The sequence below is a fragment of the Panulirus ornatus genome, chromosome 58 (genome assembly GCF_036320965.1).
Source record: "Panulirus ornatus isolate Po-2019 chromosome 58, ASM3632096v1, whole genome shotgun sequence".
NCBI lineage: Eukaryota > Metazoa > Arthropoda > Malacostraca > Decapoda > Palinuridae > Panulirus > Panulirus ornatus.
This window is the reverse complement of record NC_092281.1, coordinates 1,367,736-1,439,824: the sequence shown is the minus strand read 5'-3', so window position 1 is coordinate 1,439,824 and position 72,089 is coordinate 1,367,736. Positions and strand designations below refer to the sequence as shown.

The window sequence follows — 72,089 nt, the reverse complement described above, 5'->3', positions numbered from 1 at the left end:
CGTGCTGTCAGTGGATTGAATCAAGGCATGTGAAGCGTCTGGGGTAAACCATGGAAAGCTGTGTAGGTATGTATATTTGCGTGTGTGGACGTGTGTATGTACATGTGTATGGGGGGGGGGGGTTGGGCCATTTCTTTCGTCTGTTTCCTTGCGCTACCTCGCAAACGCGGGAGACAGCGACAAAGTATAAAAAAAAAAAAAAAAAAATTATTATTATTATTATTATTATCATTATTATTATTATTATTATCATTGTTATCATTATTATCATTATTATTATCATTATCATTATTATTATTATTATCATTATTATTATTATTATCATTAATATTATTATTATTTTTTTTTCAAACTATTCGCCATTTCCCGCATTAGCGAGGTAGCGTTAAGAACAGAGGACTGGGCCATTGAGGGAATATCCTCACCTGGCCCCCTTCTCTGTTCCTTCTTTTGGAAAATAAAAAAAAAAAAAAAATTGAGAGGGGAGGATTTCCAGCCCCACGCTCCCTCCCCTTTTAGTCGCCTTCTACGACACGCAGGGAATACGTGGGAAGTATTCTTTCTCCCCTATCCCCAGGGATTATCATTATTATTATTATTATTATTATTATTATTATTATTATTATTATATTTTTGTCTTTGATTTCGTTTAAGGTGTATCCACAAATTTGTTAACATGCATTTTCAGAAACATTTATGACTGTGTTAACTGGTGGTTTGGTCTTTAGATTTAGGCCGTATTCATTGGTCCATCCACAATGACGAGGACTAAGATGATTGGTTAATGGTCTGGTAAGAAGGCTGAATGGTTGACCTCAGTAGAATTAAATATTATCTATCAGAATGACACGTGACCATCGTGGGAAATGTTGAGTGCTCACTACTAAATATAGATATAATTACGAATTATCTCTCATGAAACTTGGAGACCCGAAATATCATCAATGCCTATAATGTATGTTAGTATGTATAGGTATGAGAATGTATTAACATTTCATTTGGTCGCCTTATAGTATATCTGTATATCTGTATATCTGATTTGCCTCACATACACATGGTATGAGACACTGCTGAATGAGTCTTCTAGTTAGAGTTGGCTGTGATGGCTGTGGCTAATGTAAGCAAAACGCTTTCAGTGCAGAACTGTCCTCTCAGACAACCTTTTACATATTTTTGATATTTTTATTATAGTTTACCAGATAGTTTTCTATGTATAAAGTTAAGAGAAAATTGACATTACTGAAAGCCAAACTACAGTATGTTCCTAGTACTTTTTATTTTGTTAAACGTTAAGCAGATAATGGAGAAAGTATATCATTGAATTAGAAAGGACAGTATTTCCATACAAATTAGTTATTTCTCGGCGCCTTTTTATCATGCTATGATCTGCCAGCTCATTTGAACACAGGCAATGTGGCTTAAACTGCGTAATTGTGGTATATTTCGTTATATTTCGGGGTTTTGGCACATCCATGGAAATCTTCGGTTGAGTCTGAAGATATATTTCTGACATGAATAACAGTGATATTCTCCATTACCATTGTAAGATATATCTATTATCTCTACCAGTTATCAATTACGAACAAAATCACTGTTCCAGAGATATTTAATTCCGCTTTTAATTTCAATTTTGTAGATATAGTGGAAAGTCTGATAGCCAGTTTGCATTTGTTTTGTATGTGATATGGAAAGTATAGCTCACACGAAGGATTCCATTATGAGGTCGATTGTGTTGGTGCCATATTCCTGTCCCCAGCACCGCCCTCTGCACTACCGGACTCCCCAGATTTACGTGAAAAGGCTGCGTTGTTCCGCGCAAGCTTACATTGGGCCTGTCCTACCTTGCCATTCCCTACGCTTGACCCATGAATGTCCCTCTACTCTCCGCGACCCGTGGCTTCGAGCGGGTGGATGGGGTCCTTTCCACCTGTCAATATGAAAGTCCTCTCATGGTGCTTGTCCGTACCACACAGACACTTCACTACTGAGCACAGAGGAAAGACAGGAGGTCATCTCCAGTAACCGCTCGAGAACTACACACCTTGTCACCCCTGTCGAAGTCCTTACTCCCACATCCACCTCCCACCCACCCACTCCTTCCCTCCTTTCCTGTCCATCTCTTCCTCAGTTTCCAAGTGACACTTGCACCTCCTCCAGATATATATATATATATAATTTTTTTTTCATGTTGAAGGCTCCAGTCACGGACAAAAGACCTCAGCAAAGCTGGGCCTTAATTGAAATGTAGAGAATAGCGAATTTTGGAGGAAATGGAAGACCTGTCTTTCAAAATGTGCCAAGTCATAGGTATTGGGAAAGATATGAGATGGTAGAAAGTTCCAGAGCTTCGACGTGTAGGGAAAGAAGCAGGTATCAAAACGGCCCGCCCTTCTGTTGCCGATGGCCACACAATAATCATGTGACGCAGCAGCTTGCTGAGTATTGCGTTGTCTAGCTCGTGGTGGGGGGCACACAAGCAGCCAGCTCTCGGGAGCAAAAACCAAAGTAATGCCTATAGAAGAGGGAAAGTAAACCAACATTGCGGCGTAGGGCAAGGGGGTCAAGTTTGGAGGTTAGCCTGGGACAGTTTAGATGTCGGACCGCTTTCGACTCAACTGTGTCAAGCAAGGATGCAGAGCTAGAACCATCCCAGATGTGAGAGCAGTACTCCATACATGGACAGATCAATCCCATGTATAAACGAAGCAACTGTTCAGAAGAGAAGTGTCGACATCTAAACAGGACACCCAGTTTCTTAGAGGCAGACTTAGCTATTCCCGTAATTTGAAGTTTCCAAGAAAAAGTGGGTTACAAAAATGCCAAGTATGTTCAGTGAGTCTAGAGGTGGAATTACAGACCCGTCAAAGGAGACACGAGAGTCGTGAGGAGTTTTCGATAAAGAGATGGGTAAATACTGGGTCTTTGAGGCATTAAACTTGACAAGATCCAACCTTCCTTACCCGTACAGCGAACCCCACTGGGCCCAGACCAGGGACCACTACTGCCGTGGCGAAGAACCACACATCAGACCACCAACACCACCAGAACCACGCACCAGACCACCACCACCACCAGGACCACGCACCAGACCACCACCACCACCAGGACCACGCATCAAACTACCACCACTACCAGGACCACGCACCAGACCACCACCACTACCAGGACCACGCACCAGACCACCACCACTACCAGGACCACGCATCAAACTACCACCACTACCAGGACCACGCATCAAACTACCACCACTACCAGGACCACGCATCAACTACCACCACTACCAGGACCACGCACCAGACCACCACCACTACCAGGACCACGCACCAGACCACCACCACTACCAGGACCACGCACCAGACCACCACCACCACCAGAACCACGCATCAGACCACCACTACCAGGACCACGCATCAGACCACCAACACCAGGACCACGCATCAGACCACCACCACTACCAGGACCATGCACCAGACCACCACCAACACCAGAACCACGCATCAGACCACCACTACCAGGACCACGCATCAGACCACCAACACCAGGACCACGCATCAGACCACCACCACTACCAGGACCACGCATCAGACCACCACTACCAGGACCACGCATCAGACCACCACTACCAGGACCATGCACCAGACCACCACCAACACCAGAACCACGCATCAGACCACCACTACCAGGACCACGCATCAGACCACCAACACCACCAGGACCACGCATCAGACCACCAACACCAGGACCACGCATCAGACCACCACCACTACCAGGACCACGCATCAGACCACCACTACCAGGACCATGCACCAGACCACCACCAACACCAGAACCACGCATCAGACCACCACTACCAGGACCACGCATCAGACCACCAACACCACCAGGACCACGCATCAGACCACCAACACCAGGACCACGCATCAGACCACCACCACTACCAGGACCACGCATCAGACCACCACTACCAGGACCATGCACCAGACCACCACCAACACCAGAACCACGCATCAGACCACCACTACCAGGACCACGCATCAGACCACCAACACCACCAGGACCACGCATCAGACCACCAACACCAGGACCACGCATCAGACCACCACCACTACCAGGACCACGCATCAGACCACCACTACCAGGACCACGCATCAGACCACCACTACCAGGACCATGCACCAGACCACCACCAACACCAGAACCACGCATCAGACCACCACTACCAGGACCACGCATCAGACCACCAACACCAGGACCACGCATCAGACCACCACCACTACCAGGACCACGCATCAGACCACCACTACCAGGACCACGCATCAGACCACCACTACCAGGACCATGCACCAGACCACCACCAACACCAGAACCACGCATCAGACCACCACTACCAGGACCACGCATCAGACCACCAACACCACCAGGACCACGCATCAGACCACCAACACCAGGACCACGCATCAGACCACCACCACTACCAGGACCACGCATCAGACCACCACTACCAGGACCATGCACCAGACCACCACCAACACCAGAACCACGCATCAGACCACCACTACCAGGACCACGCATCAGACCACCAACACCACCAGGACCACGCATCAGACCACCAACACCAGGACCACGCATCAGACCACCACCACTACCAGGACCACGCATCAGACCACCACTACCAGGACCATGCACCAGACCACCACCAACACCAGAACCACGCATCAGACCACCACTACCAGGACCACGCATCAGACCACCAACACCACCAGGACCACGCATCAGACCACCAACACCAGGACCACGCATCAGACCACCACCACTACCAGGACCACGCATCAGACCACCACTACCAGGACCACGCATCAGACCACCACTACCAGGACCATGCACCAGACCACCACCAACACCAGAACCACGCATCAGACCACCACTACCAGGACCACGCATCAGACCACCAACACCAGGACCACGCATCAGACCACCACCACTACCAGGACCACGCACCAGACCACCACCACTACCAGGACCACGCACCAGACCACCACCACTACCAGGACCACGCACCAGACCACCACCACTACCAGGACCACGCACCAGACCACCACCACTACCAGGACCACGCACCAGACCACCACCACTACCAGGACCACGCACCAGACCACCACCACTACCAGGACCACGCACCAGACCACCACCACTACCAGGACCACGCACCAGACCACCACCACTACCAGGACCACGCACCAGACCACCACCAACACCAGAACCACGCATCAGACCACCACCAACACCAGGACCACGCACCAGACCACCACCACTACCAGGACCACGCATCAGACCACCACCACTACCAGGACCACGCATCAGACCACCACCACTACCAGGACCACGCACCAGACCACCACCACTACCAGGACCACGCACCAGACCACCACCACTACCAGGACCATGCACCAGACCACCACCACTACCAGGACCACGCATCAGACCACTACCACCAGGACCACGCACCAGACCACCACCACTACCAGGACCACGCACCAGACCACCACCACTACCAGGACCACGCACCAGACCACCACCACTACCAGGACCACGCACCAGACCACCACCACTACCAGGACCACGCACCAGACCACCACCACTACCAGGACCACGCACCAGACCACCACCAACACCAGAACCACGCATCAGACCACCACCAACACCAGGACCACGCACCAGACCACCACCACTACCAGGACCACGCACCAGACCACCACCAACACCAGGACCACGCACCAGACCACCACCACTACAGAACCACGCACCAGACACCACCACTACCAGGACCACCACCAGGACCACGCACCAGACCACCACCAACACCAGACCACGCATCAGACCACCTCCACCACCAGGACCACGCACCAGACCACCACCACCACCAGGACCCACGCACCAGACCACTACCACCACCAGGACCACGCACCAGACCACCACCAACACCAGAACCACGCATCAGACCACTACCACCAGGACCACGCACCAGACCACCACCAACACCAGAACCACGCATCAGACCACTACCACCAGGACCACGCACCAGACCACCACCAACACCAGAACCACGCATCAGACCACTACCACCAGGACCACGCACCAGACCACCACCACTACCAGGACCACGCACCAGACCACCACCACTACCAGGACCACGCACCAGACCACCACCAACACCAGAACCACGCATCAGACCACCACCACTACCAGGACCACGCACCAGACCACCACCAACACCAGAACCACGCATCAGACCACTACCACCAGGACCACGCACCAGACCACCACCACCACCAGGACCACGCACCAGACCACTACCACCAGGACCACGCACCAGACCACCACCAACACCAGAACCACGCATCAGACCACTACCACCAGGACCACGCACCAGACCACCACCAACACCAGAACCACGCATCAGACCACTACCACCAGGACCACGCACCAGACCACCACCAACACCAGAACCACGCATCAGACCACTACCACCAGGACCACGCACCAGACCACCACCACTACCAGGACCACGCACCAGACCACCACCACTACCAGGACCACGCACCAGACCACCACCAACACCAGAACCACGCATCAGACCACCACCACTACCAGGACCATGCACCAGACCACCACCAACACCAGAACCACGCATCAGACCACTACCACCAGGACCACGCACCAGACCACCACCACCACCAGGACCACGCACCAGACCACCACCACCACCAGGCCACCAGGACAACAATTCAGACCGTTAAGACCTCACAGACCACCACCACCACCAGGACCACGCATCAGACCACCACCACCACCGGGACCACGCACCAGACCACCACCACTACCAGGCCACCAGCACAACAATTCAGACCACTAGGACCTCACAGACCACCAGGACCACGTACCAGACCACCACCACCACCAGGACCACACATCAGACCACCACCACTACCAGGACCACAGTCAGACCACCAGGTCCCCGCACCTGATCACCTTCTCTTGCCACCAGCGGTCGATGCCCAGCCTCGTGATGTGCACACCACCTGCCCAGCTGATCCCCAGATGGCTACGTCACCGGATGCTGCGTCCGCCTCCCACCACACCCCGCCAGCACTGGAAGACCAGCCCACTATACCATCTGCCTCACCCACACCCAAACCTTAATCTCGAAAAGACGAGGCAGACGGTGAGTGGTGGTGCGCTCCTCCACTGCCTCCCCACGAGTCTCACCTTTATGAAGACGACGCCTTGAGTGGGTGGCAGGTCAGTGATATTAATGACGTGACTCAGTGAGAGGCACTGCTCTTATAGACTTTACTACAGAAGCTTGTTGACATTCGGTCTGATCTCGCTGCCTCTTATATATACAACCCGGGGCATCACAAGAGGAAGTCAGTCCAGCTGTAACCTGTGCCTTTATAAACACAACCTCCCTCTCCCAGCGCCTTGACGTCTCCTATCAGGACGCTAACTCAGAAGCCACTGTAATATTTTCTTGGTTGGAAGCAGACCTCCTCGTGGCCTGGACTCTTCACCTTAACCCTATATTCTTGCGCCTCCAGTGGCTCATTTTCCTCTGTTACCTCAGCTCATATGTCCTGTTCCATAGATTAATGTTGCGAAACATGCTTTTATGTCCCCTCTCAGTTATACCACTCCACCAACCCAATCAGAACACCTTTTTTGGACAATCACATGTTTACCAAATGGCGTCCTAGCTTCGTCTCTTCGATGTATATCAACTGACTGTTATATTTCTCTCTTGTGTCTCCCCTGATGATGTGATTATTACACGAAAGTGCACTTGGGAACTTTTCGTGTTTCATTTTCCCCCGTGGACTCATAGGAATATATATATATATATATATATATATATATATATATATATATATATATATATATATATATATATATGGCATTAATGAGATGGCCTTGATTAGGGCATTCAGTTGTCCGTGCCGTCTCAGCGACAACATAGAAATAAGTTTCGCTAAACCTTATTCTTTTTCTTTCTTTTTTTTCACGATTAGTTGTCCACCGCCTGATGAACGACTGCCATGAGTTATGTATGAGGCCTCATAGCAGGAAGGTAGAGTACAGCGTACATTATAGTTTCAGAACATGGAGGAATTTCTATATCTTAATTGTCAATGATAGTGAGTGTGTGTGTGTGTGTTGTGTGTGTGTGACCAAGAGCAGGCGAGCATATGCCACAGCAACCAGTAAACCCATGTAATATCCTGCTGTGAACTGTGACCACAGCGTGTGCTGCATTATGTATCAGACACCCATGCTGTGGCCACCACACTGCATACTGTAATAACATTACGTTCATATGATTCACATGAAATTCATTACTTCACGTCGCCATATGAGGTTTGGATAGTATAGCCTAACCTGAACACTAACTCTTAGCCAAGCCTAGCTAATCCAGTCACACTTAAACCTAACTAACCAAGACATTAAAGTTTGTTTTCTTAACTAATAACTTAAGTACCATTATTCGTAAACCTATATTGACCTACTTTAACCCAACCAAATTGATAAAAGTTTCGAAATAATACCATTTTTACATCCTAGACACAGCGAGTTTGAGTTTATTTTTGGCTCATTTATCCTAGATTTTCTTTTATTAAACTAAGTTCAAGTGTAAGTGGTTATTAGACAGTATGTGACAAGTTGAATTGGTCATAACAAGGTATGTGACAAGTTCAAGTGGTTATTAGGCGTATGTAACGAGTGTCACATATTGCGTTATGTAGTGTATCGTTATCATTATGTGGAACATTCAGCACTTTCGCATGATTTATTCCTCTTATTTATGAAATATCTCTATTGTTGATGGAATGGTGTGACTTGTAACCATTTTATTGCCATATATGTCAAGACATTGGGTCGTGATACTGAGTGGCCTTCGTGCATCCGCCACACTAGTGACGTACACTTCACACTACCATATTCCCAGAGTAGGTGATTTAAAATGGCCAAATTCACGCATCAAATTCTAACATCAGGTTTACTGTTTGTAGTGTGTAATATTCCCATGGCTTTTTGATATTAATGTATCAGATAGTATGAATGAATGGATATGAAGAAATTGCCGTGATAATTGGTTGTTGGTAACTGTCGCCACACACACACACACACACACACACACCAACAAAGCCTCACTCCTTAACATAGTCTTGTATCAGGACCCACTCGTCTCTAGTTTTGTTATACACCTTTGTGATTCAAGAAGATACTGAACGCGCCAGGTTCGTTCCCCCTGTTCGCTGAGGCGGTATTATGTGCCCTTGTAAATAAGGATTTCTCTACAGCCTTAAAGATTTCTACATTTTGCCGGCAATAACAACTAGTCTCAAACTGAACGGGAAAATTTTTCTTGGCTTTCGTCTGCGTAGCATAGTCGTGTAAGGACATGACACAGGGAGTGAGTCTGCTTGACAAGAAGCCCTATCGCGAATGCAAGTGTGTCCCTGGGACGCCACCGTGTTATAACTGCATCTTTGAACAGGATCAGGCACCATCAATCAGCGTCTCCTCATCCACACACGGCCCTTGCTGCTACAGCCACGTCCGCCTACCCAGCTTGTCGAACTTGGAAGACCCACCTGGATCAACCCAGTTAGATGAAGACAGTTCACCATATACGTTTCAAGCAGACCTGGAGGTTTCCAGAGCATCACTACTAGGTCGTGTAGCAGTGGCGGAAGCATTCCTGGCTGACGGGAGGCAGACGCGACCCGTGGGCCTAGCGGAAGATGACGAAGCCGTGGACGTAATGAGCTCCTTACACACCCACTTCTCCCGCAACAAGTCATATACAAAGCTGGCCTCGAAGGTGAGCCTTTGCCAACCATTATATATGTGTATAAAGGAGTTGCGATGTGTATTTTTCTTATAGAATGTGTGTGTAGTTATCTACTTGAGCGGGGAGGGAGTTCTACACTCGTGGGGCCCCATCGCTTGAACATTATCTATCGTATAACTTATCAAATCTTCGTAAGCTGTCTGCAGTAACCATGTCCCCAGTTTTTCTGTTCCCATGATCCACCACTCTTATACTATAAAATTACTTCTCTACATTTTTTTTACAAGTTTCTTGCTTAATTTCATTTGATGTGTTCTTGTTGCTCTATCCCTACATCTCTCGAAGACTTGATCGTTGTCCACTTCATCGACATGTTTTAAAAGCTTCAAGGTTGTGTTAGGCCACTCCTCACTCTTCTCTGTTCCAACGTGTTGTCCTCCTGTGGACCTTCTCTGTTAGCTTTGTATGGCTGTGTAGGTGAGGCGACCAAACTTGAGAAGTATAATCTAGTTTTGGCCTTGTATGGGATATGAACTGCATGCTGAACATATCCTTATGCATATATCCGAAAGCTATTATAATAATTGCCAGAAGATATGTAGTCTCGTGTATTATTCTCCTAATGTGGGGTTCTGGTGACAGGTTAAAGATGATGTTAACTCCTAAGATCTCACACATAGAATGTTGCCTTCACACATTTATGTTTTACTGAACCTTTCCCAGGATACGTCCATATTATTTTCATGATCTTCATCAACCCAGATTCGCCTGTCCAGAGCAGTACGAAGATCATGAGAATTTGCAAGTCGTAAGATCTGGTATGTTTTCGCATCTCTCATGTCGACCAACATTACAGTAATTTGATGGTTGTCACTGGTCACGGACTTTCCTCCAGCTTTGATAATGTTAATGAATCCTCTTTTGTAGCCAGAACTTAGTCCAATATATTCATGCCGTGGGTAGGTTTCCCGACTTACTGGATTAAGGAACTATCAAGCCAATTTAGGTATAGAGTCCAGACCTAGAGCTACTGAAGTTTGTTTTATGCTAGATAATAATCATATTGATATATTCTAGTATATCATTCTCATTACTTTACATTTTCTATTTACATATTTTAAGTGTATCATGCTCATTACTTTACATTTTCTGTTAAGATATTTTAAGTATATCATCATCATTACTTTACATTTTCTATTTAGATATTTTAAGTGTATCATCCTCATTACATTTTCTAGGGATGAATTTCATTAGCTATATTTCAGACTAACGAGTTTGTTTAGGTCCACTTGTAATCTGATGCAATCCCCCTCGCTTTTCACTTCCCTCATAACTTATGCATAATCTGCAAATCTGTTCATGTGTAGTACCTTGTTCAGTGTGTGTGTGTGTGTGTGTGTGTTTTGAGTACACCAGATTCGGGGTGATAAAACATTAATTTTGAGTCAATTTTTTCTCTTTTCTCTCCAATTCAGATTTCCTCATCCCTCCTGGCGAGTCTCGCTGTAGTCTCATCTGGGGACCTTTATCCTTCATACTTTCCTATAGAATACCCACGGCAGTAGATACTCTCCATGTTAGATGGCGGTGTTCCTCCTCAGCTTCTTGGATGGAGCAGCTAATGTATGGAGATGCCTTTGTGGTATACTTTCCTGTCTTGTGTCACAGACAAGGTTATGATGACCTCACGATAATACCACTCTCTTCCAGCAAATAACCTGGTCATGGACCATCAGGTCTCCGGTATCTGTGTCCCTCCCGTGGACCCACAGCCTTGCGTGAGTGCGTCACTGTGTACCACACCTCCACTCTAGTGTGATTGCAACATTTTGACCTCGTATGATCCCGTCATCACATATTATCCTGTGACCCCCCCAACCTTAGGAATGATCCATGACCCTACCTCCGTGGACCCTGTATCCAAACCTATGAATGGGTTCTTCTCTCTGCCTTTATGCATTCCATATCATTGCATGTTTGAAGAATATAGATTACAGGATTGTATGACTTTAACTCCTGGACATGATCCTAAAAGATAGGTTCAAAGGTCACGTTATCATCCCAAAGACTCGTACCGACACGACTCCCGTAATCTGCCAACTCAAGGGTGGGAGGGTGAGCCGTTCTGATAACTGTTTCTTTCCTTACACGTCGAAGCTTTGGAACTATCTTCCCTCTCATGTTTTTCCCAATGACATGGCACATTTTGAATGATAAGTTTTTCACTTCCCCCCAAATTCGTAAATATTTTTTCTTATATTTTTTTTTCCTTCACATAACCATCTGTATATTTCAATTTAAGCTCGGCCTTAATTGGAGCCTCCAAATAAAGAAAATAAAATACGATAGCAATAGATCTGGAAAACAAAATGAATTGCCTTGAGAATATTCGATACCTTATTTTGAATACTCGATACCTTATTTTGAATACTCGATGCCTTATTTTGAGTAGTCTGTTCCTTATTTTGAATAGTAGGATTACATCACGCTAGGCAAGATGATGACCATTGGTTACTGGTAAGTGAATGAGTGTAGTGACTATTGTGGAGAAGTAACGTATGGTATGATACTCTGGGTCGTTGATCATATTAGCTGATTGCCAATGACTCCAACAGACAGATTCATTAATAGTGTGACTCCTCTTGTTTCCGGCAGGCGAGAGGTGGGAGTAGACGTGGCCTCCCGCTGTCCAGGAGGTGTGACGACCTGCTCCTCACCGCCGTCAACAGTAACGTCTCCAGTCACCAGCTCGCGGGCCCGGAACCCCGAGAGACGTCGTCTCTCCCGTGCCAGCTCCTCGTGCCTGAGTGAGACGCGGTTTTCTCTTCAGACCTCTGAGTGGGTACCACCTCTGTGCCGTGGACTGTCCTCACCCGCTCTGGCAACCCAAACTCCTGACTATCCCTACTCTGGCCATCACTGCTCCTGGCGATACAATACCCTGGACTGTTGCTGACTTGAAGCTACGGTGTAAGAAGAGGTAGCGTCCCTGGTAGAGCAGTTAGCTGATCCTGCAGTCATTTACTCACACCAGGTTGTACATATCTTCCCCCACCCATAACAACGTGTCAGTCTCTTACTGCAAATAAAATATTTACCAAAGTCGTCTGTTTACTCCATCTATTTATTGTATCTACTAAACCCACAGTTTGACAATTGGTTTGTGTTCGTTAAAAAAAGGAACAAAGGATTGGAAACTCATAGACTAATGTAACGAGAGATAAAAGAACATGCATAACTATCTCATTTTTCACCTCATTGTCTTCAGATAAAGCAGTTGTGTTTACCTATATTACAGTGAGCTGTTGACAGTGCAGACGCAGAGTTTTATTTACGTTTATTGCAGTGAAGTGTTGGCAGAATATCTTCAACTTTAATGGCAATGTGTCGCAAGATCATGATATGAATGGTGTATTCAGTTGTACATACAAATGCATAAAATCATTTAGAATCTTTGCCATGGCTTTGTTTACCTTGAACCAAGTCACCAGTTTTCGTAACGACTGAATCACTTGACTAAGTATTGTCATAAATTTCACTTCTAACATGGCCATAAAACTACTTTGTGTTTCGCTATTTGTAGCAAAATACGGCAAGATTTACATAATCTACCCTTTCATGTTAGTTATTGACATCTTCAAATGTATTAGAGTTACCTTCGTAGATATTTCGGGTTGCGTTTGTGAGAAAACCTATTGCGTAACGACGTAAATGTTGCCTTCACACATTTATGTTTTACTGAACCTTTCCCAAGATACGTCCATATCATTTTCATGATCTTCATCACCCCAGATTCGCCTGTCCAGAGCAGTACGAAGATCATGAGAATTTGCAAGTCGTAAGATCTGGTATGTTTTCGCATCTCTCATGTCGACCAACATTACAGTAATTTGATGGTTGTCACTGGTCACGGACTTTCCTCCAGCTTTGATAATGTTAATGAATCCTCATTTGTAGCCAGAACTTAGTCCAATATATTCATGCCGTGGGTAGGTTTCCCGACTTACTGGATTAAGGAACTATCAAGCCAATTTAGGTAGAGTCCAGACCTAGAGCTACTGTAGGTAGAGTCCAGACCTAGAGCTACTGTAGGTAGAGTCCAGACCTAGAGCTACTGTAGGTAGAGTCCAGACCTAGAGTTACCCAAGTGGAAATCGACTTCACTTGGATAACGGTATGGGAAATCTCTTTTGCTGATCGAATTATCTTCATTATAGATAACTATATCTGATAATGAAGTGTCGTCTACCTCTGGTGTCTTTTGGAAACATATTTGATTTCTACTAAAATGGAGTCATTTATCAACAGATAAGTTTTGTTGTCTTTCGTACAGCGCAATATTAAGGCGAATTTAATCATCTAACCAAATTTCCACAATGCTAATTACATAATTTTTTCATTACAGTTGTCTGTACCTCTGAAAACTTATTACATATACTGCGAGCGTTGATATAAAATATGTTGACACCGACTTGGATGGACTGTCATTAATGTGTGTGTGTGTGTGTGTGTGTGTGTGTAAGCGACAGTAGGGAGCCCAGGTGACCCCTTAGACGGTCAGGACGGGTAAAAACATGAACTGGCGCCATTCCCCACAACGCAGTGATGATCCGGGAACTCGGGACGGCTTCCACACATATTGCCCGTATAACACCAGCGTTAATATCACACCTCTGTCTCTCCACAATGTTCTCCCGGGTCCCATCACGGTACGAGCATAAGAACAAGATCGCGTTCTGATCCACAAAGTAGAGAACAAAGAGGAGACATGTCTTGGTGGCGTCTGTGTGGTGGCGTCATTCGACTCCCGGGCCGGTATAGACTCCACAACCCACCACGTCAGGAAGAGTTCTCATGTTGCTGCTACCCGTGGGACTGATGACATGAGATTATGTCTCCATGGCGCAACACCCTAAGGGTCGATCCAACCCTTTCCGCAGTACATCTTAGAGTCGTGGATCACTCTTCACTTCCAAGGGTTTAACCTGAGGGTTCTAGCGCACACACACTCACACCAGCTGCTCCCTAACCCCCACGCCAAGGCCTTCCCTCGCGTATGTTTCCCTCCTGCTCTTCCGTTGTCACTGTTCAGACTCCGTTGGTAAACAAGTGTTTGTGGTGTGTGTGTGTGTGTATGTATGAGCATTCCTACTTGCCTACCGACAGTGTTTTGCCTCCGCCTCTCATACTGACTTCTGAGTTTTAATTTTTATTCTTGTATCTACAAAGACGACGTAGTAATTAAAGTGCTCGTAGGGCTTAACGTGTTTCATTTTGCCTCGTGGTTATCGGCATATATATATATATATATATATATATATATATATATATATATATATATATATATATATATATATATATATAGGTAGATAGATAGATTATTTATTTCTATCTTATTATACTCTGTTGCCGTCTCCCGCGTTAGCGAGGTAGCGCAAGGTAACAGACGAAAGAATGGCCCAACCCACCCACATACACATGTATATACATACACGTCCACGCACGCACATATACATATCTATACATTTCAACGTATACATATATATACATACACAGACATATACATATATACACATGTACATAATTCATATTGTCTGCCCTTATTCATTCTCGTCGCCACCCCGCCACACATGAAATAACAACCCCCTCCCCCCTCATGTGTACGAGGTAGCGCTAGGAAAAGACAACAAAGGCCAATTCGTTCACACTCAGTCTCTAGCTGTCATGTAATAATGCACCGAAACCACAGCTCCCTTTGCACATCCAGGCCCCACACAACTTTCCATGGTTTACCCCAGACGCTTCACATGCTCTGGTTCAATCCATTGACAGCACGTCGACCCCGGTATACCACGTCGTTCCAACTCACTCCACTCGCCGTGTCTGTCTGTGTGTAGCGTTCATAAGGCCTTCATTAGGACATTCAATACTCACACTTCTCGCCTCGAGAAGTATCAGTATCACCCAAAGCACTTCATCCCTCCTACTGCCTAACTACAGCTAATCCTACGTAAAATGTCGCTATGATATCCTCCATAGAGACAGTGCAGAAAGTTCTGCTTGTACAAGGTGTACTAAACGCAACTCTATGTTGTAAGAACCTTTCACGTACGTATTGCCTCGCTACCTTCTGGTCAAACATACAGAAGTTAATTCTGTATTACGATGAACGTAACCCTGTATTACGATGAACGTAACCCTGCATTACGGGGAATCAGGACGATACAGCGATAGTTAGCCACAGTCGTATTGTTACGACATGTTCCCTCATCGTGAACACCGGAGTTGAACACCATGAACATGCTAGCATGGCTTGGGAACTTTGTTCACGGCACCGGAGACATCGGTGTTATACACGAGATAAGGAGAAGTGAATGACTGCTGTTGTAATGGCGCTACTCGCGGTGTTATCAACACTCCATAGTCTTATCTGATACCATTCTACTTTAGTCGGCCTCCGTGCTTGCCTTTGTCCTCCTGTGGACACATTACGTGATAATACATAGAAAATATATATATATATATATATATATATATATATATATATATATATATATATATATATATATATATATAAATATATATATATATATATATATATATATATATATATATATATATATATATATATATATATATATCTATAGCACGACTGAGTTATAGCTATAATGTCAAAATGACTTAAACGTCCAAGTTTAGTTCAATCTACTCACTGCTCATGTCACAATCACTGGTAACGTGAATATTGGTTAGGATAATGTTTGGATGGCTGGCTCTCTCTCTCTCTCTCTCTCTCTCTCTCTCTCTCTCTCTCTCTCTCTCTCTCTCTCTCTCTCTCTCTCTCTCTCTCTCTCTCTCTCTCAGTCAGTGTAGCGAGAGTAAAGTTCGCTTATTCGTCGTCAGGGTTTGGCAGTGGCTTTGCCAACCAGTACAAGTCTGACCTCCGCTACACATCTTATCCCGTGTGTATCAAAATGATGCAAGACAGTCCCTCACACTCTGATAAGATCCACTGAAGCTGTATCTACCAAGCTTAGCTGACAGCAGCAGCAGCAGTGCAGGTCATGTGGGGACACACTGGTACTTCACAGTTGGTCTGCCACGACTGTAGCAGTGAATTATGGTCACTTGGTAACCAATGCTTTATTCATTCACACGCAACACCAAGTCATTCATACATTAAACTAACCAAACTTGTGTTTGTTTTCCTTTTTATTTTAGCTAAGACGCCACGGTAACTGAATGCCCTAATCAAGGCCATCTCATTAATCCTGGAAAATGATACATATTATTATATTTTTCTTCCAGGTATACTCCTCCTCCCCCTCCAAATCATACGGTATACCGCATACTTCTGACGAAGCAGACCGGCTATTGGCTGACTGAGGAGTATAATGCTAGTGGACTAGTTAGCATATGTTCATCTCCTTTTACTCCGTGTGTCTGAAAGATTACTCACACGTCTCATACGATTAATGATCAACTAGACCATTGGATGGGTAGATTAATCCCCGACCTCACATGATTAATGATCAACTAAACCAGTGAGTAGATTAATCCCCGACCTCACATGATTAATGATCAACTAGACCAGTGGGTAAATATCATCTGGAAATAACGGACCGAGAGTCAAGGAGCTACGCTGTGTATGGCGTCACCAGGCGTTACTTCTGTGACGACTTAACGTTTATCACAAAGGTTTATGTCTCTGGCAGGTCCTGCGCATGCCCAACAGGAGAACCAGCACAGACGAACAGACACCTAACAGCAGTTGACGACCTGACTGGCGATAGGGCTCGTGTTATGTGCTGGAAGTATTAAAATATACCATTAGCTCACCAGGTCCTTCAGTCGTATATTCTAAAATTAGTCTGTCGATAACTTATGAAAAAAACCACCAAATTTACGTTCATTGACATGGAATGTAATGTCACCTATCTACTGTGTCACAGTACATGGGTTGTGGTCATATATTTAAGGATTATCTGGTATTTATTCTCATATATTTAGAGGGTCAGTGAGGAGAGGTTGACAGTGAGGATATATGTGTCAGAGGTGGAGGGAACAAGAAGCGGGTGACCAAATTGGAGGTGGAAGGATGAAGTGGAAAAAGGCTTTGGGTACTTTGGGCCTGAACACGCAGGAGGGTGAGAAGCGTGCACGGGACAGTGATTTAGAGCGATATAATTTACAAGGATAGAGATGCTCTGTGGAAGGTATTAAGAATATATGGTGTGGGAGGAAAGTTGTTAGAAGCAGTGAAGAGTTTTTATCGAGGATGTAAGGCATGTGTACGTGTAGGAAGAGAGGAAAGTGATTGGTTCTCAGTGAATGTAGGTTTGCGGCAGGGGTGTGTGATGTCTCCATGGTTGTTTAATTTGTTTATGGATGGGGTTGTTAGGGAGGTAAATGCAAGAGTTTTGGAAAGAGGGGCAAGTATGAAGTATGTTGGGGATGAGAGAGCTTGGGAAGTGAGTCAGTTGTTCGCTGATGATACAGCGCTGGTGGCTGATTCATGTGAGAAACTGCAGAAGCTGGTGACTGAGTTTGGTAATGTGTGTGGAAGAAGAAAGTTAAGAGTAAATGTGAATAAGAGCAAGGTTATTAGGTACAGTAGGGTTGAGGGTCAAGTCAATTGGGAGGTGAGTTTGAATGGAGAAAAACTGGAGGAAGTGAAGTGTTTTAGATATCTGGGAGTGGATCTGGCAGCGGATGGAACCATGGAAGCGGAAGTGGATCATAGGGTGGGGGAGGGGGCGAAAATTCTGGGGGCCTTGAAGAATGTGTGGAAGTCGAGAACATTATCTCGGAAAGCAAAAATGGGTATGTTTGAAGGAATAGTGGTTCCAACAATGTTGTATGGTTGCGAGGCGTGGGCTATGGATAGAGTTGTGCGCAGGTGGATGGATGTGCTGGAAATGAGATGTTTGAGGACAATGTGTGGTGTGAGGTGGTTTGATCGAGTGAGTAACGTAAGGGTAAGAGAGATGTGTGGAAATAAAAAGAGCGTGGTTGAGAGAGCAGAAGAGGGTGTTTTGAAGTGGTTTGGGCACATGGAGAGGATGAGTGAGGAAAGATTGACCAAGAGGATATATGTGTCGGAGGTGGAGGGAGCAAGGAGAAGAGGGAGACCAAATTGGAGGTGGAAAGATGGAGTGAAAAAGATTTTGTGTGATCGGGGCCTGAACATGCAGGAGGGTGAAAGGAGGGCAAGGAATAGAGTGAATTGGAGCGATGTGGTATACCGGGGTTGACGTGCTGTCAGTGGATTGAATCAAGGCATGTGAAGCGTCTGGGGTAAACCATGGAAAGCTGTGTAGGTATATATATTTGCGTGTGTGGACGTATGTATATACATGTGTATGGGGGGGGGGGGGCATTTCTTTCGTCTGTTTCCTTGCGCTACCTCACAAACGCGGGAGACAGCGACAAAGTATAAAAAAAAAAAAAAAAAAAAATTTACAAGGAGTGGACGTGCTGTCAATGGACTGGACCAGGCTTTGTGAAGCGTCCGGGGTAAACCATGGAAAGGTCTGTGTGGTCTTAGGGTGGATTGGGAGCTGTGGTTACGGTGCATTACACATGACAGCTAGAGACTAGATGTGGGGGAATGTGGCCCTTCTTCGTTTGTTCCTGGCGTTACCACGCTACATACCAGATCATGTTTTAACCTATTGATGATCAAGTGGTTAAGCCACCCGCTTACCGTTCACTGTAGCCTAGGATGAACACCCGGACTTTTCTTACTTTAGGAGTATGAATGAAAACAACTTTTTCCATACTTTATTAAGTAATACACAGATAGAAAGTCGTACCCATGGATTAGGCATCTTCAAGCGAACTTAAATACAGATCTTGAGGTACAAAATATGCAGCCTCTACCTTGTGGTGGTGGTGGAGCTGGTACTGTACCACAGATACAGTGACGCTGTATTGGTCCCCAGTGTTTGATATCAAGTGGATAGTACAACTCAGTGTTATATAGATCAGGATGGCTGAAGCATTACTTGAGGTTTGTGTTAGAAAGGAAAAGATACAATGAAGATGTGAGAGGGATGTGTGGTGTGAAGTCAGGGGCTATGTAGAACCGTGAGTGAGGATCTCAAAGGTGGGTGAGAAGATATACATTAAGAAAATCGAACGTACACAGACCGCGGTGGGCTGACGATGGAGGAGGAATAATCAGGGATTGGATGTAGTGCAGGAGTGTTGGCTGTGTGCAGGAGCTGTGAAGATGGAGGAGGTGGTGTCATCTGACGAATCAACTTAGTGTCAAGATGGACTGGGGAGGAAAAAACATTGATATGAGTACAGATATACATGTTTCCCACCGGCCATGAGCGCAGGATTAGTGATGTCAGAGGCTGTGTGTGTCTACCTGCTTCACCCACAGTACTGGAAATGATGATTCGATGATACATACATAGATAAGAACCACGGATGATAATGATGATGATGATGATGATTTGATACATGACTACACAGTAAACCGTCTTCGAACCGTTGGTTTGCGATGGTCTTCTTCACAGGGCAAGACGTGAACGTTCATGGCGACACATCTGACTCGATCAGGAAAGTGATGTTTGTATGTGATGTTTTCCTCCAGATGTTTCAGGATATTCGCAACATGGATCACATATGGGCGTGATCCGCCTCCTGAAATGCTTCGTTGACGCTGCCGCTGTTCCTCCAGTCTGACAAAAAGGAATATATATATATATATATATATATATATATATATATATATATATATATATATATATATATATGATACTCTAACTTTCCATAGTCAGTGTTGTTGATAACAATAAGTCGTCCAGCTAACAGTCTAATGAAAAGAGGTACTTGTAGACAATCGTATGCTTAAACTCGTAGCTCACACAGCAAGAACACTTGGAATCTGATACCTTCTTGTCTGTGACGAGGCGTTGATATAATGCTCCTACGTACTGACCTGGAACACCATTATTCTCATAGTGTTAAGAGGATTCTGATACGGTGTTGATAACTTACCCTCTGCTACATGCCTCCACCTTGCTGGGTCCTTGATATACGCTGCGATGCACTTATACAGATACAGGTACTGATCCTGAGGGTTACATGAGATATAGTGAATACGGAATATATATATATATATATATATATATATATATATATATATATATATATATATATATATATATATATATATATATATATATATATATATATGAGAGAGAGGATCATTGATCATCTAGTATGGTAGAGGATGTGAGGATCAATAACTAGTGTTTTGTACTCTTGGATCCCACTGGGAACACGTTCTCAGAACCGATGCTTTGATGTCTTGAGCAGTGCATAGTAAATTTAGATGTATATCTTGAGTGTGTGTGTGTGTGTGTGACTATATTTCAAGATATTGAAATTAATAATCGTCTCGATTTAAGCTATGAAGATCATGTAGGTGTACGTGTTATTATGGAGCGAGTCCTTCATGATCGTCTGGTCTTATCCTAAACTACAGACGATAACGACATGACATAAGATAGAGGTGAGAAGGTCTTCTCCCAAGCTGACCCTGAGCAATATGGGGGTCATGGCCATAGCATTTCGCCTCGTGTTGTTGGTAAGGACTGAACGAGCGCTGACAAGTCTTTCCCTGTGTACGGAGGAACTTGTCAGTCACTTGTAAGGTGACTGGTTAACAAGGTAGCTTCGTGCAGCAGCCAGTGGTTCTAGGAAAGGTATTGGGTACTATATGGTTTCGCCTGAACCTAAGATAGTCTTTTGGGGTCATGTACGAAGTTAGAATCAAATGCTAATAAGCTAATAAAATCAAATGCTAAAATGCTAATAAAATTCTTTCATGAATTTGATATGTGTTCTCCAGTGTGTGTATGCCACAACCAGGGCTTGGACTGAAGACTGAAGTCTCAGTGGAACTTTAGACCTGAATTTAGGGTTGAATACGAATTGGTCTGGCAGACCTTGAATATTGTACCAAGTACTTGTCTCTCTCTCTCTCTCTCTCTCTCTCTCTCTCTCTCTCTCTCTCTCTCTCTCTCTCTCTCTCTCTCTCTCTCTCTCTCTCTCTCTCTCTCGGGCGCTGGGCCAGACTCACCGGGGCCTGCACCATGCACGGGCGACACTTGCGCATGCTCAGCACTGTCTGCATGACGTTCACTGTAAGAGCCGACCACTCGCCCTTGACAGTGTCCATCAACTTCCACAGTCCGATGAAGGTGCCAGTCCGACCCACCCCAGCCCTGAGGGAGAGACACTACGCGTCAGTCCTTGACCCACCACTCATGACCCTGAGGATGGGGACCCACCACTCATGACCCTGAGGGTGGGGACCCACCACTCATGACCCTGAGGATGGGGACCCACCACTCATGACCCTGAGGATGGGGACCCACCAGTCATGACCCTGAGGATGGGGACCCACCACTCATGACCCTGAGGATGGGGACCCACCAGTCATGACCCTGAGGATGGGGACCCACCAGTCATGACCCTGAGGTAGGGGACCCACCAGTCATGACCCTGAGGATGGGGACCCACCAGTCATGACCCTGAGGATGGGGACCCACCAGTCATGACCCTGAGGATGGGGACCCACCAGTCATGACCCTGAGGATGGGGACCCACCAGTCATGACCCTGAGGATGGGGACCCACCAGTCATGACCCTGAGGATGGGGACCCACCAGTCATGACCCTGAGGATGGGGACCCACCAGTCATGACCCTGAGGGATGGGGACCCACCAGTCATGACCCTGAGGATGGGGACCCACCAGTCATGACCCTGAGGATGGGGACCCACCAGTCATGACCCTGAGGATGGGGACCCACCAGTCATGACCTGAGGATGGGGACCCACCAGTCATGACCCTGAGGATGGGGACCCACCAGTCATGACCCTGAGATGGGGACCCACCAAGTCATGACCCTAAGGATGGGGACCACCAGTCATGACCCTAGGGTGGGGACCCACCACTCATGACCCTGAGGGATGGGACCCACCACGTCATGACCTAAGAGGATGGGACCACCACTGTCATGACCCCTGAGGATAGGGGACCCACCAGTCATGACCCTGTGATGGGGACCCACCAGTCCTGACCTGAGGATGGGGACCCACCACTCATGACCCTGAGGATGGGGACCCACCAGTCATGACCCTGAGGATGGGGACCCACCACTCATGACCCTGAGGGTGGGGACCCACCACTCATGACCCTGAGGATGGGGACCCACCACTCATGACCCTGAGGATGGGGACCCCACCAGTCATGACCCTGAGGGCATGGGGACCCACCACCTCATGACCCTTGAGGGTGGGGACCCACCACTTATGACCCTGAGGGTGGGGACCCACCATCATGACCCTGAGGATGGGGACCCACCACTCATGACCCTGAGGGTGGGGACCCACCACTCATGACCCTGAGGGTGGGGACCCACCACTCATGACCCTGAGGGTGGGGACCCACCAGTCATGACCCTGAGGATGGGGACCCACCACTCATGACCCTGAGGATGGGGACCCACCAGTCATGACCCTGAGGGTGGGGACCCACCAGTCATGACCCTGAGGATGGGGACCCACCAGTCATGACCCTGAGGGTGGGGACCCACCAGTCATGACCCTGAGGGTGGGGACCCACCAGTCATGACCCTGAGGATGGGGACCCACCAGTCATGACCCTGAGGATGGGGACCCACTAGTCATGACCCTGAGGATGGGGACCCACTAGTCATGACCCTGAGGGTGGGGACCCACCACTCATGACCCTGAGGGTGGGGACCCACCAGTCATGACCCTGAGGATGGGGACCCACCAGTCATGACCCTGAGGATGGGGACCCACCAGTCATGACCCTGAGGATGGGGACCCACTAGTCATGACCCTGAGGATGGGGACCCACCACTCATGACCCTGAGGGTGGGGACCCACCAGTCATGACCCTGAGGATGGGGACCCACCAGTCATGACCCTGAGGGTGGGGACCCACCAGTCATGACCCTGAGGATGGGGACCCACTAGTCATGACCCTGAGGATGGGGACCCACCAGTCATGACCCTGAGGGTGGGGACCCACCAGTCATGACCCTGAGGATGGGGACCCACCAGTCATGACCCTGAGGATGGGGACCCACCAGTCATGACCCTGAGGATGGGGACCCACCAGTCATGACCCTGAGGATGGGGACCCACCAGTCATGACCCTGAGGGTGGGGACCCACCAGTCATGACCCTGAGGATGGGGACCCACCAGTCATGACCCTGAGGGTGGGGACCCACCAGTCATGACCCTGAGGATGGGGACCCACCAGTCATGACCCTGAGGATGGGGACCCACCAGTCATGACCCTGAGGGTGGGGACCCACCAGTCATGACCCTGAGGGTGGGGACCCACCAGTCATGACCCTGAGGGTGGGACCCACCAGTCATGACCCTGAGGGTGGGGACCCACCAGTCATGACCCTGAGGGTGGGGACCCACCAGTCATGACCCTGAGGGTGGGGACCCACCAGTCATGACCCTGAGGGTGGGGACCCACCAGTCATGACCCTGAGGATGGGGACCCACCAGTCATGACCCTGAGGATGGGGACCCACCAGTCATGACCCTGAGGATGGGGACCCCACAGTCATGACCCTGAGGATGGGGACCCACCAGTCATGACCCTGAGGATGGGGACCCACCAGTCATGACCCTGAGGATGGGGACCCACCAGTCATGACCCTGAGGATGGGGACCCACCAGTCATGACCCTGAGGATGGGGACCCACCAGTCATGACCCTGAGGATGGGGACCCACCAGTCATGACCCTGAGGATGGGGACCCACCAGTCATGACCCTGAGGATGGGGACCCACCAGTCATGACCCTGAGGATGGGGACCCACCAGTCATGACCCTGAGGGTGGGGACCCACCAGTCATGACCCTGAGGATGGGGACCCACCAGTCATGACCCTGAGGATGGGGACCCACCAGTCATGACCCTGAGGGTGGGGACCCACCACTCATGACCCTGAGGATGGGGACCCACCAGTCATGACCCTGAGGGTGGGGACCCACCAGTCATGACCCTGAGGGTGGGGACCCACCAGTCATGACCCTGAGGATGGGGACCCACCAGTCATGACCCTGAGGGTGGGGACCCACCAGTCATGACCCTGAGGGTGGGGACCCACCAGTCATGACAATGAGGGTGGGGACCCACTAGTCATGACCCTGAGGATGGGGACCCACCAGTCATGACCCTGAGGATGGGGACCCACCAGTCATGACCCTGAGGGTGGGGACCCACCACTCATGACCCTGAGGGTGGGGACCCACCACTCATGACCCTGAGGATGGGGACCCACCACTCATGACCCTGAGGGTGGGAACCCACCAGTCATGACCCTGAGGATGGGGACCCACCACTCATGACCCTGAGGATGGGGACCCACCACTCATGACCCTGAGGGTGGGGACCCACCAGTCATGACCCTGAGGATGGGGACCCACTAGTCATGACCCTGAGGATGGGGACCCACCAGTCATGACCCTGAGGGTGGGGACCCACCACTCATGACCCTGAGGATGGGGACCCACCACTCATGACCCTGAGGGTGGGGACCCACCAGTCATGACCCTGAGGATGGGGACCCACCACTCATGACCCTGAGGATGGGGACCCACCACTCATGACCCTCAGGATGGGGACCCACCAGTCATGACCCTGAGGATGGGGACCCACCACTCATGACCCTGAGGGTGGGGACCCACCACTCATGACCCTGAGGATGGGGACCCACCACTCATGACCCTCAGGGTGGGGACCCACCAGTCATGACCCTGAGGATGGGGACCCACCACTCATGACCCTGAGGGTGGGGACCCACCACTCATGACCCTGAGGATGGGGACCCACCACTCATGACCCTGAGGGTGGGGACCCACCAGTCATGACCCTGAGGGTGGGGACCCACCAGTCATGACCCTGAGGGTGGGGACCCACCACTCATGACCCTGAGGATGGGGACCCACCAGTCATGACCCTGAGGGTGGGGACCCACCAGTCATGACCCTGAGGGTGGGGACCCACCAGTCATGACCCTGAGGATGGGGACCCACCAGTCATGACCCTGAGGATGGGGACCCACTAGTCATGACCCAGAGGATGGGGACCCACCAGTCATGACCCTGAGGATGGGGACCCACTAGTCATGACCCAGAGGATGGGGACCCACCAGTCATGACCCTGAGGGTGGGGACCCACCTGGGGATTATCCCTGGGGATAGGGGATTAAGAATACTTCCCACGTATTCCCTGCGTGTCGTAGAAGGCGACTAAAAAGGGAGGGAGCTGAGGGGGGGGGGGCTGGAAATCCTCCCCTCTCGTTTTTGTTTTTTTTATTTTCCAAAAGAAGGAACAGAGAAGGGGGCCATGTGAGGATATTCCCTCAGAGGCCCAGTCCTCTGTTCTAACGCTACCTTGCTAACGCGGGAAATGGCGAATAGTTTAAAAGAAAGAAAATATATACATTACCTGCAGTGAACAATGATGTGTTCTCCTGAGGCTATCATAGTGTTCTGGATGTCGCATATAAAGTCCAGCAAGTCGTGCTCATTATCCGGAGCATCGAAGTCGGGCCAGTTGGTGAAGTGGTACTGCTTCACGACTCGCTTCTCTGAACCCTGCGAGAGATAAACCAATGTTCTCATTAAACCTTATGCATCGACCGTGAGAGAGATTCCATTGGTTTACAATGACCCGTTACTGGTAGAAACAACATAAAGGTTATAATAATGGTTGTTAACAACTACTGCTTCTTAACAAGACCCTGGGAGGGAATGTCCACCACTGAATCCTTCGAAATATTTGATGAATCGCATGACGTGAATGTGTTATGAGGGGCCACATAGACACTAGTAAGAAAGAGATGGATAGAAGAGGATTATTCTTTCTAACTTTTTAGAATTTTACGCTGATTGGATTGTTATATTTCCAGTTAAGTGTTCAGAGTCGCCGTTATAGTGTGTGTGTGTGTGTGTGTGTGTGTGTGTGTTGTTTCCCCTTCCTTCATAAAGTCATTTTTTTCGTATCGTGTTCTTGGCCACTGCAACATTTACAGTGAACGTATCTCCTTCGTGTTTCCAGTTCGAGACCTCGCTAGGAATTAAATGAGGAACGCCTTCTTTAACAATTATGAAGATCGGTGAGGGATGTGCCGTTATTCCCGGCGCTTCAAAACTGCATAGAAAGAACGAGACATTGATTTCTATGGCTAATTTGCATACACCGTCAGATCTAAAGGGTATAAGTGAATAACGCGTGTGTATAGCTTCAGTTGCTTCCCCACTCCATTAAGATGTGTTTGCGTCCGCTTACATTCAATGTATCTAAGATATATTAATCAGAAGCTATCAGTAATATATTCATCACCAGTTAATGATAAGTTTTCACAAGTTTAATCCTTGTAGTTAGAAGAGAAACCAGTTTTATTTGCGCGTGTCCTTTGTCGACATGACCCAAGCAAACTGGCCCTTCGAATGTCAACTTGTTTATAATATTTTTGGAGGTGGGAACCACGATTCCACACCTCCCTCCACCTACCTCCACCAGGACAGTGTGGTGGACTGAGCTAGTCCTGCTCAGCCAGTGCTGGGGTTCAGATGGAGGAGGATATGAGTGACCTGTGAGTGTGTGAGGGTAACGCTAGTGAAAGAAATGCGCGGGTTTCTGCTCATGCGCATCTGGAGGGAAGGTGTGAGTTCTCCTTGCCTCTTGTGTGTCGTTGTATTACGGGAAAATTATTGTGTATTTAATCTATTCTACACACGAAAACAGAAACAATAAATACAGTGACATATGAAAAATATTCAGACGTGCTTCCCAAGACACAATGATCTATTTCTGGTACGAAAATCAACTTATTGGTATATATTGATGAACTTACATGACCGGGTTGGGAAAAAAGTGTTTTGAGTGTAACATCCACCCTTTGTATGGGGTCAGTGATTAGCGTGAGACATAAAGAACATAATCTTTATTCATTTTGATAAATGGTAATTACTGGTTAGTATATAGAAATCTGACATCAGTTAGTGATTATATTGATTGATCAATGATGTGGTGAAACATTGATATATATATATATATATATATATATATATATATATATATATATATATATATATATATATATATTATCCCTGGGGATAGGGGAGAAAGAATACTTCCCACGTATTCCCTGCGTGTCGTAGAAGGCGACTAAAAGGGAAGGGAGCGGGGGGCTGGAAATCCTCCCCTCTCGTTTTTTTTTTTTTTTTTTTTTTTTTTTTTCCAAAAGAAGGAACAGAGAAGAGGGCCAGGTGAGGATATTTCCTCAAAGGCCCAGTCCTCTGTTCTTAACGCTACCTCGCTGTCGCGGGAAATGGCGGATAGTATGAAAAAAAAAAAAAAATATATATATATATATATATGTATATATAGTGAAAATTATATACAAAAGCTGATTATGATGTGATTATCAAGATTATTCAAGTGATTAATCATTTGTGTCGTGACTGAAGAATTCAACAGCCCCTCACACCTAACAGACATCAACAGGTAAGAACTATGATTATAATTTCTGTTTAACAGCTTGATGTTTGGCCACGATGTTTGCCTGGTTATAGCTGATGTGTCCAGTGATGTTTGGCCACGATGTTTGCCTGGTTATAGTTGATGTGTCCAGTGATGTTTGGCCATGATGTTTGCCTGGTTATAGTTGATGTGTCCAGTGATGTTTGGCCACGATGTTTGCCTGGTTAAAGTTGATGTGTCCAGTGATGTTTGGCCATGATGTTTGCCTGGTTATAGTTGATGTGTCCGGTGATGTTTGGCCATGATGTTTGCCTGGTTATAGCTGATGTGTCCAGTGATGTTTGGCCACGATGTTTGCCTGGTTGTAGTTGATGTGTCCAGTGATGTTTGGCCACGATGTTTGCCTGGTTAAAGTTGATGTGTCCAGTGATGTTTGGCCATGATGTTTGCCTGGTTATAGTTGATGTGTCCAGTGATGTTTGGCCACGATGTTTGCCTGGTTATAGCTGGTGTGTCCAGTGATGTTTGGCCATGATGTTTGCCTGGTTATAGTTGATGTGTACAGTGATGTTTGGCCACGATGTTTGCCTGGTTATAGCTGATGTGTCCAGTGATGTTTGGCCACGATGTTTGCCTGGTTGTAGTTGATGTGTCCAGTGATGTTTGGCCACGATGTTTGCCTGGTTAAAGTTGATGTGTCCAGTGATGTTTGGCCATGATGTTTGCCTGGTTATAGTTGATGTGTCCAGTGATGTTTGGCCATGATGTTTGCCTGGTTATAGCTGGTGTGTCCAGTGATGTTTGGCCATGATGTTTGCCTGGTTGTAGTTGATGTGTCCAGTGATGTTTGGCCATGATGTTTGCCTGGTTATAGTTGATGTGTCCAGTGATGTTTGGCCACGATGTTTGCCTGGTTATAGTTGATGTGTCCGGTGATGTTTGGCCACGATGTTTGCCTGGTTATAGTTGATGTGTCCAGTGATGTTTGGCCATGATGTTTGCCTGGTTATAGTTGATGTGTCCGGTGATGTTTGGCCATGATGTTTGCCTGGTTATAGCTGATGTGTCCAGTGATGTTTGGCCACGATGTTTGCCTGGTTGTAGTTGATGTGTCCAGTGATGTTTGGCCACGATGTTTGCCTGGTTAAAGTTGATGTGTCCAGTGATGTTTGGCCATGATGTTTGCCTGGTTATAGTTGATGTGTCCAGTGATGTTTGGCCACGATGTTTGCCTGGTTATAGCTGGTGTGTCCAGTGATGTTTGGCCATGATGTTTGCCTGGTTATAGTTGATGTGTACAGTGATGTTTGGCCACGATGTTTGCCTGGTTATAGCTGATGTGTCCAGTGATGTTTGGCCACGATGTTTGCCTGGTTGTAGTTGATGTGTCCAGTGATGTTTGGCCACGATGTTTGCCTGGTTAAAGTTGATGTGTCCAGTGATGTTTGGCCATGATGTTTGCCTGGTTAAAGTTGATGTGTCCAGTGATGTTTGGCCACGATGTTTGCCTGGTTAAAGTTGATGTGTCCAGTGATGTTTGGCCATGATGTTTGCCTGGTTATAGTTGATGTGTCCAGTGATGTTTGGCCATGATGTTTGCCTGGTTAAAGTTGATGTGTCCAGTGATGTTTGGCCATGATGTTTGCCTGGTTAAAGTTGATGTGTCCAGTGATGTTTGGCCATGATGTTTGCCTGGTTATAGTTGATGTGTCCAGTGATGTTTGGCCATGATGTTTGCCTGGTTATAGTTGATGTGTCCAGTGATGTTTGGCCACGATGTTTGCCTGGTTATAGTTGATGTGTCCAGTGATGTTTGGTCTTGATGGTTCAAGAGATCATATATATATAGGTGATGTGTTGGATGTTGTTTGATCATGATGTTTCATTTGATTATACATGATGTGCCAGCTGAAAGTGCGTAATATAATTACTAATTATCAACTTGTTTTGCCATTATGTTTCACCTCATTATGGTTGATGTTCCGGCGGAAGGTAATTACAATAATTACTGTCCATAAACGTCCTTGGCCACGATGTTTTAACTGGTTCCAGTTGATGTACTGGATGTTGTGTGGTCAGTAAGGACATTTACATGTGAGATCCCTCTTAGTAACTGATATGATCCCGTGGTCAAACGTTTGACCTCGAATGAGGCGAAATAACTATATACTTCAACAAGATAGTTAACCCATGGAATAATTTGCTCATTACGATGACTGAAAGCAGTTCATTAAATGATCTAAAGCAAAGACTTGACCAATAGTTCGCTTTATGTCCACGACTAACATTTCTCGTTCCACCACAGTTAGATGGGAAATCTATAGGTTATTCCTCTTTAAGAAACTCGTATATATTTCGTCTTCTTCCACACTAACCCACGATCTAATTGTTCTCTCTAACTATCGCAAACTACCTCGTTAAGACCCAGTGATCTGCTGCTGTTTTGTCTAGATTATTTTCCCCACATTCAGACATGGTTATGTAAACATATGTAAATGGGGGTGGATGTATATGTAAATAAAGACGAGAAACACATTGAGATAAAGGCATACCACACGTAAATGGAGGTATGCTGAGTGTAAATGGAAGTGTACCAGATGTAAATAGAGGCATACTGGATGTAAATGAAGGTAAATCAGATGTAAATGGAGGTATATTGTATGTAAACGATGGCATACCAGATGTAAATGGAGGTATATCAAATGTAAATGGAGGTATACTTGGTGTAATTGTAGGTATACCACACGTAAATGAGGACATACCACATGTAAATAGAGGCAGGACACATGTAAACGGGGACGCACGTACTTTGACAACCTGCAGGTACCTAGTGGTGGACAGCCCCTTGTACTCCTCGCCTTGGTTAAGCACTTGGAAGCTGCCTATGGTAGTAGCGCGCTGGGTCATACTGGGCCAGTACTGGGCACAGATTTCCTAAGAAGAAAGAAAGAGAATTAGCTGGTCTGGCCAGCGGTGAACGGAGGAGACACACAACAGACTCTCTCATGTTATGAATCAACTGTAGAAATGATACACTAATGAAACTCTATGAAGTCTCTCTCTCTCTCTCTCTCTCTCTCTCTCTCTCTCTCTCTCTCTCTCTCTCTCTCTCTCTCTCTCTCTCTCTCTCTCTGCTTTAGTTATATGGAGTTCAGTACCTTTCATTCAATCTTAATTCCAATGATGGACCTTTTTTTTTTCTTAAACTCTGTAACGACTGGTTCTGACCTCGCAGCATGTAGCACAACCCTTCCAAATGTTTACTTGATCATTTGATAATTAATTCATCCTATTTCTGTACATTACATAATCATCTCCCAACGTAAATACAAGCAGTTTCCTTATTTGATTATACAAAACTCATGCCGTAAACTGGAACTGACGAAGTATCAATACAATAATAATAATAATGATAATGATGATATTATTGATACAATGATAAATGATAATAATATTATAATAATAATAATAATAATAATAATAATAATGATAATGATAATAATCTTTGTTTCTTATTTGTTCGCTGTCTCCTGCGTTAGCAAGGTAGCGCCAGGATCAGACGAAGAAGGGCCCAATTTGTTCAAATCAACTCTGCAGCTGTCATGTATAATACACCGAGCTCCCTGCACACAGACAAGCCCTACAAATCTCCCTATGGTTTCCCTTGAACCCTTTATACACCCCACTGACACCACGTCGCCCGCTGTATACCACATCACTCCAATGTGTTCTATCTCTTGTATGACATGACGCCCTCCTGCATATCAAAGCCTCGATCACACAAAGGATTGCTCATTCCATCCTTCTTTCCCTAACCTGGTCTTCTCTAATTCAGTATTTCCTAAATTAGCGATAATTAGCGTCCTCTCCATATACCCAAACCATTTCAGCACACTTCCTTCCACCCTCACACACACACACACACACACACCTCGCTGTAACCCCATCAATTCTTATGCGACCATTGTTCCTCATACCATACAGTTGTCCTCTAACGTTTCATACCCAACACATCCACCCTCTTCCGTACCTTTTAATCCATGGTCTGAGCCTTCACATCCTTACAGCACCGTCGAGATCACTATACCATTAAACATACCCATTTTCTCTCTGTCAGACTTTGTGGCCTCTCTCTCACCACGCACATTCCTCAGTGCACCCGGAACCTTCGTCCTCACTTACCTTGCCTTTCTCCATGACCCTTGTGAGCATGATGATGGTATACACATTGAGCTGCCACACCATCCTCCAAAAATCCTCAGTCGTGTTGGGTATGGGAGCCTGTGTCGCCACGAAGTAACGTCTGGCCTGCACGTCCTAGTGTGGTGGTAGGGGTCGAGATTATCATGAAGTCAACAACATATTTACCTTTGAGCCATCGACAACAGAGTCACTTACCCTAACATATGGACGGCACAGTTACACAAAGGCTTGGGTTGGGGGTTTTATCCTACTGGCCTAATGCGTCAGAGGGACTAAATGTTTATGTTTTCATAATGTAGGCGAGTCGTTGATATATGTGGCTTCACTTCCTTCTCGTCTGTCACGCTGGATTTTGAACATTTATGGACATTCTCAGCGTCGAGTATTGACAAAACTCTATACCTTCTCAGTATAGAGTTTACCGTATGTGCCTCTTGTAGTTAAAATGGGGGAAGCTATAGAGTCAAACAACAGTTCTATAGGCGAAAACCGCTTCAGTAACTTTTGAGCTTCCTTCACAGCTGTTATGCAGGCTATGTCAACACATTACGCAGATATAGTATTCAGTAGGATCAAGTGAGACCAAGAGGTGTCTTAATTCTCCATATTGTTAGTCAAGTCTACATCCTGAATCTATTCCCGTAGTGTCAAGACGCGCTAATTCCCTTAAGAGAGTTTTCAGTCGTCAAGACGTCTCCCAGATTGTCTATACAATGCAGCGAACACATTCACCAGCACACGACATAACAAGTGACGGATTAAAACATAAAGAATCAGCTAGACTCTGATAACTCATACCAATAATCAACAAAATAACTCAAAGGATCAGATTCACCGCGTCAGTGAAAAAGGTTTGATATACCACACCTCAGTGAAGTGAATTCTATAACATGGCTACGATGTATTGACTTGTGATTGTGTCTAGTTGTGGGAGTGTGTGAGTGTGGCAAGGAGAAGGAGTCAGTGTGCTTAAAGCAGTGCAAAGACACATGTTGCTTGGAGGCTGACTGGAGAGAACTAAGACAGAGTGGAGGGGTTTAAGTAACTGGGAGTGACTACGGCAGCGAATGGAACCATGGGAGGTGAAGTGACTTGGGATATGTCAGGTCAAGGTCAGCTCGTGGATAGGTCACGAAGACCCTTATGCCGACCTCGACTCTCGTTAATGACAAGGTCACATGACCCCTACTCCATGGTTCCTCCGGTTCTGTGTACATGACCTCTCATGGTTCCATTTTTCCTCACTCGGTGACTAGTCCTCTGAGGATGTGGTAATACACGAAAGCGTTCAAGATTCTCGTATGTCCTTTCCCCTGGTGGTGTTTATGCATTCACGAAGTCACGTGTTTTTAGCGATTTTCCGCATATAGATAGATAGATAGATAGATAGGTAGGTAGGTAGTTAGAGAGAGAGAGAGAGAGAGAGAGAGAGAGAGAGAGAGAGAGAGAGAGAGAGAGAGAGAGAGAGAGAGAGAGAACTTCTAGGCTTACCTCCACGTAACTTGCATTGATGTAGTCAGTTCCCGTCCCGTCTTCCGTCGTGGACAGCGTCACCCTCGTCATGTTGACTGGATGGTATGGAGGAGGAGGAGGAGATCAGCTCAGAGAGACGTACACACCAGATGTGACACACGGAAATTACCCCACCTACTGGTTAACCCAACTGCCCTCTACCTAGTTCATCTGCTGGGGGTAGGTACACACACACACACACACACACACACACACACACACACACACACACACATACACACACACACACTTACACATACACACACACACACACACATACACAGACACAAACACACACACACATATATATATATATATATATATATATATATATATATATATATATATATATATATATATATATATATATATATATATATATATATATATGTATATATATATTATATATATATTATATTATACTTTGTCGCTGTCTCCCGCGTTTGCGAGGTAGCGCAAGGAAACAGACGAAAGAAATGGCCCAACCCCCCCCCATACACATGTATATACATACGTCCACACACGCAAATATACATACCTACACAGCTTTCCATGGCTTACCCCAGACGCTTCACATGCCTTGATTCAATCCACTGACAGCACGTCAACCCCGGTATACCACATCGCTCCAATTCACTCTATTCCTTGCCCTCCTTTCACCCTCCTGCATGTTCAGGCCCCGATCACACAAAATCTTTTTCACTCCATCTTTCCACCTCCAATTTGGTCTCCCTCTTCTCCTTGTTCCCTCCACCTCCGACACATATATCCTCTTGGTCAATCTTTCCTCACTCATCCTCTCCATGTGCCCAAACCACTTCAAAACACCCTCTTCTGCTCTCTCAACCACGCTCTTTTTATTTCCACACATCTCTCTTACCCTTACGTTACTCACTCGATCAAACCACCTCACACCACACATTGTCCTCAAACATCTCATTTCCAGCACATCCATCCTCCTGCGCACAACTCTATCCATAGCCCACGCCTCGCAACCATACAACATTGTTGGAACCACTATTCCTTCAAACATACCCATTTTTGCTTTCCGAGATAATGTTCTCGACTTCCACACATTCTTCAAGGCCCCCAGAATTTTCGCCCCCTCCCCCACCCTATGATCCACTTCCGCTTCCATGGTTCCATCCGCTGCCAGATCCACTCCCAGATATCTAAAACACTTCACTTCCTCCAGTTTTTCTCCATTCAAACTCACCTCCCAATTGACTTGACCCTCAACCCTACTGTACCTAATAACCTTGCTCTTATTCACATTTACTCTTAACTTTCTTCTTCCACACACTTTACCAAACTGTCACCAGCTTCTGCAGTTTCTCACATGAATCAGCCACCAGCGCTGTATCATCAGCGAACAACAACTGACTCACTTCCCAAGCTCTCTCATCCCCAACAGACTTCATACTTGCCCCTCTTTCCAAAACTCTTGCATTTACCTCCCTAACAACCCCATCCATAAACAAATTAAACAACCATGGAGACATCACATATATATATATATATATATATATATATATATATATATATATATATATATATATATATATATATATATACATATATATATATATATATATATATATATATATATATATATATATATATATATATATATATATATTTTTTTTTTTTTTTTTTTTTTTTTTTCGCTGTCTCCCGCGTTTGCGAGGTAGCGCAAGGAAACAGACGAAAGAAATGGCCCAACCCACCCCCATACACATGTATATGCATACGTCCACACACGCAAATATACATACCTACACAGCTTTCCATGGTTTACCCTAGACGCTTCACATGCCCCGATTCAATCCACTGACAGCACGTCAACCCCGGTATACCACATCGCTCCAATTCACTCTATTCCTTGCCCTCCTTTCACCCTCCTGCATGTTCAGGCCCCGATCACACAAAATCTTTTTCACTCCATCTTTCCACCTCCAATTTGGTCTCCCTCTTCTCCTCGTTCCCTCCACCTCCGACACATATATCCTCTTGGTCAATCTTTCCTCACTCATTCTCTCCATGTGCCCAAACCATTTCAAAACACCCTCTTCTGCTCTCTCAACCACGCTCTTTTTATTTCCACACATCTCTCTTACCCTTACGTTACTTACTCGATCAAACCACCTCACACCACACATTGTCCTCAAACATCTCATTTCCAGCACATCCATCCTCCTGCGCACAACTCTATCCATAGCCCACGCCTCGCAACCATACAACATTGTTGGAACCACTATTCCTTCAAACATACCCGTTTTTGCTTTCCGAGATAATGTTCTCGACTTCCACACATTCTTCAAGGCTCCCAGAATTTTCGCCCCCTCCCCCACCCTATGATCCACTTCCGCTTCCATGGTTCCATCCGCTGCCAGATCCACTCCCAGATATGTAAAACACTTCACTTCCTCCAGTTTTTCTCCATTCAAACTCACCTCCCAATTGACTTGACCCTCAACCCTACTGTATCTAATAACCTTGCTCTTATTCACATATATATGTATATATATAATTTATTTATTTATTTTGCTTTGTCGCTGTCTCCCGCGTTAGCGAGGCAGCGCAAGGAAACAGACGAAAGAATGGCCCAACCCGCCCACATACACATGTATATACATACACGTCCACACACGCAAATATACATACCTATACATCTCAGTGTACACATATATATATATATACACACACAGACATATACATATATACACATGTACATAATTCATACTGTCTGCCTTTATCTATTCCCATCGCCACCTCGCCATACATGGAATAACAACCCCCTCCCCGCTAGGAAAAGAGAACAAAGGCCCCATTCGTTCACACTCAGTCTCTAGCTGTCATGTAATAATGCACCGAAACCACAGCTCCCTTTCCACATCTAGGCCCCACACAACTTTCCATGGTTTACTCCAGACGCTTCACATGCCCTGGTTCAATCCATTGACAGAACGTCGACCCCGGTATACCACATCGTTCCAATTCTCTCTATTCCTTGCACACCTTTCACCCTCCTGCATGTTCAGGCCTCGGTCACTCAAAATCTTTTTCACTCCATCTTTCCACCTCCAATTTGGTCTCCCACTTCTCCTCGTTCCCTCCACCTCTGACACATATATCCTCTTGGTCAATCTTTCCTCACCCATTCTCTCCATGTGATCAAACCATTTCAATACACCCTCTTCTGCTCTCTCAACCACACTCTTTTTATTTCCACACATCTCTCTTACCCTTACATTACTTACTCGATCAAACCACCTCACACCACATATTGTCCTCAAACATCTCATATATATATATATATATATATAAAAGGTTGACTAAGTTTGGGTGAGTGTGCGAAAAAAAGGAAGTTGAGAGTAAATGTTGATAAATGCAAGGTTATTAGGTTTAGCAAGGTACACGATCAGGTTAGTTGGGTATGAGTTTGAATGGAGAAAATACTATGGCAAAAGATATGTGTTTTAGATACCGGTGAGAGGGCTTGGCAGCGAACGGAACCATGGAAGGGGAAGTGAGTCATAAGGTGGGTAAGGGGGTGAAGGTTCTCTGAGCATCTAGAAATGTGTGGAACGATCAATAACCACTTAGATGATAAGTAAAAGTGGGGAAATCACTTACAAGGAAGAATATCGACGAAACGGTTCTTGTGTCTGTTGGCTTCCAGGCTAGCGATGCTGGTGGAGTGCCAGGGACTCTGGGCCTTGAGCTGGGCAAACTCCACCTTCAGGAACCTCTTATTGTGGCTCTCCAGGTGCTGGCAGGAGACACATGACGTTTATTATTATTATTGTTACTATTATTATCATTGTTACTATTATTATCATTATTACTTCTTTCTTTCATACTATTCGCCATTTCCCGCGTTAGCGAGGTAGCGTTAAGAACAGAGGACTAGGCCTTAGAGGGAATATCCTCACCTGGCCCCCTACTCTGTTCCTTCTTTTTTGGAAAAAAAAAGAAAAAAAAAACGAGAGGGGAGGATTTCCAGCACCCCGCTCCCTTCCCTTTTAGTCGCCTTCTACGACACGCAGGGAATACGTGGGAAGTATTCTTTCTCCCCTATCCCCAGGGATAAATTATTGTCATAATTAATATTGCTATTGCTATTTTTACTGATACCATCATTATTATTATTGTTATTATTGTATATATAGTTTTTCAAACTTGATCGCCGTTTGCTGCGTAAGCTAGGTAGCGCCAGGAACAGACTAAGAAAGGCCACATCAGCTTACATCCATTCTCTAGCTGTCATGTGTAATGTACCGAAACCACAGCTCCCTGTCTACAACCATGGCTTTCACCGGACGTCCGACATGCCCTGGTTCAGTCCTTTTACATCACGTTGACCCATGTATACCACATCGCTCCAATTCACTCAATCACGTGTGCGCCTTTCACCCTTCTGCATGTTCGGCCCCGGTCACTCAAAATCTTTTTCACTTGCCTCTCATGATCTTTCTTCTCATGATCAGATGCATAGGCACCAATAATCACCCGTCTCTCTCCATCCACTTTCAGTTTCACCCATATCAATCTAGAGTTTACTTTCTTACACTCTATCACATACTCCTACAACTCCTGCTTCAGGAGTAGTGCTTCTCCTTCCTTTGCTCTTGTCCTCTCACCAACCCCTGACTTTACGCTCAAGACATTCCCAAACCACTCTTCCCCTTTACCCTTGAGCTTCGTTTCGCTCAGAGCCAAAAGATCCAGGTTCCTTTCCTCAAACTTACTACCTATCTCTCCTTTTTTCTCATCTTGGTTACGTCCACACACATTTAACGCCCCAATATGAGCCTTCGAGGAGGATGAGCACTCCTCGCATGACTCCTTCTTCTGTTTCCCCTTTTAGAAAGTTAAAATACAAGGAGGGGAGGGTTTCTAGCCCCCCGCTCCCGTCCCCTTTAGTTGCCTTCTACGACACGTGAGGAATGCGTGGGAAGTATTCTTTCTCCCCTATCCCAGGGATATATATATATATATATATATATATATATATATATATATATATATATATATATATATATATTCTATGTGCAAAATATTCAGTGAATCGCATCTTATAAAAGATGAAAATCATTATGTATTCAACATACTTTGTATCTAATCATCACGTAACTCAACATACTTTTTATTGAATCATCACGTAACTCAACATACTTTTTATTGAATCATCACGTAACTCAACATACTTTTTATTGAATCATCACGTAACTCAACATACTTTGTATCTAATCATCACGTAGCTCAACATACTTTTTATTGAATCATCATGTAACTCAACGTACTTTTTGTCCTGAATTCACCACGTAACTCAACATACTTTGTCCTGAATGCATCACGACTTACTGCTATGTGATCCTGAAGTTCAGTCTTTCGTATATCACCAACAGCTGTGTTCATAGTGGATGACCTGTGTCTGGGAGGCGAGTTCCTGAAATACAAACAGCAATGTGGTGCATTCTGATGTGAAATCTGATGTAAGGAGAAGATAAACCTTTGATGAAGTGAGAGAGAAAGAGAAAGCGGTAATATGGGTCACGGAACTGATAAAGAGAAAGCGGTTTCATTATAGTTCACAGAACTGATAAGGAGAAAGCGGTTTCATTATAGTTCACAGAACTGATAAGGAGAAAGCGGTGTCACTATGGGTCACAAGACTGATAAGGAGAAAGCGGTTTCATTATAGTTCACAGAACTGATAAGGAGAAAGCGGTATCATTATAGTTCACAGAACTGATAAGGAGAAAGCGGTGTCACTATGGGTCACAAGACTGATAAGGAGAAAGCGGTTTCATTATAGTTCACAGAACTGATAAGGAGAAAGCGGTATCATTATAGTTCACAGAACTGATAAGGAGAAAGCGGTATCATTATAGTTCACAGAACTGATAAGGAGAAAGCGGTGTCACTATGGGTCACAAGACTGATAAGGAGAAAGCGGTATCATTATAGTTCACAGAACTGATAAGGAGAAAGCGGTATCATTATAGTTCACAGAACTGATAAGGAGAAAGCGGTGTCACTATGGGTCACAAGACTGATAAGGAGAAAGCGGTTTCATTATAGTTCACAGAACTGATAAGGAGAAAGCGGTATCATTATAGTTCACAGAACTGATAAGGAGAAAGCGGTATCATTATAGTTCACAGAACTGATAAGGAGAAAGCGGTGTCACTATGGGTCACAAGACTGATAAGGAGAAAGCGGTATCATTATAGTTCACAGAACTGATAAGGAGAAAGCGGTGTCACTATGGGTCACAAGACTGATAAGGAGAAAGCGGTTTCATTATAGTTCACAGAACTGATAAGGAGAAAGCGGTTTCATTATAGTTCACAGAACTGATAAGGAGAAAGCGGTGTTATCATCATCATGATGAGTCCTACCGTCTTTTCCTCCAGATAACGCAAGCGTCCACTGCCCCCACCAGGAGCAGGGCGCCCAGCACCACGCCCGCCACAATGACCCACACCTTCGTGGTGACCCCGTCCTTTGTGGTCACCTCCAGTGACAGAGGGGCCCCAAGCCCCGCTCCCGTCCGTGCCTGTAAGGTTCAAGAGGTCGTTATCCAAGCCTAAATCTTCGCCCATATGCTTCCTTAAGTCGAGTGATTATAATGTAAGGAAAGTGTACACTGTTAACAGACGATAAGGGCTTCAACAGTAACAACAGGAACAGAGGATAAGGTATATCTAAGTAACGGAACATTTCAGACTTTTGAAATCTTCTTCAGGAGGAACATAGCCAGCAGTTCCACATGCACTCAGAAACAACATCGGTTCGATGCATCTCCTTCAGGTATGTCGGTGTGCTGGCGTTGAGGAACACAATGATGTACTTATTATATTCCCGTGACACCATAGGCACCTACGCGTTCGATCCCAGGCATGCGAGAGGGTCGGTTACGCTGACCCCTACACCACGGAGGGCCCTGTGTCTTTGTGTCCATTTATCATTCATCATTTTGACGCCTAGGCAGTGATCATTTATGTAAAGAAATGACTACGTTTGCTTTTCACCTGGAGAGTAACGTTGTATCGTGATGCCTCGTCAAGGCCATGTATGGTGTAGTGGGAGATGGTCGCTGGCAGATAGGAGATGGTTCCCTCCCACTTCAGGTGGTACCCACTCAGACGACCATTCACCTCCACGGGACGACCCCACGACACGCTGACGCTGCTGGTGCCTGAGGTCGTCTGGTTGAAGTACGCGGGTGTGCCGGGCTCTAGGGAAGCGAACGACGTAATTGGTAGTTAGGTACTTGTTAACAGATGGTTGATAGAGTGATCTCATGATTAACCTTAGCTACCAGTCGTCCCTTCCTAACCTACAGCAGAAAGAGAAGTGAAAGAAGGAGAAGAAAACTGATTATGATCCTGATGTATTCTTTATACTCAAGACTTGTGATCAAGTTCACTGAAGACCATTTGTATGAGAACAGTAATCCTTGTAGGGGAATACAAGGGTTGCCACACTGTCTATGGTTTCGTGTTAAGGTAGAGATAACGGAAATATACCCCAGCTTCTATCTCTATATTAACCTAAATTGACCAATAACACTTGGATCCTCATCCGCCACCTGGACAGTGCTCAATTGCCTGTAAAAGCAGTGCTGGCACTGTGACTCAATTGAAGCACAAGGATCTTCAGCTATAGTCAGGGAAGATATTACTCTATGTCACCCAGCAGTATGACCTTCCTACCTGGAAGACTCAGGTTGTGGTGTCTGAATGTACGAGGATGTAACCAGGATGAGAGGAGAGAGATAGGTAGTATGTTTGGGGTGAGGAACGTGGATGTTCTGGCTCTGAGTGACCATAAGCTCAAAGAAACCTCTGGTACCAACAGGGACATTGCTTTCTCCCAGGATGGTGGTCACATGTCATCTGTAGCCTCAGGGTTCTTGCCTACCTTCACGGTGGCGAGTATAATGTTGCTATTAATACTAGGAGACCCAACCACCCCCAGGGTTGAAGTGAGTGGATGTTGATACGTGCCCTAAAGAGTAAAGGGATGTTATGGTAAATGTTTTATGGGGTCAGTGGTGAGGCTCCGCCACCAGGGTAGTGGTGATGTGTTACCACCAGGGTAACGGTGAAGCTCTATGTCACCACCAGCAGTAGGGCTGTTACATCCAGCTGTTACCACCGTTATCTCGGGTCTCACCTGCCTCCTGGGTGGTGACATTGCAGCAGTTGCTGGCGCCATCGTAATCACCAGCGACAGTTCCCGCCACACAGACGGTGTAGGTCGTCCACGGGGTCGAGCTCGCGGTGACGTGGCGCACGTCCGGCCCGACGTGGGCCACCTGAAATGAAGAGCCATTCGACCAGAGGACGTTACCTGCGTACGTCACCAGGTAGCCGCTCAGGGCGCAGGTGGTCTGGCATCCCACCCACTCGACAGTCAACTCCGATGAGCTCATAGATTCACGACAGGTGACTGAAGGTGGAGCTGGCGGTGCTAAAGAACATAAAGGGCAAAATGAGTAATGTTCTCTTTAATGAACTTCACATGGCGTAATGCATGTACAGCGCCTTTATATAAAGACAAGGGGGACAAAAGTGAGTGTACTAATTTCAGAGATGAAGATGTGTTGAGTGTACCTGGTAGGTTGTATGGGAGGCTGATGAGAGAACAGAGAAGGATGTACTGCAATGGTCTGGACATATGGATAGAATTAGTGGGGAAAGGTTAGTAAACATGATATACGTCTTACACGTGGAGGGGACAAGGATGTAGTGAAAAATATTTTGAATAATCGGGGCCTGAACATGCATGAGGGTGAAGGGCATGCACGGGACAAAGTGAATTAGGTTAATGTAGTATACAAGGGTCGACATGCTATCAGTGAGCTGTAGCAGAGCATGTGAAACGTCCGGGTTAAACCACGGAAAGGTGTGTGAGGCCTGGATGTGGATAGGGAGCTGTGGGTTATGTGCACTACCAATGGCAGCTAGAGAATGGATGTGAGCGAATATGGCCTTTCTTCATGCGCTGCTGGCGTTACCTCGATACCTCGGGAAATGACAATCAAGTATGCTATATATATATATATATATATATATATATATATATATATATATATATATATATATATTATATTATATTATATTATACTTTCTCGCTGTCTCCCGCGTTTGCGAGGTAGCGCAAGGAAACAGACGAAAGAAATGGCCCAACCCCCCCCCCCCCCCATACACATGTATATACATACGTCCACACACGCAAATATACATACCTACACAGCTTTCCATGGTTTACCCCAGACGCTTCACATGCCTTGATTCAATCCACTGACAGCACGTCAACCCCGGTATACCACATCGCTCCAATTCACTCTATTCCTTGCCCTCCTTTCACCCTCCTGCATGTTCAGGCCCCGATCACACAAAATCTTTTTCACTCCATCTTTCCACCTCCAATTTGGTCTCCCTCTTCTCCTCGTTCCCTCCACCTCCGACACATATATCCTCTTGGTCAATCTTTCCTCACTCATTCTCTCCATGTGCCCAAACCACTTCAAAACACCCTCTTCTGCTCTCTCAACCACGCTCTTTTTATTTCCACACATCTCTCTTACCCTTACGTTACTCACTCGATCAAACCACCTCACACCACACATTGTCCTCAAACATCTCATTTCCAGCACATCCATCCTCCTGCGCACAACTCTATCCATAGCCCACGCCTCGCAATCATACAACATCGTTGGAACCACTATTCCTTCAAACATACCCATTTTTGCTTTCCGAGATAATGTTCTCGACTTCCACACATTCTTCAAGGCCCCCAGAATTTTCGCCCCCTCCCCCACCCTATGATCCACTTCCGCTTCCATATATATATATATATATATATGGCATTAATGATGTGACCTTGATTAGGGGATTCAGTTGCGTGTTTCGCCTCAGCTAAAGAGAAGAAAAAAATGGTTGTTGAGCGTAACGATCTCTGCATCAGACATCTTTCAACTTTTTCAAGTGATACTTTATCAGGTCCGAGGCATCCGGACACACCTACCACTCCAGGTGGGGACTTTTGTGCCACCCTGTACAATGGCCCGAGTCACGACATGGCAAAACACTAACTCCTGTTCACCGAGGTGTTTTTGACCAAGCGATCATTCATGGCGCATTGAACGGACTGTGGAAATGAGTTAGATAATACACTAACGCTTCGATCTTAGTCGAATTCTGATTAGGTCAGCATACAGTCATGACAAGTGTATAGTTTAAGGTCATAACAAATCATGGCGATCACGTGTGACCTGACCTCCAGCAGCTGTCGCGACCGTATCACTGACAGGGCGAGCGAGGGGTTCCTTCCCTTCCAGCGGCTGGACACTGACAGTGTAGTCAGTACAGGGGCGGAGGTTGGTGATGGTGTAGTCCATAGCCATAGTGTAGGATCCCTGCACAGTGTTGCCAGTCTTCCAGGTGACAGAATACTGCGTCACACGGGGGCACCTGGCCTTCAAGGACCAGGAGACTGTGATCTGGTGGCTCTCCGACTCCACGTCCAGCTGACTCACAAGGGAACCTGAAGAGGCAGGAGACTCACTTGTGGTGAGGGTGAGTCGCTCCATCAACACCATCCAGGGTAATGAAGCCACCAAGATGAGTTGATTACACAAATAATAGCATTAATTAATCATGATATTACTGATGATACCTTCATATTGATACATAATAATATTCAAAATGATATTAATGATAATGATGCTACTACTGATAATGATATCAATGATGATAATGATAACAATATCATTATAATCATTATTATTATTATTATTATTATTATTATTATTATTATTATTGTTATTATCATGACTTTATCATCACAGGTCAAGTGTTTTGATAACTAGAACGTAAACTTGTTGTTCTGTGTACAGCATAGTGTTCATCACAGTTCTGTGCCACTGTGGACAAGTTGTGTGCTATGTACAGCATAGTGTTCATCACAGTTCTGTGCCACTGTGGACAAGCTGTGTGCTATGTACAGCATAGTGTTCATCACAGTTCTGTGCCACTGTGGACAAGTTGTGTGCTATGTACAGCATAGTGTTCATCACAGTTCTGTGCCACTGTGGACAAGCTGTGTGCTATGTACAGCATAGTGTTCATCACAGTTCTGTGCCACTGTGGACAAGTTGTGTGCTATGTACAGCATAGTGTTCATCACAGTTCTGTGCCACTGTGGACAAGCTGTGTGCTATGTACAGCATAGTGTTCATCACAGTTCTGTGCCACTGTGGACAAGTTGTGTGCTACGTTGCACCAGATACGTATTCGATAAAATACTAATTTTTAATATAAAATCATTTAATATTTGTGTGTTGTCTCTGTACCTGTGCTAAACATTTTCAAATTATTTGTGGAGTACCTTATATGGTATGGAGCTCCATAGCCACCTGTCACGTAAGATATTCCAGAAATACTTTGAAAATGTATGGTACTGCACTTCTTTAATTGTCCACTGATGGTACACGAGTTATGTTTATATCTGTGGTACGTGGTGTTGATAAGTTCCTCTCGTACGTGAAGTGGAATTTGATTCTATTTTCAAGTCGCTGGGTGTCAAACAAACACTGTTCGTTAACACCTGATCTGTTGAATGTCATAAACGTAAGATTTGTTTGTGATCTACGTATTTTTTTTCTGCTTTGAAGAAATTATCTACGAGTCAGATGACACAGCAGAGCATGTGGCTGACAGAACCAGTATGCGAGACCAATAGGTTGTTAACCCATCGGCTGGTTGGTTGGTGGTTTGGGCTTAAGGCCCTGCCAACATTAAGGCCATCCAACAACCGAGAAATGTTTAACATTTTCCTCAGGTGTTAGAGATAATTCTTCTAAGACCACATACAATCTCTCACTATGCTTATGGCCCATGTTCACCCCTTGTTACACAGAGCAAACTAAAGATAGGGGCGAGGGGTGGTGTGTGTGTGTATGTGTGTGACGGTGAGAAGGTTGGTGTGTGTGTGTGTGTGTGACGGTGAGGAGAGAGAGAGAGAGAGAGAGAGAGAGAGAGAGAGAGAGAGAGAGAGAGAGAGAGAGTGTGTGTGTGTGTGTGTGTGTGTGTGTGGAGAGGGTTGGTGTGTGTGTGTGTGTGTGTGACGGTGCTCACCATTAGACGTGTACGTGACGGTGTCTGTGACAGCGTCACTCGAGCCGTCACCACCATACACCTCCACGACCACCGTCGATAGCCCTGCGTCACAGGCGCTGACCATCTGTTCGCGCCTGATGTGTCCGGAGGCCTGCGTGTCCTCCTGTGTGTACACCCTCAGCGGGGTCTTCGTGCGCACGATGGTCTTCCTGAAGCACTCGTTCCCACTCCTCCTCAAGTCCCACTCGATGTGGAGTGCGTCGTCCTCTGCGACTGTCTTAAGTCCCTCCGCTGCGTTTGGTGCTGTTAAGGAAAGCGTTTTGTTACGACGAGAACTGACGTAATGCCTGGATGAATATGAGTTGGTTTCATAGTGAACCTCCGTGATCAGCGTTGCTGACCATGACGGATACACGGGCTGCCCAGGGAGCCAAGCCCGCATTAGGTTCGAATTCTGGTCGCGGCGGTCTGTCCACAGTCCACCCAGCTGTTCATCCTCCGCTAGGGGCTGGTGGGTAAATTAAGGACCTTGCTTAGACTAGCATATCTATCTTCTATCTATCTATCTATCTATCTATCTATCTGTCTATCTATCTATATATATATATATATATATATATATATATATATATATATATATATATATATATATATATATATATATATATCATTGGATTGTTGATTGATAGGCGTGTGGAAGAGTGACTTTTAGATGATGATGTGCTGAGAGGTGCAGCTGGAGGGATGTCTGATCATTATCTTGTGGAGGCGAAGGTGAAGATTTAGAGAGATTTGCAAAAAAGAAGAGAGAAAGTTGGGGTGAAGAGAGTGGTGAGACTAAGTGAGCTTGAAAATGAGACTTGTGTGAGGAAGTACCAGGAGAGATTAAGTGAAGAATGCCACAATGTGAGAGCAAATGACATAAGCGTAGTGGGGGTGGAATGGGATGTATTTAGGGAAGTAGTGATGGTTTGCGCAAAAGATGATTGTGGCATGAGAAATTTGCAAGGTTGGCAGATTAGGAAGGGTAATGAGTGGTGGGATGAAGAAGTAAGATTGTTAGCGAAAGAAAAGAGAGGGGCGTTTGGACAATTTTTGCAGGGAAGCAGTGCAAATGACTGGGAGATGTATAAAAGAAAGCGGCAGGAGGCCACGAGAAAGGTGCAAGAGGTGAAAATGAAGGCAAATGAGAGTTGGGGTGAGAGAGTATCATTAGATTTTAGGGAGAATAAGTAGATGTTTTGGAAGGAGGTAAATTAAAGTGTTTAGGACAAGAGAACAAATGGGAACATCGGTGAAGGGGGCAAATGGGGAGGCAATGACAAGTAGTGGTGATGTGAGGAGATGGAGTGAGTATTTTGAAGGTTTGTTAAGTATGTTTGATGATAGAGTGGCAGATATAGGGTGTTTTGGTCGAGGTGGTGTGTGAAGTGCGAGGGTCAGGAAGAATGGTTTGGTAAACAGAGAAGAGGTAGTAAAAACATTGCGGAAGATGAAAGCCAGCGAGACGGCGGGTTTGGATGGTAATGCAGTGGAATTTATATATAAAAAAAAAAGGGGGGTGACTGTGTTGTTGCTGGTTGGTGAGGATATTCAATGCATGTATGGTTCATGGTGAAGTGCCTGAGGATTGATGGAATGCGTGCATAGGGCCATTGCACAAAGGCAAAGGGGATAAAGGTGAGTGTTCAAATTACAGAGGTATAAGTTTGTTGAGTATTCCTGGGAAATCATATGGGAGGGTATTGATTGAAAGGGTGAAGGCATGTACAGAGCATCAGATTGGGAAAGAGCAGTGTGGTTTCAGAAGTGGTAGAGGATGTGTGGATCAGGTGTTTGCTTTGAAGAATGTATGTGAGAAATACTAGAAAAGCAAATGGATTTGTATGTAGCATTTATGGACCTGGAGAAGGCATATGATAGAGTTGATAGAGATGCTCTGTGGAAGGTATTAAGAATATATGGTGTGAGAGGCAAGTTGTTAGAAGCAGTGAAAAGTTTTTATCGAGGATGTAAGGCATGTGTACGAGTAGGAAGAGAGGAAAGTGATTGGTTCTCAGTGAATGTCAGGTTTGCGGTAGGGGTGTGTGATGTCTCCATGGTTGTTTAATTCATTTATGGATGGGGTTATCTGCAGTTGTCTCCTTTGATACCGAACGTCTTAGATCATGCATTTGCATGTATGAATGAATACGCCGCACGGATAAGGGTATGTCAAAAACCTTTTCACATATTCAACTTACCTGTCGTGACCTTCTTGACTGACGTGAATATGCTTGACGAAACAGATATGGTGACGCGTGAGCAGGACGGCAGTTGGCAGACTCCAGACGCATCGGAGAGCTGTGTGCTGCTGAGTGTACACAAAGTGTTATTACAGGAGGCAGCAGTTCCCGTGCACTTGGTGTCGCCTGCAGTCACCACCACCACAGAGGTAAGAACGTGTCTATCCCACACCAGCTCCACGTAGTGACTGCTCACGCGCACCACTTGTAGGTTCAGATCTGCAAACGGAAGGTTGAAGATAGGATTATAAAGAAGCATCGTCTGGTACAGATCCTGTAGGACTAGATCGTCTGATACAGATCGTGTAGTACTAGATCGTCTCTACAGACTGTGTTTAGTGCCTTTATTTAGTATTACATCAAATATGATAATAGAAGATACAATGATATTTCTCGTAGTGAAGGAGTTACTGGTAATAACTGAATTAGCGTAACTCCAGTCAATACATTGGTCTTAATTTCTAACATGGTTGAACATAGCATAAACATCGCTATACCAAACTTTTGAGCATAGTATTCTCCATTGAATTGAAATACGCAGTCTTTTATATACAATTCTATCAATTCAATAAACATATTGATTTACCTTCAGCAAAAATAATACTATAGAGAATATCTTAATCAAAATCTTAACAGAAAACTCTGTGGGCTGTGTATACACAATACCTTGTAAAAATTGTAATATGATTTATGTTGGGCAGACTGGTAAGGATCTTTATGTTAGACTTAAGTAACATAAATATAGTAGAAGAACAGGACAAGAAAGAAAATGCAATGTTAAATCATTTTTAAAATCATGACCATTGTTTTGACTAATAACGATAATTGAGTTATCAGCTAAAATTCCTTTACCACAGGAAATATCATTGGATCTTCAATTATCGAATACACAAAGAATTGTAACATTGATATTAGTAAAGATATTAGTAAAGGTCTATAAGAATTTGACAGATCTGTCGTAGGCAAAATTTGTAAACAGTTCCCTTTCCTGTCCACATAATGAAAAATTTATGACAGGCATTTGCTAAACCCGAACACCACCATCCGGTAACGCTTGGTTAGCAATGGCGTCTTAGCTATCAACTGACTGTTCTACGTCTTCTATCTCATTCTTGTGTCTCCCCTGACGATGTGATCATTACACGAAAGTGCACTTGGGAACTTATCGCGTTTCATTTTCTTCATGGTTATAGTGATGAGTGATTTGAATGCAAAGCTGAGTAATGTGGCAGTTGAGGGTATAATTGGTGTACATGGGGTGTTCAGTGTTGTAAATAGAAATGGTGAAGAGCTTGTAGATTTGTGTGCTGAAAGTTCACTGGTGATTGGGCATACCTGGTTTAAAAAGAGAGATATACATAAGTATACGTATGTAAGTAGGAGAGATGGCCAGCGAGCGTTATTGGATTACATGTTAATTGATAGGCGTGCGAAAGAGAGACTTTTGGATGTTAATATGCTGAGATTGGCAACTGGAGAGATATCTGATCATTATCTGGTGGAAGCGAAAGTGAACATATGTAGAGGTTTTCAAAAAAGAAGAGAGAATGTTGGGGTGAAGAGAGTGGTGAGAGTAAGTGAGCTTGGAAAGGAGACGTGTTTGAGAAAGTACCAGGAGAGATTGAGTGCAGAATGGAAAAAGGTGAGAGAAAATGACGTAAGGGGTGTGGGCGAGGAATGGAATGTATTTAGGGAAGCAGTGATGGCTTGCGCAAAAGATGTCTATGGCATGAGAAAGGTGGGATGTGGGCATATTAGAAAGGGTAGTGAGTGTTGGGATAAAGAAGTAAGATTGTTAATGAAAGAAGAGATAGGCATATGGACGATTTTTGCAGGGATATAGTGCAAATGACTTGGAGATGTATAAAAGAAAGAGGCAAGAGGTCAAGAGAAAGGTGCAAGAGGTGAAAAAGAGGGCAAATAAGAGTTGGGGTGAGAGAGTATCATTAGATTTAAGGGAGAGTAAAAAGATGTTTTGGAAAGAGGTAAATAAAGTGCGTAAGACAAGAGAACAAATGGGAACATCGGTAAAGGGGGCAAATGGGGAGGTGATAACAAGTAGTGTTGAAGTGATAGGGACATAGAGTGAGTATTTTGAGGGTTTGTTGAATGTGTTTAATGATAGAGTGGCAGATATAGGGTGTTTTGGTCGAGGTGGTGTGCGAAGTGAGAAGGTCAGGGAGAACGATTTGGTAAACAGAGAAGAGGTAGTGAAAGTTTTGCGGAAGATGAAAGCCTGCAAGGCGGCGGATTTGGATGGTATTGCTGTGGAATTTATCAAAAAAGGGGGTGACTGTGTTGTTGACTGGTTGGTGAGGATAATCATTGTATGTATGGTTCATGATGAATTGCCTTAGGATTGGCGGAATTCATGTATAGTGCCATTGTACAAAGGCAAAAGGGATATAGGTGAGTGTTCAAATTACAGAGGTATAAGTTTGTTGAGTATTCCTGGTAAATTATATGGGAGGGTATTGATTGAGAGGGTGAAGGCATGTACAGAGCATCAGATTGGGGAAGAGCAGTGTGGTTTCAGAAGTGGTAGAGGATGTGTGGATCAGGTGTTTGCTTTGAAGAATGTATGTGAGAAATACTTAGAAAAGCAAATGAATTTGTATGTAGCATTTATGGATCTGGAGAAGGCATTTGATAGAGATGCTCTGTGGAAGGTATTAAGAGTATATGGTGTGGGATGTAAGTTGCTAGAAGCAGTGAATTTTTTTTTTTTATATCGAGGATGTAAGGCATGTGTACGAGTCGGAAGAGAGGAAAGTGAATAGTTCCCAGTGAATGTCGGTTTGCGGCAGGGGTGTGTGATGTCTCCATGGTTGTTTAATATGTTTATGGATGTGGTTGTTAGAGAGGTGAATGCAAGAGTTTTGAAAAGAGAGGCAAGTATACAGTCTGTCATGGATGAGAGGGCCTGGGAGGGGAGTCAGTTGTTGTTCGCTGATGATACAGCACTGGTGGCTGATTAGGGTGAGAAACTGCAGAAGCTGGTGACTGAGTTTGGTAAAGTGTGTGAAAGAAGAAATCTGAGAATAAATGTGAATAAAAGCAAGGTTATTGGGTTCAGTAGGGTTGAGGGACAAGTAAATTCGGAGGTAAGTTTGAATGGAGAAAAACTGGAGGAAATGAAGTATTTTAGATATATGGGAGTGGATTTGGCAGTGGATGGAACCATGGAAGCGGAAATGAGTCACATGGTTGGGGAGGGGGTGAAGGTTGTGGGAGCGTTGAAGAATGTGTGAAAGGCGAGAACGTTATCTCGAAGAGCAAAAATGTGTATAGTTTGATGGAATAGTGTTTCCAACAATGTTATATGGTTGTGAGGCATGGGCGATAGATAGGATTTTGCGGAGGAGGGTGGATGTGTTAGATATGAGATGTTTGAGGGCAATATGTGGTGTCAGGTGGTTTGATTGGGCAAGTAATGAAAGGGTAAGAGAGATGTGTGGTAATAAAAAGAGTGGTTGAGAGAGCAGAAGAGGGTGTATTGAAACAGTTTGGTCACATGGAGAGAATGAGTGAGGACAGATTGACCAAGAGGATATATGTCTCAGAGGTGGAGGGAACGAGGAGAAGTGGGAGACCAAATTGGAGGTGGAAGGATGGAGTGAAAAAGATTTTGAGTGATCGGGGCCTGAAGATACAGGAGGGTGAAAGATGTGCAAGGAATAGAGTGAATCGGAACGATTTGGTACACCGGGGTCGACGTGCTGTCAATGGACTGAACCAGGGCAGTGAAACATGTGGGGTAAACCATGGAAAGTTGTGTGGAGCCTGGATGTGGAAAGGGAGCTGTGGTTTCGGGCATTATTGCATGACAGCTAGAGAATGAGCGTGAACGAATGTGGCCTTTGTTGTCTTTTCCTAGCGCTACCTCGCGCGCACGCAGGGGTAGGGGGGTGTCATTTCATGTGTGGCGGGATGGCGGCAAGAATGGATGAAGGCACTATGTATGAATATGTATATGTGTACATATGTATATGTCTGTGTATGTATATGTATCTATACGTTGAAATGTATAGGTATGTATATGTGTGTGTGTGTGGGTGTTTATGTTTATACATGTGTATGTGGGTGGGTTGGGCCATTCTTTCGTCTGTTTCCTTGCGCTACCTCGCTAACGCAGTAGACAGCGACAAAATAGTAAAAAAGATAATATGATATATATATATATATATATATATATATATATATATATATATATATATATATATATATATGTATGTATATATACTTTACTGTTCAGTGCACAAGGAATTGCTTACCGTCTTGTCTGCCTTCACCGCCATCCTGCAAAAGAAGAAACGATATTGTTACTAACATAAAGTGACTCAAAATTCTAAGATTATATATATATATATATATATATATATATATATATATATATATATATATATATATTTTCCCTGGGGATAGGGGAGAAAGAATACTTCCCACGTATTCCCTGCGTGTCGTAGAAGGCGACTAAAAGGGAAGGGAGCGGGGGCTGGAAATCCTCCCCTCTCGGTTTTTTTTTTTTTTTTTTTCCAAAAGAAGGAACAGAGAAGAGGGCCAGGTGAGGATATTCCCTCAAAGGCCCTGTCCTCTGTTCTTAACGCTACCTCGCTATCGCGGGAAATGGCGATATATATATATATATATATATATATATATATATATATATATATATATATATATATATATATATATATATATGGGTGCTGTTTTTTTTTTTCATGTGTGGCAGAGTGGCGACGGGGTTGGATGAAGTAAGTAAGTATGAATATGTACATGTGTATATATGAATATGTCTGTGTATGTATATGAATGTATACGTTGAAATGCATAGGTATGTAAATGTGCGTGTGTGGGCGTTTATGTATATACATGTGTATGTAGGTGGGTTGGGCCATTTCTTGCGCTACCTCGCTAGCGCGGGAGACGGCAACTACGGGACAATAATGAAAAGAGAAAAAATATATATGTGTATGTTTATTCATAATTTGTCGCTGTCTCCCGCGTTAGCGAGGTAGCGCAAGGAAACAGACGAATGGCCCAACCTACCCAGATGCACATGTATACGAACTAAGTGCATATGAACGCGCACCTTCACAGAACATACAAACCTCCAACAGCCAGGATCGAACCCGGGACCCCTGTGCAACAGGCGGGAGCGCTACCGCTAGGCTATGATCGCCACTGATAGGGAAATGACTATTCGAATACTGTGTACTCGAATACACCTTCGTCTCACGTTGGTGAGCAACGGGGTCTACACTGGTCATTTCCCATCAGGCTCACACAGCCAGCAGATAGCATTTTGCCGAACCTAACTGCACAACGCGGAGGTATATGAATGCACAGGGGTCCCGGGTTCGATCCTGGCTGTTGGAGGTTTGTATGTCCTATAAAGGTGCGCGTTCACATGCACTTTGTTCGTATTCATATACCTCCGCGTTGTACAGTTAGGTTCGGTAAAATGCTATCTGCAGGCCGCGTTGTACAGTTAGGTTCGTTAACATGCTATCTGCTGGCTGTGTGAGCCTAATGGGAAATGACCGGTAATATATATATATATATATATATATATATATATATATATATATATATATATATATATATATATATACTTCCTCATTGCATTCGATGCCTTAGCCCTCATATTGAATGGGGTTCTATAAGAGCGTAGTTGCACACACACACACACACACACACACAGAATAGCAAAACAAAACCATCAAAATCAAAGTAGGTTTTAGATGCAGAGATATCTAAACTAAACAATCATCTGTATATGTTGAACACATTTATAAGAAATGAGCAGTTATTGTACATTTACATATGTGAAAACATAGGCTGTTGTTTTCTTATGAATATTTGTACAAACTGAACAGCCATTTTCATATACTTGTCTGTCTCACATGACGAGGGCCTTCTTTTTACAAGCTAAAACATTCATTTACACAGTAAAACATGTATACACTAGATAGTCATGTTGACACAGCACGTCCCAGCAAAACTCAGACTTTCCTGTCATGTTCAGACTGACCTAGACACATTCACAGTCACATATCATCAGTTCAGACAGTCACGTCTGGACACACACATCTGTACACATTGGACACGTCATATCCACAGTGGGTATAGAGGTATGAGGCATTACCATATCCGGGCCCCGAGCTGGAGCCTGCTGATATAAGCTGATAGTGAACCCGCTGAGGCAAAATGATGATAAGACGACATGCACTGGATGGTCATGTTCCCAGGCTAGGATGTTTACTGCTGGAGAGTGACATTGTAGGTCAAGTTGATGACGTATTGACTGCAGGAGGGGGACATTGTAGGTCAAGTTGATGACGTATTGACTGCAGGAGGGGGACATTGTAGGTCAAGTTGATGACGTATTGATGACGTTTCGTCCAGAACAACACACGTATACAAAAAGAAATAAATTGTGCCAATAAAGAATTTATTCTATTTCTTTTTTTTTTTTCTTCAGTGAAATCTTATGTTCTTTGCACTTCGTGGAAGTGTTGATGATTCTGGGTCTGGAAATGGTGGGGCGTATTTGGAGGTCTTAGTTCATACACGCATGTGCGTCACACGAGTAACAGAGAGAGAGAGAGAGAGAGAGAGAGAGAGAGAGAGAGAGAGAGAGAGAGAGAGAGAGAGAGAGAGAGAGAGAGAGCTCTCCTCATCCACCATAGCACTCCAGGTGTTTTTCGTTAGGAGAGAGAGAGAGAGAGAGAGAGAGAGAGAGAGAGAGAGAGAGAGAGAGAGAGAGAGAGCTCTCCTCATCCACCATAGCACTCCAGGTGTTTTTCGTTAGGGGGACACACACACACACACACACACACTGGCCGAAACGCGTCTGTGTTGTTAACAAATGATAACTGTTCATCTATTCACCAATTAGAGTCCACAGGAGGAATGCAGAGGGGCAGATCACATTGTCCTGCACACTAACAGAATGAAGGAGTATAACTTGCACTTCTTTCACATATGAAGCAACCCCTGAGGAAGAAAGTAGACTGTGTAACCCTGAGGAAGGAAGTAGACTGTGTAACCCTGAGGAAGGAAGTAGACTGTGTAACCCTGAGGAAGGAAGTAGACTGTGTAACCCTGAGGAAGGAAGTAGACTGTGTAACCCTGAGGAAGGAAGTAGACTGTGTAACCCTGAGGAAGGAAGTAGACTGTGTAACCCTGAGGAAGAAAGTAGACTGTGTAACCCTGAGGTAGGAAGTAGACTGTGTAACCCTGAGGAAGGAAGTAGACTGTGTAACCCTGAGGAAGGAAGTAGACTGTGTAACCCTGAGGAAGGAAGTAGACTGTGTAACCCTGAGGAAGGAAGTAGACTGTGTAACCCTGAGGAAGGAAGTAGACTGTGTAACCCTGAGGAAGGAAGTAGACTGTGTAACCCTGATGAAGGAAGTAGACTGTGTAACCCTGAGGAAGGAAGTAGACTGTGTAACCCTGAGGAAGGAAGTAGACTGTGTAACCCTGAGGAAGGAAGTAGACTGTGTAACCCTGAGGAAGGAAGTAGACTGTGTAACCCTGAGGAAGGAAGTAGACTGTGTAACCCTGAGGAAGAAAGTAGACTGTGTAACCCTGATGAAGGAAGTAGACTGTGTAACCCTGAGGAAGGAAGTAGACTGTGTAACCCTGAGGAAGGAAGTAGACTGTGTAACCCTGAGGAAGGAAGTAGACTGTGTAACCCTGATGAAGGAAGTAGACTGTGTAACCCTGAGGAAGAAAGTAGACTGTGTAACCCTGAGGTAGGAAGTAGACTGTGTAACCCTGAGGAAGGAAGTAGACTGTGTAACCCTGAGGAAGGAAGTAGACTGTGTAACCCTGAGGAAGGAAGTAGACTGTGTAACCCTGAGGAAGGAAGTAGACTGTGTAACCCTGAGGAAGGAAGTAGACTGTGTAACCCTGAGGAAGGAAGTAGACTGTGTAACCCTGAGGAAGGAAGTAGACTGTGTAACCCTGAGGAAGGAAGTAGACTGTGTAACCCTGAGGAAGGAAGTAGACTGTGTAACCCTGAGGAAGGAAGTAGACTGTGTAACCCTGAGGAAGGAAGTAGACTGTGTAACCCTGAGGAAGGAAGTAGACTGTGTAACCCTGAGGAAGGAAGTAGACTGTGTAACCCTGATGAAGGAAGTAGACTGTGTAACCCTGAGGAAGGAAGTAGACTGTGTAACCCTGAGGTAGGAAGTAGACTGTGTAACCCTGAGGAAGGAAGTAGACTGTGTAACCCTGAGGAAGGAAGTAGACTGTGTAACCCTGAGGAAGGAAGTAGACTGTGTAACCCTGAGGAAGGAAGTAGACTGTGTAACCCTGAGGAAGGAAGTAGACTGTGTAACCCTGAGGAAGGGAGTAGACTGTGTAACCCTGAGGTAGGAAGTAGACTGTAACCCTGAGGAAGGAAGTAGACTGTGTAACTCTGAGGTAGGAAGTAGACTGTGTAACCCTGAGGAAGGAAGTAGACTGTGTAACCCTGAGGAAGGAAGTAGACTGTGTAACCCTGAGGAAGGAAGTAGACTGTGTAACCCTGAGGAAGGAAGTAGACTGTGTAACCCTGAGGAAGGAAGTAGACTGTGTAACCCTGAGGAAGGAAGTAGACTGTGTAACCCTGAGGAAGGAAGTAGACTGTGTAACCCTGAGGAAGGAAGTAGACTGTGTAACCCTGAGGAAGGAAGTAGACTGTGTAACCCTGAGGAAGGAAGTAGACTGTGTAACCCTGAGGAAGGAAGTAGACTGTGTAACCCTGAGGAAGGAAGTAGACTGTGTAACCCTGAGGAAGGAAGTAGACTGTGTAACCCTGAGGAAGGAAGTAGACTGTGTAACCCTGAGGAAGGAAGTAGACTGTGTAACCCTGAGGTAGGAAGTAGACTGTGTAACCCTGAGGAAGGAAGTAGACTGTGTAAGTATGAGCAGCGAACCTGTGACTGATCAAGGTTTTGCGTGTTATCATTAAGACTCTCTCTCTCTCTCTCTCTCTCTCTCTCTCTCTCTCTCTCTCTCTCTCTCTCTCTCTCTCTCTCTCTCTCTCTCTCTCCAGTGCAGCCCTTGTCGTATGTGTTATATTCCTGACTCGCATTATGACGACATAACCAATAGGATCACTGGGGCCGAACCAAGTCAGACACGAAGCTGCGACGGTGACACAGAACTGAAGAGATGCACAGACGGGCCCGTGAGCCAAGCTTACACGAAGCTGCGACGGTGACACAGAACTGAAGAGATGCACAGACGGCCCCGTGAGCCAGGCTTACACGAAGCTGCGACGGTGACACAGAACTGAAGAGATGCACAGACGGCCCCGTGAGCCAGGCTTACACGAAGCTGCGACGGTGACACAGAACTGAAGAGATGCACAGACGGCCCGTGAGCCAAGCTTACACGAAGCTGCGACGGTGACACAGACACCCAGTGACACTTGGCCACGACCAACATTGAGACGCAGTGAGGCTAACCTGAAGTTGGAGGGCGTGGGTGGACGCCCACACCGCCAGCAGGATCAAGAAGCCCCCAGGTCGTCCCATCCTCAGTGCCCTACGTCCGTGGATGAAGCGGGACTTGCCCTCCTCACTGGGGACACTGACGGCGCCCCTCAGTTCTTATCATTTGCTGATAACGCGATGACGTAGATGGCGCTTATCTCTGATAAATGATCTTTAGCAAGATTAAGAAATTATTTCGTTATCATGTAATTGGTAAATTAGGAAGAAATTCAGTATATCTATATAACTAATAAGAGACGACACTTACTGCCCACACAGCCACGACAGATGACACTGCTTGCCCACAGCCACGACAGATGACGCTGCCTGCCCACAGCCACGACAAGATGACACTGCCTGCCCACAGCCATGCACGCACATATACTCATATACATACACATACACAGACATTACATATATACCGTTGTACATATTCATACTTGCTTGCCTTCAACTATTCCTGGCGCTACCCCGCCCCAGAGGAAACAGCATCGCTACCTCCTACTTCAGCGAGGTAGCGCCAAAAAAACAAAAGAAAGGCCACATTCGTTCACACTCAGTCTGTAGCTGTCATGTAATAATGCACCGAAACCACAGCTCCCTTTCCACATCCAGGCCCCACAAACCTTTCCATGGTTTACCACAGACGCTTCACATGCCCTGGTTCAGTTCATATATGGGGATGAAATAGAAAAGAAGGGACTCCCTAAACAGGAAGATGAGATCAACAAATTACCCAGTGAAATATCTCATAGTAGAGAGGGTCACACAGGGCCGGCATGGGTTCTCTGTGGTCACTTCACAGGGAGGAAGTTGATCCTGTGTTGTCTGTCGCTGGAAGTGTCTGTGTCACCGATAACTTCCACAGTCTTAAATACAAAGAAAGTACACAGATATGGGAGGATGGCAGCTAACGAGAAAGGCTATGTAACTATAAGAATGATTGTATAAATATGATGTATGTCGATGTTAAGGCTAAGGATCTCGAGAGTGTGCTATGCAGATATGATTATCGTTTTCTTTAGCTATGAGTCTTTTCTATATCAAACGTTGATCTGCCAGCTTATTTGAACATAGATTAACCAGTGTGGATGGCTTAGACTATGTTGTTTTGGTATATTACGGCTAATTTCGGAGTTTGAGGAAGGTTTGTCACACCCTCATGAAAAGTGGTTAAGAACGTTTGCAGTAGTGATCCCAGTAAAAAAGAAAATCTGGAAGTAAATGACAGAAAACTATTAAATTTTAAGGATGACCTGTGAAATATTGATGACAGAAAATGACAGACAACTATTTCATTTCAAGGATAACATTTACAAAATATTGATGATAGAAAACGACAGAAAACTTTGATTATTAGGATTTCTTGTAAGATATTGATGATAGATTACTTTTAATGTAACCCCGCTTAAGGCAATAAACGGATTTTCTGATATTCTAAGAAAATCAAATCTCAATTTGGTGTCAGATAAAGATTAATCTTGAAAAGAGGTTCGAAGCGCAATGAAAGTCTGATATATGAAAGATTAGACAAAAGAAACTCAAAGGAGATTCCTCGGCCCCTGTGTGATTGCATATGTAGTAGACGTAGGCAAAGTGTAATGTGAGAAAACCTTTTGTCTTTTTTTGTGTGTAATTTTGAAAATATTTGAATATATTTCAGATACTTTCCAGTAGAGTTCTGTTTTGGGTGTCTAAGTCAACAGAAATCTCTCTCTCTCTCTCTCTCTCTCTCTCTCTCTCTCTCTCTCTCTCTCTCTCTCTCTCTCTCTCTCTCTCTCAATACCTAATCAGAAGGCCAGCACGAGCGAACCTCAGAAATGCGAAGACGCTAACCATATATACAGAGAGCGTGTAGGGTCTGAGAATTATATCAACACTTGAAATGATGAAAAAGGGTATTCCATCCCTATTGGTCATTCCAACGTGTGGGTCTTCATGGTCCCCAGGCAGTCCATAGGCTGGAAGCAAAGACCTAACCCAGAGAGTAGGAGGGTGGGTCTGTGGAGCGGGGAAGACCTAACCCAGAGAGTAGGAGGGTGGGTCTGTGGAGCGGGGAAGACCTAACCCAGAGAGTAGGAGGGTGGGTCTGTGGAGCGGGGAAGACCTAACCCAGAGAGTAGGAGGGTGGGTCTGTGGAGCGGGGAAGACCTAACCCAGAGAGTAGGAGGGTGGGTCTGTGGAGCGGGGATGTGGGTGAGGGGCTACCCCACCCGCGTCTCCTCACGGTCTTGGCAGCCTAGTGGTAGCAGAGAGGAGTTCCCTGAAGGAGTTTTTCTTCTTAAATCTTTGTCTTTCTTTCCCACATGCGATTGAGATAAGTCTGTTGGGGAGGTAAAAAGCAGATGTGTCACTGGAAAGCTTCGTAATAAACCCCAGTAAACTATATTTATTTATCTAAGATATTATGTCATTCCGATACTTTTAACACAAGAATTACCTCAAGTTGTGGGCATTTGAGATATATGTCAGATGCCTCAGAAAATGCTGTACCTAAACAGTGGATATGATAAAGGAACTTCTGTCATCAGTGGTGGACAGGAGACAGACAGATCCCATTCACACTGTCTGTGGCTCTGGTACAGACAGAGTTAGACTGTTGCTCATAAAATACATAACTGTCATGGCTTCCAGATGGATCGTGATGAGGCGATGATGTGAACCGAAATTATAGCTACTTGATACATCAGTGCAGCACCAAGCTGAGACATTAGCAAACCTGTAATAGACAACCGAAGACCTGATTCGTCTGATAATCTTCATAATAATGACCGACCAACTTGTGGGAACAGCGTTTGGCCTCGAATCAGGCGAAATGCTTTTTCTCCAACGAGATGGTTAACATATGGAACGATTTACCAATCAGTGCGGCTGAAAACAGTGCTAGAGATACGTTTAAGAACAAGATATTTCGCTTCAAGTCCAAACTAACCTTATTTATGCTTTTATAGTCACACAGACAATATGTAGGCTATCCTCTGTGAATTACCTGTATATCTACGAACTTTTTTCATGCTTATCTTTGAGTTTCTGATAACTTCCACTGTCACAAACAGCCTCGGAAACACCTGGTGGTTTGGAGAGGTTTGAATTCCTTTATATTCCTATTATTTGTGGGAGCTTTCGCTACCTCTGCCACACTGGAGTGAATCCCACAGATTTGTCCAGCAAATGAGCACACTGCAGATGGTACAGCCTCGAGCAGCCGTGGCATGAAGGAGGACTGGGTGATGGTTGGAGAGAGTGAGGAGAGGACCAATGTGTTCGAGCGGCTCTTGGTAAGTCTGGCTACCTTGTGGTGAGCATACTTCAACCAAACGATGACCAAAGCATGATTATTACCTTCCATAAACATCAATAGATACACCAGACGAGGTCAAGGATAGGTTTGACGGAACTTGGGGTTCTATGTCTTTGACCGAGTCTGTATACATGGAAACGAAAGCATATCTAATACGGAGGATTTGATCTTTTACGTCCATAAAATCTAACCTTTTGTTTTTCAGGAATGTAATCCCGTCCCAGCCATGAGAGAGAGAGAGAGAGAGAGAGAGAGAGAGAGAGAGAGAGAGAGAGAGAGAGAGAGAGATGCGTTTGTTTATCCTGATGAAAAGACATCATGATTTTCAGGGACCAAAATATAGCACCCCTTCAGTTTGGACTGATGGAGCTATTACCAAGGAAAGGAAGCTGGGGACGTGAAAACCGAGTTTGTATTTTGTAATGCAAAAAGGCATTGTTGTCATTGCAAAGGCATCCTGTATCTACCTATAGCCAGTGTGATGGAAATTGTTAATGCAGCAAAAACAGAGGTGAAATCAAACAGGATTTGACAAAGGTGTTCCATTTCCATGCAACCATGGCGCGCAACAAAGAATGGAAAGTTTAATGACACGTTTGTTTTATCGTATTTGTTCGACGTCATCTGCATTATGGGGGTTGGATGTGAGGTATCTGCAGTAATCAGACAACGATCCTTTCCCAAACAACTGATTGCAATAGCTTCATGATAACGACTGGACTCAGGAAAGTCCGCAACGGTCTGCCTCGCGCGGTATGTGGACCACATGTGAAAAGCATTTTCACTCTTTCGTCTGCAGGTAAATACACTAACTGACGACCCCCCATGCAATTATATATATATATATATATATATATATATATATATATATATATATATATATATATATATATATATATATATATATATATATATTCCTATGAGTCCACGGGGAAAATGAAACACGATAAGTTCCCAAGTGCACTTTCGTGTAATAATCACATCATCAGGGGAGACACATGAGAGAAATATAACAATCAGTTGATATACAACGAAGAGAGGTAACTAGGACGTCCTAGCTACGTCTCTTCGTTGTATATCAACTGACTGTTATATTTCTCTCTTGTGTCTCCCCTGATGATGTGACTATTACAGGAAAGTGCACTTGGGAACTTATCGTGTTTCATTTTCCCCGTGGACTCATAGGAATATATATATATATATATATATATATATATATATATATATATATATATATATATATATATATATATATATTGGTTATTCTGTATGCTTCAGTAGAAGGAAGAACCTGTTAATTTTCACATCCACCATGTGATGAACGTCTGTATAGTTGGGAGTAGACTTCAGGCAGGAGGTTTGTCACGCTTCACACATATATCCCGAGACAGTGTCTCTCTCAGCAGAGGTGCATGACCAGCCTTACATCAGTTTACAAGTAACTCACTACTGTGGCTGTGGCCTGGCTTAACCCGTCCGTTCTATGCCACCAACAAAGGAATAGAGCCAGGACAAGATGACCCACCTTCTCGCACAATTAACCAGTTGACACAGAACTGCAGGCAATGTCTTGTGAACCCATGTTTAGGGTCCTAGAAACAACTTGAAAGAGATTTCGCTCTATGAAACTCCCCGATGATGAAGATTGCGATTTTCTCATCCATATGCGGGGAATATAATCCTTTATTTAATATCCTAGGAGACACAGGACAAAGATTGGGTACAGTACATCCCTGTCCGGGCGAGGCTCTCAACACAGAGGATAGCATAGGTCCAGCTGCTGTCCCCAGCGGGTGGACTGAGGGCAAATACTGAATCGAAGCTTCATATCCCTCCCGCCATCTCAACATGGCCATAATTAACCTCTCAGAAGCTCAGTAACTTTGACGATTTTTCTTCACAAGATGAACACCCAATGACGACCCTGGCTCGTGATGATAAGCGATCATTAATGGCTCCTAAATGACTTGATAATTTATGTAACGTTTTAAATGAACGAGTAATATGACTCCCAGCCAATAGCTTCACTTACCAGTTTCATTCTCGGTGTGTTGAGTCTGTCGCCTCTCACAAGAACTGTTCAGCACTTTACTTAATCGAAATTTCACATTTTTGTAAACATACGATAATAGTAAATTTAAGATGCAATTATTTTATGCTATTCCCATCGATATGGTATGAAAAAACACACGCTAACCACCCACACTCATGAACGAGCAGTGTCGAAGGTTCGTGTAAGGTTGAAGGCTTACGGTACTTCATATATTTGCATTGACGATTTTCGTAAATCACGAAGATTTGTATAGATTTATTACTAATCAAATAAACTTCCTGAATTGAGTTTTGTATCGGTTGTTATACTGTTCTAATAATCTGTTTGCTGTAAACCCACCAGAGATATGCGACTGAACTGGTAATGCGTTTCGATTATATTTTCTTTTTTAAAACGATCGAAGTTTTGGAAATGTTTCATATCAATTGCAGATGTTCGAAGCAGAGGAAGGCTTCGGAATTTTCCAGGTATTGTCATCGTGTGTGTGATTCACTTGTGTTTAGACCGGTCCCACCACAGAGGTGAAGTAGGAACGAACATGGTATCATATGACAGTTTATAATGGGATCTTGCTAAGTTGGTTTGGTTTCATTCATCTTTGCTTTCGGTGTTTTTAAGGAATCGAAGATCATAAGATTTATGATTCGAATAGATTGTTTGACTTTTATACACTGTATATGACTGGGTAGTGAACCTAAGTTCGAAGCTTCGCCAGGTTATCGGCCAAGCATATGATGCCACATCCTCCAGCCATGTTGATATGGTCGCCTGACACAGTGGAGAGATAATTGAAATCGGTCAGAGGTCGGGTGTAGCGGAGTGTGGTTCTGTGGTGGTGGTCTGGACTGCAGGCTCGGCCACATGTTAGCTAGGAGTCAATATAAGTGATTCATGCAGATATCGCGTTTGGTATTAGTCGATAAGATTATAAGGAACTCTTTTTATTACTTCCTCTTGGAAATGAGCTTTGAAATTATACAGAATTTACCCAACGCCATCAGACTCATCCTGCTAACTATAAATGATAAATGGGATAATGACATTACCTATTATCTGGCCAGCCGACATTTTTTTTTTTTTTGTTATTCCTACCCATTTTACCAGTTAATCAAATTTATCTTACGCCATACTAATTCATTATCTCAGACGCCGCTTGTCATCAAAAAATCATCAGATGAGTTTGTTTAAATCACGTTTTCTAACACCAGTGGCAAGCATTTTCCTGTCTAACGCTGACAAGGATAACAGGTTATTTATATGTGACACAGCGGACAAGATGCAATGATTTTAAGTTGCTTAACACATCATATGGGTACACTACATCTCACTATACACCAACGCCACCTTACAGCAAACACCATAATTGTGTTACAGGCAGTAAACTGTGAAATATAACAGGTAATGGTTGATGTGCTGCAAGATTACTTTTCCTTTTCCATGTTCTTAGACCTAACGGTGTTTAACGGCTTCCTGGGTAATTATATGGAGAGCCAAATGGTTAAGTAACCATTCAAATGCACCCTTTACCCTCACGTTGATGTCTGCCTCTGTGGGTGGAAAGGACAGGGCGTATGAGTATGTAATATGAATAAAGTAATAAAGAACGGTTTATTTGGATTAAGGCAGCCATCCGGCTGACACTTCACAGATGCGGTATTACAGATATTGCAGAACTGGGAGGCTATGATAGTGGCTTGTAAGCTAATCATATAAGAGCTTAAGATTAGGGCGAGCTGGGTATTTCCACACTGGATCAGTACATACGTGAGGTCTGTACATGTAGATAGCCAGGGTGACGGATATACAGGAATGCTTAGAGTATATAGTATGGTTTATACATCATGAACTTGATTGGACATTAAGTGATGAATAGTTACAGTAATATGGTAGTTGACATACCGCAGTGTAACAGAGAACTGAGTTGTTCACATGCCTAGCCACGCAAGTCGTGACGTTCACAAATGGTGGACATATGAGTGTTCTTTTCTCAGTCTGTAGGAAATCTGAGTGGAACAAGTCAGTTGTTGACGGTGTAGCAAATTTATGGGAGACGCTTACTTCCTTACTATCATTCTGCTGTGGACGGAGGAGTTAGGGTTGGTAGGTATACTGGTAGGGAGCTGATGGCGAGCTGTGGTAATCACTGAGTTAAGTTCCAAAATGAAATGGAGGACATCGACGATAATAGTTAGGCTTCACGAGATGATGTGGCACCACAGCTCATGCTCAGCAGCTGGGTTAAGGAGGCCTGGTCGAGGAAGATGTATGTAAAGAAATATTGGTTTAGTGCAACTATCGAATGGCTGGATTGGTCTAGGCGGGAGACAGTGAATGGCGATCGATTACAAAGATTTTAAAAGTATGTTTGATGCTACAAAAAAGATGGGAGAAGCTAGGCTTCATAAGTGTAAAAGCTTTCCATAGTGTGTAGATAGGTAATTACGCACACTTGCATTTTCAAGTACAGAAATATCACTTTTGGGTAAGTCCTAAAACGTCAAGATCAATACATAAAGGGTCTCCTTGGTGTAGTGGTTAGCATTATTGACCATGAGTCAACAAGGGTCCTCCAGGAGTCGGGCCCGCCTGGGTTCAAATCCTGGGCCTGGCAGTCGTCCCACACCTAACCCAAGTGTTCATCCTGCCCTTTGGACTGATCGATAAATGGGTACTTGACTGATGTGACAATGCAACATACAAATAGTATGAAGACAATATCCACCAAGTGATATTTATATGATGTCGGTATATACTCGTAGAAGATCTTTCCTGTCCTCAGCATGGAGACAAGACATTTATTTACTGTCATTCTTTCTCCATATTGGTGTAAACAACACAATGTCGTAGAAAAGAGGATTTGGCCTCGTAGCATATTATTTTACCACAACAAACAGCACGAAATTGTTGTGGCCTAGCCTTCATGGTTTGGCCTACTCCTGCTGACAATATGTTAACTATTCCAGCTCCATAGAAGGCTCCTAAGTATGTAGCACGTAGATCCTGATCATTATTGAAAATTATAAGCTAAATGAACGAGTGTGGCGAGGGAGAGGGAGAAATCAAACGACCGTCGGTGGAGAGAAGCCATGACCTTTGTCTGTTCCGGTCCCCCATGAAGGACAGAGATGGACGAGATAACATTGTATTCTCACGCCTGAGGAACTCCCTCCCAAGTTTTCACTTACTCAAGTCCCCCGTGGATGCTGTCATGGCAGCGAGTTTTCGTGAAGTTCATTGCATCGGGGCAGTCTACCTCGCCCTTTCACATTTAGGGCAACTGGACTTATTGCACTGTCATCTGGACGGTAATATTTCAATATTTCCATGGTCCCTGTTCCTCCGCCAGTCTCTATATGAATGTAGTTCATACATACGGTAGGACACTGACATCTCAGTAACTGCCATACTTGGAGACCCAAATTCATACTTTTCTCATGTCCATATGTCCAGTGAGACTGTATATGGCTTGAGAATCAAATGGTACACCTGAAGGAAATTTACGTGTCCAAGTTTATTCATCTGTTACTTTTACAAAGAATTCAAAGGAATTCAAACAGCAACAGACCACTGGGACCTTTCGAGGCTATTTGTGATAGTGGAAGATATCAGAAACTCAGTAAAAGTTAAAATGTTTGCAGATAATTCAAAGAGACTGCAAATTGTCACTGTGGATTAAGGAGGCACAGATAATGGAACTCATGGACTTGAAGCGAAATAAGTCGTGGACATGAAGCGAGATATTTATGAAGTCTATTCTTAAATGTATTTGTAGTGTTTCTTTCAACCTCTCTAATTAGGCAAACTATTCCATACGTTAAGAATCCTGTTAAAGAAAAAGTCCGTCGCCCCTTTTGAGGTAAATTGTGTGGTCATTACTGTGAGTGAAACCAGACGAACCAAGTCTTCATTTCTGAGCTGAATGGAATAAGTCGTTTAATCTGCTGTCTTATAGCATTTGTTTCTCAGCCTAGGAATCGTCTCTGTAGCTCGACCAAGCATTGCCTCCATTTTTTTTTTTCTTTTTTAGGTAGGATGACCAAAACTAAATGCAATACTCAAGATGTAGACGAACCAATGAATTTGACGGTCGTACCTATGAATCCAAGAATTATGTTCGCTCTTTTCACTGCTTCTGCTGTGCACTGCTTACTTGGTTTTAGGTCACCAGAGATTATACTTACCTAAGTTGCCTTTTCATTTTTGCTACTGACATGTAAAACTGCACTTATTGATATCATTATTCATTCGCCACTTATGAGCCAAGTCCGACAGTTTATCTATGTCAGTTTGAAGCTGTAGACGCTCAAGGTCATTGATTTATTTCCCAAGTTTGTGCGCACCATCAGTGAATTACGATTTTTTACAACGACATTTTAAACCTGAAGGTTTTCATGATCCTTCCATTCGATGATAATCAAGCAAACATATTTCTCGTACAACTTGTTGAGCATAGTTTATATTTCTGTTCTTGGCTGAGAGGACAGGTATTGTAGTCTTCCATGGATTATTAGGTGTTTCATTTGAACCATTGTACCGACTCCTTTGCTAAATATCTAATGTCTCTCCACAATCACAAATGTTTTATGTACGTATGGTCTAACCCTAAAGTACCCTCTCTGGAGATACAAGACAAAACTGCATAATATTACAGAAGGAAGCTTAGTCATTTGTATATCTAAATAACATAAAGTCTGTGGTCTTATCACCTGTTTTGGTTTTATTTCTGAGTTATTCTGAGTATTCCACGTCTCTCAAATGTTACCATCATCTGCACACATGAACTTAATCAAGTGTGACTTGAATCATTTACTTAAGTGAACCTCTTTGTTCAGGAAGGAATTAAGTTCATAAACCTGTGGCAGCATTTCTACATGCAGTCTGGTATATCGATAAAAGCTGCGCGTGACATCCACTGCACTATTATCTGATTTACTTCCTGGAATTATGAGATAGATGATGAATGGATAGTAGCGAGAAACGCTGAACTTGCCTCTGCCTGATGATAATGACAGTGAAGAATGTTGTCTCTTGGCAAAATGAGATGGGACTCTGGCGGCAGATGTGGTAAAAATATCGGCTCCCATGTCCCCTTCAGAAATGGATTCCTGCAGCTAATTTCCTGTTTGATGGTATCTTTATCAAAGCCTCTCTCACATGATTTACAACCGTGGGTCCACATCACTTGAACTTTCTCTACTGTCACACAACCATTTGATTTTCTATATGGTGTCTGCATTAACCAAGTCCTCAGTCATTCTGTTCCATTCATTAACCACTTTTACACTATAAAAGTATTTCTTTACATCTTAAGTTTTTATCTTAATCTTATGCTATGTCGTCTGGTTGTTCTATCCCTACATCTCTCGAAGAACTGTTCACTGTTCACCTCATAGATCTGTTTCAAAAACGCAAAGGTTGTGATCAGGCCACCCTTCACTTTTCTCTCTTCCAATGTGGGCAAATTTAAAGCCTTTGGCTTAATTCTAGTACCATATTTGTTGTCCTCTGAACTTTCTCCCTTAGTTCTTTGTGCTTCTCAAGGTTTGGTGACCAAACTTGAGAAGCATTTGTAGTTTTAGCCTTATATGGACAGTTGTGTGTGTGTGTGTGTGTGTGTGTGTGTGTGTTTGGTACTTGTATGTATGTCCCATCTTGTACTCCTATGTTTGTATGTACGCAAACATTCCCCAGCCTAGGCCAGGTACCTATTTATTGACCCTTCTCGAGGGGAGAGGATGAACATCTGGGTCGGGTGTAGGTTGACTGCCACGCCCAGGAATCGAACCCATGAGGAGGGTGATCTATGCACGTGGGGCCCCCATCCCTTGTACTCGCTTTACTATCATATACCTTTACCACATTTACCTGCAGTTGTTATACTTCATTTCGTCATGATGCTTATGCCAGCCATCTGCTGTTATGAGAGTATAAGGTCGACTCACATTTTTTCCCCAACATGCTGCGTGCTTACTTTATCTACATGTCCACGACCTGTTCACTGTCGACATCATTCAACTGGCTTGAAGACTATGATCAAATCACCCGTTGCTCTTTCATGGTGGGGAAGTTTTAGGTTAATGGCCTCTCATTGCTTCAGCTCTCTTGATCCTGGTACCACCTTTGCCTTCTTACTCTGAGCGTCTCTTATTATTTCGTTATGTGTCTTTAAGTTCGGTAGCTAAACACTAAAGGATATTCTAGTTTTGGTCTAATATTGGCTTGCTTAGTTTGCTGATAGTTCGTAATACATGGGCTAGTATGCGGTTCTAATACATGCCAGCAGAATGACTGCCCCACTGACAACGCGAGAGAATATCACTTATTTAAACTTTGATAACATCAATATCGAAACACCTTCTGTCATTGTGCCTCATCCTCATTATTACGTAGTTATGTGGGTCTGTTTCTTCGACCGGATAAAAGATCAAGATCAACTCTTGATATTTTTGTTGAGGATCTTTTATAAGTTGCTGACATCTTCCTCACTCTCTACATCTTGTCCTTTGACCTTAGTCGTCGATCATTTATAAGTTACTGACATCTTCCCTCGTGATCTTGAAATCATCAGTAAACATATACTCGGGTACGAGTCCAGTCCTCCTGGCAAACCATTTACATAATTCCAGATGAGCATTGATCCTATGGCTCACCACTTTTCACCTTGCATCCATTTTAACTAGGCTAGTCTGACACATCGTTCGTGGCTTTCCATTTAAATAATTTTCATCAATCGGAGGAGTTTTCCACCTTTCCCTGTCTGGGAGTCGAACGCTTTGAGATAGACAAAATCTTGTCAAGTTTAATGCCTCCAAGACCCAATTTTCTACCCATTTCTTTATCGAAAACTCCTCACGACTCTCGTTTCTCCTCTGACGGTTCTGTAATTTCACCTCTAGACTCAGTGAACATACTTGATATAACTGTAACATCCATTCTTCCTTGGAAGCCTCACATTACAGGAATATCTAAGTCTACCTCTAAGAAACTGGGTGTCCTGTTTAGATGTCGAGACTTTTCTTCTATACAGTTGCTCCGTTTATACATGGGATTGATCCGTCCATGTATGGAGTACTGCTCTCACATCTGGGATGGTTCTAGCTCTACATCCTTACTTGACACAGTTGAGTCGAAAGCGGTCCGACTTATAAACTGTCCCAGGCTAACCTCCAAACTTGACCCCCCTTGCCCTACGCCGCGCCACCACTAGCTAGACCACGCAATACTCAGCAAGCTGCTGCGTCACATCATTATTGTATGGTTGTTGTCAACTCAAGGGTGGGCCGTTTTGATACCTGCTTCTTTCCCTACACGTCGAAGCTTTAGAACTCTCTACCCTCACATGTCTTTCCCAATAATTGTGACCTGGCACATTTCAAAAGACGGGCTTTTCACTTCCTCCAAAAATCGTAAATACTCTTCCTTTTTTTTTCCGTTTTTTAATTCTTTCTATATTTCAAGTGAGGCCCGGCCTTGATGTGGACTTCTGTTCGTGACTGGAGCCTCCAACATGAACAAAAAAAAATCCTCTTTTGTTTACAATGGAGCTCATCCTCTTAAGAGATTCCTTAAGCATGACTTTACTGTGGATCTATGTTGTTTCTCAGTTAGAAAGTTTCGCCTTTGCTAATCACTGTTGTTCTCAGCGTATGTGTTCCTGTGTTGTACAGATCATACTCCTCAGAAAGGCACGTTTTCTCTGTTTCCTCTCAAAAGACAGGCACGACATTTTCCCTCCTCATTGTCCCTTCCTCCAGCGACGGCCTGTCCAGCATATCTGCACATCGGAAAATAAGATGAAAGTTTCCCAGAACCTAAAGCTTTACATAGGTCAAAGCACTTAAATAGTTTGGGTGCATCTTTTCCAGCAATTTCAATGTTTTCCAAAACCTCCTCCCTATTCTACCTCACCGATGTTAGGGTTATGATATTGTTCTGTTCGAGACGTATACATGTCTGCCCCATTCATCCTGTGTGTATTTATACCTAACTCAGTAACTTGGGGTCAACAGAAGGAAAAAACCTTGCCATGGTCTCTTAGGTCATCATTTTCCTCAACCAAACATTCTGGTACTCGAACGGAAGAAAAAATAAATCAGAAATTCTATTTTGGTCAAGGTTGATTTTATGAACTAGATTATCACTCGCCCCGCCCCTTTCTACTCCCAGTCTTGCAGTAGAGGCTGGGAAGGTTGTTTTCTGGTCAGAATATCGTGTTTGCTCCATGAAATGAAGCAATTTGACTTACAGCCTACCCATCCTTAACGAGCAATAAAGCGATCCGCTGAGTAAAGTCATTAACCGACTAAGCTATGCGACATTTAACTAAATATTCACGCGTGAGTATCGTGTACCCACCCGACTTGGGTAGCCTGGGTATCCTTGAGTGAAGCTGAATGACTCACTTAATTCATTCTCAGGAAATTCCATCTTTTACACTCCCTTCCGCCTTTCTAGTTGCCAGTTGCAGTAACAAGCAAATTACTGCGCTTGATATCTATTCCGTCGCAAGTTTCTTTAGAAACTACGGTCCTCAAACTATATTTTGATTCTGTCTTTATTCCAGTCAGTTGGATTCAAGTGTCATGACCCATCCCCTGGGAAAGGGGTGTGATCGTGACGTCATAACTTCTCATGAGAAAGGGTGGGATTATGACGTCACAAGTCGTCCTAGATTTTCATTGTGAAAGGA

General features: G+C 44.6%; 2 protein-coding genes across 3 annotated transcripts; one reads left to right on the top strand and one right to left on the bottom strand.

Annotated features, from left to right (window-relative positions):
* The first annotated feature begins 9,205 nt into the window (after nucleotides 1-9,205).
* LOC139766845 (uncharacterized) lies at nucleotides 9,206-12,949 on the top strand. The gene is made up of 2 exons (XM_071695796.1): nucleotides 9,206-9,880; nucleotides 12,506-12,949. Exons 1-2 carry the CDS (start codon nucleotides 9,458-9,460, stop codon nucleotides 12,659-12,661), a joined length of 579 nt encoding a protein of 192 aa, XP_071551897.1. The 5' UTR covers nucleotides 9,206-9,457; the 3' UTR covers nucleotides 12,662-12,949.
* Nucleotides 12,950-19,619: 6,670 nt separating this feature from the next.
* LOC139766844 (uncharacterized) lies at nucleotides 19,620-58,156 on the bottom strand. Of its 2 annotated transcripts, none has more exons than XM_071695795.1 (17): nucleotides 58,020-58,156; nucleotides 52,830-52,854; nucleotides 48,514-48,774; nucleotides 46,289-46,573; nucleotides 44,430-44,696; nucleotides 42,321-42,617; nucleotides 41,174-41,379; nucleotides 40,541-40,698; nucleotides 39,501-39,585; nucleotides 37,770-37,905; nucleotides 34,113-34,189; nucleotides 32,601-32,735; nucleotides 31,227-31,352; nucleotides 26,379-26,527; nucleotides 21,951-22,095; nucleotides 20,864-20,939; nucleotides 19,620-20,544 (listed from the first exon to the last, which is right to left on the bottom strand). In XM_071695795.1, exons 1-17 carry the CDS (start codon nucleotides 58,086-58,088, stop codon nucleotides 20,483-20,485), a joined length of 2,559 nt encoding a protein of 852 aa, XP_071551896.1. In that variant the 5' UTR covers nucleotides 58,089-58,156; the 3' UTR covers nucleotides 19,620-20,482. The 2 variants fall into 2 exon arrangements, with proteins under 2 accessions (XP_071551896.1, XP_071551895.1); XM_071695794.1 differs by lacking the exon at nucleotides 58,020-58,156 and adding an exon at nucleotides 54,707-54,959.
* Nucleotides 58,157-72,089: the final 13,933 nt, after the last annotated feature.

Bases quoted from the DNA above. Each gene is read 5' to 3' on its own strand.
- LOC139766844 (XM_071695794.1), bottom strand. From the start codon at position 54,925: ATGTCCCCCTCCTGCAGTCAATACGTCATCAACTTGACCTACAATGTC. The intron at 44,697-46,288 runs GTGAGCACCGTC...CTGCCTCTTCAG, and splicing joins CGTCACGTACACGTCTAATG to GTTCCCTTGTGAGTCAGCTG. The intron at 26,528-31,226 runs GTACGTGCGTCC...TATCTCTCGCAG, and splicing joins GGTACCTGCAGGTTGTCAAA to GGTTCAGAGAAGCGAGTCGT.
- LOC139766845 (XM_071695796.1), top strand. From the start codon at position 9,458: ATGACACAGGGAGTGAGTCTGCTTGACAAGAAGCCCTATCGCGAATGC. The intron at 9,881-12,505 runs GTGAGCCTTTGC...TGTTTCCGGCAG, and splicing joins ATACAAAGCTGGCCTCGAAG to GCGAGAGGTGGGAGTAGACG.